Genomic DNA, 65,247 nt, shown 5'->3' with positions numbered 1-65,247 from the left:
GATTATTGATCTATTTTTCTCTCTCCTATTGATTCTATTTCTTCAAGGACTCAAACCCAGCTGGGTGGTGGGAATTGGTGAGACCACATGTCACAGCGTCTGCTGGCTCTAGTGAATATTATTTTTTGAGGGGAGGTGTGGCCACACCCGGCAGAGCTTAGGCTTACCCTTGGCTCTGCACTCAGGGATCACTTGTGGCAAGTCTGGGCCCACCTGGGGTGCTGGGGATCAAGCCGTATGCGAGGCAAGTGCCCCCCTTGCTGCCCTCCACTCAGACCCCCTTATAAGCATATAATACGAGGCCTACGTCATCCCTCGCCTCTGACGTGTGTGCCGGCCTGGGTCCATTGCCGCATGGGTCTCTGAGGCGGCCCCGCCCTGCCTGCTCGTCCCTGGCCCTGTGAGGCCTTGTGCCTGGCTGAGCCCAGATCTCCCTCCTCTCTCGCCTTGGCTGGTTCCGAGGAGGTAGTTGGGGGGGTTGTGGGCATCACTTTGCCCTGGTCACCTGCTCTTTGGGGCTCAGAGTCTGCACACCTCATCTGTGTGCCGATTCCATGTCCCCTCTGCACCCCATCTCTGTGCCCCATTTCTGCGCTTCGTCTCTGTACCCGTCTCTGGCCCTGTCTCTGTGCCCCGTCTCTGTGCCCGTCTCTGTGCCCATCTCTGCGCCCTATCTCTGTGCCCGTCTCTGTGCCCGTCTCTGTGCCCCATCTCTGTGCCCGTCTCTGCGCCCCGTCTCTGTGCCCGTCTCTGTGCCCGTCTCTGTGCCCAACTCTGCGCCCCATCTCTGTGCCCATCTCTGTGCCCCTTCTCTGTGCCCGTCTCTGTGCCCGTCTCTGTGCCCAACTCTGCGCCCCATCTCTGTGCCCATCTCTGCGCCCCGTCTCTGTGCCCGTCTCTGTGCCCGTCTCTGTGCCCAACTCTGCGCCCCATCTCTGTGCCCGTCTCTGCGCCCCGTCTCTGTGCCCCGTCTCTGAGCCCCATCTCTGCACCCCATCTCTGTGCCCCATCTCTGCGCCTCGTCTCTGAGGCTCGCCTCTGGGCCCGCCTGAGTGCTTCAGCAAGCTGAGAGCAGGGATCTTCTGCTCCATCTTCAAGCCCAGGTTAGCCCTGACTTGTCTCTTATCTCTCCCGCTTATCTCTTTTTTGCTCTCTGAGGCTCATGCCCTCCCTTGAACACTAATTCTTGTCCTCCCCACTCCCATCTTTCTAAGTAAGTTTTGTTCAATTAAAGTCATTTTGCTTTTTTTTAAAAAAAAGGCAGGACTTTTCATGAATCACTTTCGATCCTCTAGGACCCTCCTGTGGGCCAGAAGCAGCGCAGCAGGTGTGGGTGTCCCCGTGGCTCAGCGCCCAGCTCGGGTGGACTGTGGAGCGGAGTCAACCACGGGGAGGGCAGGAGACAAGGAGACAAGGCGTCCTCACTCTGACAGTGGTCCACCAAGTCACATGCCTCTGGAAAGCAGCTCGTATCCAGCGACGCAGACGCAATGGAAGCTCCCAGCATCAATCCCGCATCCGCTTCTGCCTGCCACGCAGCTCCTGGCAACTCACACTCACTGACACCTGCCGCCCGCAGGAGAAACTGGCCAGTCCCTGGACAGAGCCACCAGCGACGGTGTCCCCGCGGGCCGTCCCTTCCCAGCAGCGCCCAGCAGGGCTATCAGAACAGTCCAGTCGTTGTTGACAGTTATCCATGTCACGCTATCTCTGCGGGAAACAGAGCTTAAGGGAAGGGCTTTCGAGTGAGTCTCTGGTTTGGGAGACAGTGAAATGGGCCGAGACGGGAAGCTGACAGGGAGGCAGATGCCATCCCGCGTCCTGGGGAGCACCGTCGGGGTTGGCCTCAGCTGGAGCAGTGATTCGAGGTGACATGCTGGGGTGACAGCTCTGTTCCCCTCAACCCCCGCACCCAGTTTGCCATTGATGATGTGGGGCAGGAGCGGTAGGGCATTTGCCTTGCACGCGGCCGACATGGCCGATCGGAGTTCGATTCCTCCGCCCCTCGCCCCTCTCGGAGAGCCTGGCAAGCTCCCGAGAGTATCTCGCCCACACGGCAAAGCCTGGCAAACTACCTGTGACTATTTGATATGCCAAACACAGTAACAACAAGTCTCATCATGGAGACGTTACTGGGCCCACTCGAGCAAATCGATGAACAATGGGAGGACAGTGCTACAGTGCTACAGATGTGGAGCCGGAGATGCTCCAAGCTAGCACGAAGGAAGAAACTTCCAGGCACTACACTTACCCCGGCAGAGGGAGTTGGGCCGAGCAATGAATGAACCTGGACGAATGCCTCTGGAGGTAGCCGCACCCCTCATGTGGCAGAGGGGTATTGGGGAGCAGCAAGAATCCAGGAGAGCCGTCCCCCTCCCTCCAGGCCCCTGGACCTGTCCTTCCTCGGGGACAGTGTGTCATCCCCTTCTCAGCTTTGCACTTCCCCTCCCTCTCCACCCCCCTCCCTGCCCCTCGCACTGGTGGTGGGCGCGTTGGGGTGTTGTGAAGAACCCCTTGTCTTTGCAGGTCTCATGAGGGAAGGTGAAGACCTGTAGCCCAGATTCGGCCTTGAACCCAGATTTGCAGGAGTCGTGGGTGCGTGACAGCTAGTGTGTTCAGTAGACAGTGGCAGCTTGGGACACAGCTGGATGTGGGATAGGGTACGAGCCCCAGGGTGGACCTCTGAATCCCCGGGGGGGTCCCTTTCACTTTCCTGCCACCGGAAAATCATCAGAGGGGCCCAGAGTGATACACCAGGGGGAGGGCACTGGCCTTGCATGCGGCCGAGCCAGGTCCCTGAGCCCTGCCGGAAGTGATCCCTCTCGGAAGTGATCCCTGAGTGCAGGGCGAGGAGTAACCCATGAGCATCACCGGCGTGATTGTGTGATCGACAACACAAAGAATTCATCAGCGCCTGCAGCTCACCTTCCAGACAAAAGGGAGATTCCTGAGCATGATACAGAGGGGCGGGGGAGGGAGGGCGAGGTTCCACAAAATCTTATTTTTTTTTTTTTTTGGTGGGGAGGGTGTTTGGACTCAGGACAGTGCTCAGGGATAGCTCCTGACCCTGGTGTCGGAGCTCGGGTCAGCCACAGCAAGGCCGGTGCCTTTACCTTACCCACTTGACCATTTCTCTGGCCCTTGCTCAAAGGCCATAACTAACTCCTGCATCATCTGTCTCTGCCCACTACAGTGTTTGCTTCATGGAACTTTCTGGGTTTCATTTGCCATTTTCACTGCCCGAACGTACACTGTGGTCACTTCATAAAAAGGCAACAAACAGAAAAGTCAGGATAATAGAGATTCCAGTCAGAGAGACACTGGCCAGGAGGCTGCCTGCCGAGTTCTGCCCAAACATCCCTCTCCTTCCCCCCTGGAGGATAGGGACGCCCTTGGCCCCACCCTCGCTGCCCCTGGGCCACCTCAGTCCCATCCAGGACATGGCCTGGCCGACATTCAGAGCTGCTCTCGACTGACTCAGCAGAACGCACAGGGGGTGGGGGTGGGGGAAAGAGAGACAGAGACAGAGACAGAAAGAGACAGAGAGACAAAGAGAGAGACAGAGACAGAGAGAGACAGAGACAGAGACAGAGAGACAGACAGAGACAAAGACAGAGACAGAGAGACAGAGACAGAGACAAAGAGACAGACAGAGAGACAGAAAGAGACTGAGAGACCGAGAGAGAGAGGGACACACAGAGACAGAGATGAAAGACTAAGGAAAAGTCCCAGGAACTTTCCAGGGAAATGTCACAGAACGCAGTGGAGAGAATCAAAGCCACCATTGACGGGATTATCTCTCCGGTTAGTGCGACCTGTGACTTTTTTTTTCTTTAATTTTTAAAAATTTTTATTAGTGAAACACCATGAGGTACAGTTGTAAGCTTACAAAATTTTTTTAGTATTTTTTAAAATTTTTATTAGTGAAACACCATGAGGTACAGTTACAGATTTACATTTTTTTTTGTGCGTGGGTTTCGATTATACAATGATCAAATACCCATCCCTCCACCAGTGCCCATTTTCCACCACCATGGATAATATCCCTCCCACTCCCATCCCTCCCATCCCCTCCTGCCTTTGTGGCAGGGCATTCCCTTTTGTTCTCTCTCTCCTTAAGCTTACAAATTTTTGTGCTTGGGTTTCAGTTATACAATGATCAAGTACCCATCCCTCCACCAGTGCCCATTTCTCACCACCACGGGTCCCAGTATCCCTCCCACCCCCCATTCCCCCCAGCCCACCCTGCCTCTGTGGCAGGGCATTCCCTTTTGTTCTCTCTCTCCTTTTGGGTGCTGTGGCTTGCAAAAGAGGCATTGAGTGGCAATCATGTTTGGCGACCTGTGACATTTTTTACAGGAGGTTACACCTGGAGATGCTCAGGGCTGACACCTGGCTCTGCACTCAAGGGTCACTCATGGCAGTGCTCAGAGGACTCTGGGGTGCCGGGGATCAAGCCCAGATCAGCCATGTGCAGGGCCAATGCCCTCCCCACAGTCCTGTCCCTGCCCATCTCATCCTCCACCTCCACGTCAGGCGGTCTCAGCGTCCCGTGACTCCTCCAGCCTTCCTGCTCCTGTGAATGCTCCCAGCACATGCTAAGATCTTACTCAATTTGGAGCATTCCACTGTGACTCTGAGGTCACAGAGAATTCATTGCAGCAAGGCTAGTCCCAGGTTCAAGCCCCAGCATCCCAGATGGACGCCCCCAAGCATCGCCAGGAATAATTCCTGAGCATGGCTGGGTGTGGCCCAAGATACAAAACAAAGGGAGTTATGAAAGCAGAGAGGAAATCATGGAAGAAGAGGCAGAGGCGTTTCTCTCTCTAGGCTGGTCCCCAGGGAAAACCTTGATGAGAATCTGAGAGTGTAGTTTGATGGTGAATTAGGGACCCTTGGTACACAGGGGAGAGTGTTCAGAGGACAGTGAACCGAAGGAGACCGGAAAGAGCGTTGGAACAGATGAGATGGGGCTGGGGCAACAGCTGCCAACGAGAGGCTGGAGCACTACTAGACTGGGAGGGCATTTACCTTGCAAATGTCCGACCTAGGTTTGATCCCTGGCACCCCTGGGGTCCATAACCCTGTTAGGAGCGATCCCTGAGTGCTGAGCCAGGAGTAATTCCTGAGCACTGCTGGGTTTGCCCCCCTCCCCCCCCAAAAAAAATGCACAAAAACAAAACCCAGAAGGCAGAGGCCAGAGGGAGTGGGTGAGCAGCCCTGGAAGGTACCACGGGCATGTGTGTGACGCTCCAGGCCCTGCTCGCGCCCTCAGTGTCTAAGGGACTGAGTTTCCCGTCTCAGCAGCACCCTGAGAACTGACCTCTGCCTCAGATCAGGTGACACGGTTCCCAGCAAGTGAGCTTTCCTGCCTCTCAGCATCCCTACCCCTGCTTCTGCTTCTCATTCCTTCCTGGGCACTGGTCTGCACTGGGCCCCTGTCTCAGGCCAGAGGCTCCCTGGGCAGAGCTGCTGGCCTGGGAGGGCAGACTGCAGGGGCTCCCTAGTGGCATGACACTGTCTCCGTAGTGGGGATGGACTTGGGCTCAAAGTGAAATATTGGGGCTGGAGCGATAGCACATTGGGTAGGGCGTTTCCCTTGTACACGCCGACCTGGGTTCGATTCCCAGCATCCCTTATGGTTCCCTGAGCACTGCCAGGAGTGATTCCTGAATGCAGAGCCAGGAGTAACCCCTGTGCATTGCTGGATTTGGCCCAAAAAGAAAAAAAATAACTGACCCAGTGGAGCTTGTGAAACCCCTAGGTTCTGAGCAGGTCAGAATTCAGGGTACCAGGGCCAGAGCAATTGGGTAGGGCATTTATGCTGCATACCATGCAATTCCTCAAGTACCACTAGGAACAACCTCTGAGCATCTCTGGGTGTGACCCCAAAAGCCAAGAAAGTGAGGAACCACTCCAAGACCGATGAGCCCCTTCAGAGAAGGAAGCTTCAAGAGAAACTAAAGGTCAAGAGAAGAATGTGTAAAGCCTGCCAAGGTCCCTGGACTGTGGCCCGCAGCAGCCCCTCACCCTGCTCCTCCTCTGGCCCACCAGGCTTGTCACCCCCTGAGTTAAGAAGCTATAAAAGGAGGGGCCCTGGGGCTGGAGAGATAGCACAGTGGGCAGGACGTTTGCCTTGCACGCGGCGGACCCGGGTTCGATTCCCAGCATCCCATATGGTCCCCTGAGCACCGCCAGGAGTAACTCCTGAGTGCAGAGCCAGGAGTAACCCCTGTGCATCACCGGGTGTGACCCAAAAAGAAAAAAAAAAAGAGGGGCCAGAGCGATGGGACAGCAGAGAGGGCTTCTGCCTTGACGTAGCCAACCTGGCATCTGTACCGGACACCCCATAGGGTTCCCTGAGCACCACCAAAAGTGATCCCTGAGTTAGTCCTGAGCTGGGTGTGGACTAGATAAACAAGAAGATACAAAAATAGAAGTTTCTGCCTTTCTTGAGATTCCTGCAGATGAAAATATGTGAAGGAAGTTTCCTAATTCTCCTTTCTATGTACTCAGCCACTCTCATGATCAAATTTAGCCGATTAATTTATACATTTTATTATTATTATCATTACATTTGGGGTTTTGGCCACACCCTGCAATGATAAGGGGTTACACTTGTCTCTGCACTCAGGAATCACTACTAGTGATGGTCAGGGGCCATATGGGATACTGGGGAATGACCCAGATTGGCTGTGTACTAGGCAAACGTCCTCCCTGCTCCAGCCTTAACTTAAACTCTTTAGAAATGTTATACTTGGATTATGACAAGACACAAATCAGATCCCTTATTTTCAATATTTTATCGATGCTGGTAGTGTTAAAGCCTCTTGCTTGGACCCACACATAGAGTACTCTGTCCTTAGGTTACACTGCCCCCTTCTGAGAAAAGTGAGGATTAGAGACCGAGTAGCTTTAAAATTTGGGTATCAGGGCAGGAGCGATAGCACAGCGGTAGGGCATTCACCTTACAAGCGGCCAACATGGCCAACCTGAGTTCGATTCCTCTGCCCCTCTCAGAGAGCCTGGCAAGCTACTGAGAGTATTCGATATGCCAAACACAGTAACAACAAAGTCTGCAATGGAGATGTTACTGGGCCCGCTCGAGCAAATCGACGATCAACGGGAGGGCCTTTACCTTTACCTTTTACCAGGAAGCAGATATAAGTATAAATCAAGGTCTTAATTTTTAGTGTATGAGAAGCCAACACAAATTCCCTGAGATATTCTTATTTTACAAATATCATCTTAATTTTCTTGTTTTTTTTTTTCTTTTTGGGTGACACCTGGTAATGCACAGGGGTTACTCCTGGCTCATGCACTCAGGAATTACTCCTGGCGGTGCTTGGGGGACCCATATGGGATGCTGGGAATCGAACCCGGGTTGGCCACTGGAAGGGCATTGGCCTTGCACTCTGGGATCACTCTTGGTCTTTCCAGCCCCAATTTTCTTGTTATATTCTTATTGTACCTGAAAATTCAGATCCAAAGATACCTGTTAAGTTAAAAAAAAAAAACTAAATCTGGGGGCTGGAGTGATAGCACAGCGGGGAGGGCATTTGCTTTGCACACAGCAGATCCAGGTTCGATTCCCAGCATCCCATATGGTGCAGAACCAGGAGTAACCCCTGTGCATTGCCGGGTGTGACCCAAAAAGAAAAAAAGAAAAAAAAAGGCTAAATATGATCATGGAAGTGGACAAGAATATAGAAATGGAGTTAGGGAACTTTTTCTTCTTTTTATTTACCACCCATCCATCCTGAACAATGCTACAGAAAGTAGGGCCGGGAGGTGCCAGAGACAGCAGGGAGGGCACTTTCCTGGCATGCAGCCCACTCAGCTCTCTGTTCCTGACTCTGCACAGGGTTCCCTGAGCACTGCCAGGACGATCCCTGAGTACAAAGCCAGGAGGAAATCCTGAGCATAGCTAGGTATGTCCCCAAAATAACAAAAAAGAACATTGTTGTTATAAATAATATCAAAATCAATAATATCAATAATATATATATATATTTGCAGTAATTATCACCAATTTGTTGTTGCATGAAGTTATTTGGAATTAGGGTTTTAAATAAACAATACATGAGTTTTGTTAGGATGTATTTATATTTAACAAAATCCATACATTTAAACATCCAGTCCGGGGGCTGGAGCAATAGCACAGCGGGTAGGGCGTTTGCCTTGCACGCGGCCGACCCGGGTTCGATTCCCAGCATCCCATATGGTTCCTCAAGCACCGCCAGGAGTGATTCCTGGGTGCAGAGCCAGGAGTAATCCCTGAGCATTGGCTGGGTGTGACCCAAAAAGCAAAATAATAATAATAATAATAATTAAAAATAAAAATAAATAAAATAAACATCGAGTTGGGTTTGATAGGTTTATTGGTATATGAAATCAACACTATCTTCAAGACACAGGAAGTCTGTGCCTGGGATGACACTACAGCAGGGCCGGCGCTTACCTCTGACGTGGCTGGCCCGGGTTCTATCCCTGGCAGCCCGGAGGGTCCCCCAAGAGTGATCCCAGAGCGCAGAGCCAGGTGTGGGCCCTGAACACAGCCAGGTGTACCCCAAAATCTTAAAAAAGAAAAAAGTCTACATTTCCGGAGAGTTCCTGCCTGATTTTAGTTGTTTTTCTGTTGCACTCCGGCAGACTCTGCTCCGTGTTATCTGTTGAGATTTGCTGTCAGTTATATTGCAACATCAAGAACCAGGGTTTGAAATTCAGGTTAGGAAGATATAGGAAATGGAGGGCAAGACAGGAGAAGGGGCTCTAAGAGGTGGACCCACTTGCCCTCTGGCTACCTTCCTCCCTGCTCAGACCATTCATTTAAAGGAGCTATTCCTCTCTCAGGTAGGGGCTCCCAGAGGCCGGGTGGGGGGTCCCCACAGACAGCCCTTCGCACGCAGCCTGTACTCAAGGAGGCCGAGCCCACGTGCACCACCAGTGTGCAGATTTATCCGTCTGAACGGCCGCGTCAGTCCCAGGTCACCAGTATTCCCTTCTCCAATCCCACATACCCCAACCTTCCCCAGGCCCCGCCCCTGGCGCCCCAATCTCCGGCTGGCTCCGCCGAGCTATAGGCCCCGCCCACAGCGCCTGAGCCACGCCCATCACACGACAGGCCCGGACCTGGGGGCTGCCGCCACAGAGGCTGGCTCCGCCCATCGCGGTCCTGCAGGGGCGGGACTCTTCTCCCCCGTTGTCCTGGTAACAGCCCGCCCGCCCTTCGTGTTTTCCGGTCTCGGTGCAGCGTGGCAGGGCGGGGGCGCCCCGAATATCACGGACCCGCTCCTTCCGGCCACGGTCTGTCCCCGAGGAACCCGGAGCAGCCACTTCCGCTCTGGCCCTCGACGTGTGCCCTGCCATGCTCAGCCCAGTCCGCCATGGAGGCGTCCCGGGCCTGACGGAAGTGAGGGGCCGGAAGTGAGGCGTTCCTGTGCCCGGAAGCGAGTGCGGCGGTGGGAAAGATGGCGGCGGCGGGCAGCGCGGAGCCGTGCGGCGCTCGGCCTTGCGCGGCCGGGTCCGACGGGCAGCCCCGGCCCCGGCCGCAGCCGCGCGCGCCCCTGGCCGCCGGGCCGGCGCTCATCGCGCGCGGCGATGAGCTGGTGGCCGCCGTGTGGCCTTACCGGCGGCTGGCGCTGCTGCGGCGCCTCACTGTGCTGCCGTTCGCGGGGCTGCTGTACCCGGCCTGGCTGGGCGCCGCGGCCGCCGGCTGCTGGGGCTGGGGCAGCAGCTGGGCACAGGTGCCCGAGGCCGCGCTGCTTGCGCTCGCCGCCATCTGCCTGGCGCACGCGCTCACAGTGCTCTCGGGGCACTGGTCCGTGCACGCGCACTGCGCGCTCACCTGCACCCCGGTAAGTGCGCGCGCACAGCTCGGGGGCCCTCCCGGCCGACCTGACCCCCCGCTGCCGGGGCCTTCCGGGCCGGAACCCCTCGCCCGCGGCCCGTGTGGTTCCGGGCCGCCCTTGCAGCCCCGGCCGCGCCGCCCTCGAACCCGGGCGGCCTCTTCTCCGCGCCGGGGTCCCGCCCGCCCACCCTGCGCCCCTGGGTTCCCCCGTGCCCCGTCGGTTCTGCGAGGGCTGGGGACATCTGTGTGCCCTCCAGTCACCGCCTCCCCTCTGCAGCGTGAGGGCTGTGGCGGAGACAGGGGATTCCCCCAGGAAGCAGCAGTGAGGCGCCAGGAGTGACCCTTAGCCCCGAGATTGGGGGAGGGCGAGTGTCCCCGGCTGTTCCTCTGCTCCCGAGGGCGGGGGGTGTTGCAAGAAGGAAAGACTCGCCAAAGAGAGTCTGGAGGAGGTAGAGCAGGGAAGGTGCTTGCCTTGTAAGTGGCTAACTTGGATGTGATCCCCGGCCCCACATATGGTCGCCTGGAACGCCAGGTGTGAACCTGAACACAGAGCCAGGAGTAAATCAGTCCTGAGCGCCCCCCAAAGGTGAGCCCCCCCACATCTCTGCCAGGAGCTGAACTGGAGGGGCTCACGCAGCTTTGCCTCTGATGGGGGACAGCCCCCCAAGAGAGAAATGGAGAGGACTTGTAGGGAGTGCGTCCCCAGTTCCCAGACTTGTTGCCTCCTCTGGGTCTGCAGTGGCCCTGGCAGCCGCTTCTGTATCCCCCGGGCCAGACAGGCAGTGGGGACCAGGTTGGCAGCTGAGGTCTCGGTTGCGCTTGGACAGGGTGTAAGGTGAGAAGAGCCAGTGGCGCCTCCTCAGAGGCCCAAGGAGAAGGTGCCAGCCGTGCCCAGGCTGGCCAGCAGAGTCGCTGGCATGCTCCTTGCCACTCTGGCCCCGGGAGGTTGGTGGGTCTGGCTTTCGCCCTCATTTGCTGCTGGCTCAGGCAGCTGTGCCCTCCACAAGCATGGTGCCTCACTTACAGTGTCACCCAGTATCTGGGTGGGGGGTGGGTCTGGCCCAGTGATCCCTGGGAAGCCGGAGGGCAGAGGAACAGGTGGAGGGGACTTGCTTCTATTTGGCCTTGATTTGGGGGCCATGTCTGGCCGTCCCCAGGCCTTCCACTTGCCAAGCCTGCGCCCCAGCTTTTTGCCTGAACGCTATCATCAGTCCTGGGAGAACCTTGTATCGGAGGCTGTGCCTGCTCCCCGAGCCCCTTGGCCCCACTGCGCATGCCTGTGTGGTGATTGGTCCCGGGCCTCTTTTAGCAGTGCAGGGGTGCGGCGGGCAGGCCTACTACAGGCCAGGGGTGCTCCAGCCTTTTGACTCCCCAGGCCTGGGAGCAGCTTCAGATGGGTTTTCCCGGGAGCTGGCGCAGAGGCCAGCAGCCAGCAGTGTGGCCAAGTGCGCTGGCCCCCAGGCCTTGGGGGCTATGGGCTGGAATCCCGGGTCCCCGGAATAGTGACACTGTTCCCTGCCTTTGCAGGAATATGACCCCAACAAGGTGACCATGGTGAAGGTGGTGCCCACCCCCAATAACGGCGCCACAGAGCTAGTGTGCCTGCGGCGGGATGAGGTAAGCCTGGCGGGCGTGGAGAGGCCCCGGGCGGTGCCCCCGGTCCCCGGCCTCTGTTCAGACCCCCGTCGCCCGCAGGGAGAAGATGGGCAGGAAGTGCTGTCGTTCGAGTTCCAAAAGATCAAGTACTCCTACGATGGGCTGGAGAAGAAGCGCTTTCTGCCGGCCGCCTTCCCCGTGGCCAACCCCTTCTCCTTCTACCAGACCTGCCGGGGCCTGCAGGACACCGCTGAGATCCGCGCCGCTGAGAAGAAGTTCGGCAGCAACAAGTGAGTGGGGAGCCGAGGGGGCACCTCCATCTGCTGCCGATTTGCCCCTCACCCTCCTTCTAGGGGAGGCCCCCACCCACAGCAGGCACAGCCTGAGCTCAGCCCTTCTAGCTTCGCTCTGGGCCTCTCTCGCCCCATTTTCCCTCAAATCCTTGCTCTGGTTGGTCCCGGATGTGCTAGTGCTGGGGGGTCCCCTGCTCAGCCCCCTGCTGGTTCCCCAAACCAGCTCCAACTGTTGCTGTGATGCCACTTCCCCTGGCCTCAGTGGCTTTGGGGCGGGGCCAGTCTGCAGTTCCCCCTCACCCTGCGGGAGGGCCCCTGGCCAGTGACAGTGAGCTGGGGTGGGGGTGGGGAGCACTCAGCTGTCCCAGCTGCTCAGGGCCCTCCCTCCTGGCATGTCACTGCGGTGCACGCGTCCCCCTCTGCAGGGCAGCTGCCTGCAGCCCATGTGCGCGTGCGTGTGCGTGTGTATGCATATGTATGTGCATGTGCATGTGTTCCCAGGCTGCAAGACGGGTGGGCGCCTGCCCAGTGCTTCTGACCCTACTGTCCCCTCTGCAGGGCCGAGATGGTAGTGCCTGACTTCTGGGAGCTGTTCAAGGAGAGAGCCACGGCTCCCTTCTTTGTCTTCCAGGTGGGCTGGGTGCTGGGGGGCAAGCATGGGGGGGGGATTCTGGTGCCTGGGAGGGTGTGTGCCGGGGGGGGGGGGGCGGAGGGGGCTCTGGTGCCCAGGAGGGTGAGGGCGGGGGCTCTGGTGCCTGCGGGCCCTGGCATTCGTGTCGCACAGGTGTTCTGCGTGGGGCTCTGGTGTCTGGACGAGTACTGGTACTACAGCGTCTTCACGCTGTCCATGCTGGTGGCCTTCGAGGCTTCCCTGGTGCAGCAGCAGATGCGGAACATGTCGGAGATCCGCAAGATGGGGAATAAGCCACACATGATCCAGGTGGGGCCCCAGGGGCATGGGGTAGTGAGGGGGTCCCGTGTCCGTCCCGTCCCCCCCACCCCCCCGCCTGAGCCCCGCAGTGACGGTTGCCCCTGCGCAGGTCTACCGCAGCCGCAAGTGGAGGCCAGTGGCCAGCGATGAGATTGTGCCCGGGGACATTGTCTCCATTGGTGAGCCCCAGCCTGGACGTCCCCCCTCTGCCCAGAACCCCCCCCCACCCGCCCGGCTTGCCCGAGCCCGGCCTCACCCCTGCCCGCCCACAGGCCGCTCCCCGCAGGAGAACCTGGTGCCCTGTGACGTGCTGCTGCTGCGGGGCCGCTGCATCGTGGATGAGGCCATGCTGACCGGGGAGTCGGTGCCCCAGATGAAGGTGCGCCCTCTCGCAGGGGAAGGGGGGGGGGAGGTGCTTCCACCCCCCTCGGATGCCGCAGCCCCGTCTACCCCCAGGAACCCATTGAGGACCTCAGCCCCGAGCGCCTGCTGGACCTCCAGGCCGACTCCCGGCTTCACATCATCTTTGGGGGCACCAAGGTGGTACAGCACATCGCCCCCCAGAAGGCCACCACAGGCCTGAAGCGTAGGTGCTCGGGGGTGGCCGGGTCTGCCTGTGCCAGCTGGGTGGGGAGCGGGTGAGCGCAGGTGACATGCTTTCCCCCTCCACAGCGGTGGACAATGGCTGTGTGGCCTTCGTGCTGCGGACCGGCTTCAACACGTCACAGGTGTGGCAGCACGGTGCCTGGTGCCGTGGCCCTGGTGGTCCTGGTAGGACTGGGGGCAGGGCCTGGCCTCTCCCAGGCCCCCTTCGATAAGTGGGTGTCTCCTCAGGGCAAACTGCTGAGAACCATCCTTTTCGGGGTGAAGCGGGTGACGGCCAACAACCTGGAGACTTTCATCTTCATCCTCTTCCTCCTGGTCTTTGCTGTGGCTGCAGCCGCCTACGTGTGGATTGAGGGTAACTGACCGCCCAGCCTGCCCACCCCGCCGCTGGGCCAGTGGGAAGCAACCTGGTAGCCCCCGTGTGTGTCCGCAGGCACGAAGGACCCCAGCCGCAGCCGCTACAAGCTCTTCCTGGAGTGCACACTCATCCTCACCTCCGTCGTGCCCCCCGAGCTGCCCATCGAGCTCTCCCTGGCGGTCAACACGTCCCTCATCGCCCTGGCCAAGCTGTGTGAGCTGCCTTGTGGGCGTGCACGGGGTGGGGCTTACGATTGGTGCAGAGGGGCTGGTGAGCGGGTACGGGGTGGGGCTTGTGGTGGGCGGGGCCACGGGCCTGGTGGAGTGCATGGTGGGTGGGGCGCTGCTGTGGGCGGGGCCAGCCCAGCCTGGGCTCCTTCAGCCGAGCTTATCTGCTCACTCCCGCAGACATATACTGCACTGAGCCCTTCCGGATCCCCTTCGCGGGCAAGGTGGAGGTGTGCTGCTTCGACAAGACTGGAACCCTCACCAGCGACAGCCTGGTGGTGCGCGGTGTGGCAGGCCTGCGGTAAGCGTCTTCTGCAGGTGCCCTGGGCATTGTGAGAAGGGGACATAGCCGTCCCTCTGCCCACTGACCTGTCCTGGGCTCCCTCTCCCCAGCTGACCTGTCCCCACTAAGTCCCTGACCCCACCTGTACAGGGACGGGAAGGAGGTGACGCCCGTGAGCGGGCTCCCCGTGGAAACGCACCGGGCGCTGGCCTCCTGCCACTCACTCATGCAGCTGGACGATGGCACACTGGTGGGTGACCCCCTGGAGAAGGCCGTGCTCATGGCTGTGGACTGGACGCTGACCAAAGGTGAGGGCCACAGCCAGGCAGGCGGTGGGGTCGAGGGGCACGGCTGCCTGCTGGAGCGAAGGCCCTCAGGACTCCTGCTTATTTGTTTCCAGATGAGAAAGTATTCCCCCGAAGTATAAAAACTCAGGGGCTGAAAATTCACCAGCGCTTTCATTTTGCCAGTGCCCTAAAGCGAATGTCCGTGCTCGCCTCCTACGAGAAGCCGGGCTCCACTGACCTCTGCTACATCGCAGCCGTGAAGGGGGCCCCCGAAACCTTGCACTCCATGGTGAGCTGCCCCCGGGGGGTGAGGGGTAGGGATGGTCTGGGGTGCTGGGCGCTCAGTAACATCTCCACATCCCACAGTTTGCCCAGTGCCCGCCCGATTACCATCACATCCACACGGAGATTTCCCGGGAAGGGGCCCGCGTCCTGGCGCTGGGGTACAAGGAGCTCGGGCACCTCACCCACCAGCAGGTAAGGTCACCTCCCTGTGCCTGTGCCCTGGGAGACATCGGAGGTGGGGACTGCCACCTGTGCTGTTCCCTCTGATCCCCGTGTGTCCCCAGGCCCGGGAGGTCAAGCGAGATGCCCTGGAGAGTGGCCTCAAGTTTGTCGGCTTCGTCGTGGTCTCCTGCCCGCTCAAGGCCGACTCCAAGGCCGTTATCCGGGAGATCCAGAACGCCTCCCACCGGGTACAGCAGCTCGAGGGGCGATGCAGGGGCGGGGGCGGCTAGGGCCCCAGGACCTCTGGCCCTTCTGATCCGGCTCTCACAGGTGGTCATGATCACCGGAGACAACCCGCTCACGGCCTGCCACGTAGCACAGGAGCTGCACTTCATCGACACGGAGCACACCCTGATCCTGCAGCCGCCTCCCGAGAAGGGTCAGTGGGCTGGTGGGGGAGCACTGACCCCGGGGCAGGAACCTGCATCTGGGTGCTGAGCGGGTGCTGAGCGGGTGCTGAGCGGGTGCTGAGCGGTGGGAGGCGCCCTCCTCCTGCGCCAACCTGTCGTTCCCTCTGCGGCCTGCAGGTGGCGCCTGTGAGTGGCGCTCCATTGATGGCAGCATCGTCCTGCCCCTGGCTCCTGGCTCGCCCCGTGCCCTGGCGCAGAAGTATGCGCTGTGCCTCACAGGCGACGGCCTGGCCCACCTGCAAGGCCAGGACCCCCAGCAATTGCTGCGCCTCATCCCTCACGTGCAGGTGTTTGCACGCGTGGCCCCCAAGCAGAAGGTGGGTGCCAGTGGTCCCCGGGTGGGGCGGGGCCCAGAGCGCAGCATCTCTTTAGCCTGACTGTCTGGCTCTCTCCACACAGGAGTTCGTCATCACCAGCCTCAAGGAGCTGGGCTATATCACCCTCATGTGCGGGGATGGCACCAACGACGTGGGTGCCCTGAAGCACGCCGACGTAGGTGAGCGCTGGCGTCCGTTTGCCGGGGGAGTGTGTGGCCCCAGGCAGGCTTCCCTGCTCCTGACCCCCGCGTCCCTGCAGGCGTGGCGCTCCTGGCCAACGCCCCCGAGAGGGTGGTGGAGCGGCGACGGCGGCCCCCCCGGGACAGCCCCGTCCTCAGCGGCGGCGGCAGGAACACCTCCAGGGCCACCAGACAGAAGTCGGGGCTCCCACCCACCGAAGAGCAGTCAGCCTCCCAGCGGGTGAGTCTCGGAGTGGCCCCCAGGACTCCCAGCCCCCTGCTGGACTCACCCTGCCCCCTGCCCCCTGCCACCCGCAGGACCGCCTGAGCCAGGTGCTGCGGGACCTCGAGGACGAGAGCACCCCCATTGTGAAGCTGGGGGACGCCAGCATAGCCGCCCCCTTTACCTCCAAGCTCTCGTCCATCCAATGCAGTGAGTACCCCCGACCGGCTCCCCGTGCCCCTGGGCGCCCAACCTGGGCCTCACCCCCATTCCCCTGCCTCCCCCACAGTCTGCCACGTGATCAAGCAGGGCCGCTGCACGCTGGTGACGACACTGCAGATGTTCAAGATCCTGGCGCTGAATGCGCTCATCCTGGCCTACAGCCAGAGCGTCCTCTACCTGGAGGGCGTCAAGTTCAGTGACTTCCAGGCCACACTGCAGGGCCTGCTGCTGGCCGGCTGCTTCCTCTTCATCTCCCGCTCCAAGGTGGGTGCTGCAGCCACCCAGACCCCATCATCAGGGATGCCCTGGGGGCGGGGGCCAGGACGGCTGCTGACCCTGTGCCCCTCTCCCCCCCTCTGCCCCACAGCCCCTCAAGACTCTGTCCCGAGAGCGACCCCTCCCCAGTATCTTCAACCTGTACACAGCACTGACCGTGGCACTGCAGTTCTGTGTGCACTTCTTCAGCCTCGTCTACCTGTACCGTGAGGCCCAGGCCCGCAGCCCCGAGAAGTGAGTGCAGGCTGGGGGCAGGAGCTGGGGCAGGGGTGGATGGGACGACTCAGCTCTGAGCCGCCACCCCGGTGAACGTCCCGTCCTACAGGCAGGAGCAGTTTGTGGACCTGTACAAGGAGTTTGAGCCCAGCCTGGTCAACAGCACTGTGTACATCATGGCCATGGCCATGCAGATGGCCACCTTCGCCATCAACTACAAGGTCTGCCCGACCCCATCGACACCCCTGGCCCTCTCCAGCCCTCTGACCTCTGACCCCGTCCAGCCCCTCCAACCCCACGTCTCCCCTGCCCGCAGGGCCCACCCTTCATGGAGAGTCTCCCCGAGAACCGGCCACTGGTGTGGAGCCTGGCCTTGTCCCTGCTGGCCGTCGTCGGCCTGCTCCTGGGCTCCTCACCTGACCTCAACAGCCAGTTTGGCCTGGTGGACATCCCAGTGGAGGTGAGTGATCTCAGGGTATGGCCTTGGGGAGCCCCCAGGACCCCCCAGGAGCTCACAGCTCTTCGTATCCACCCCAGTTCAAGGTGGTCATCGGCCACGTGCTCGTGCTGGACTTCTGCCTGGCGTTCCTGGCTGACCGCATCCTCCAGTTCTTCCTGGGAACCCCAAAGCTGAAAGTGCCTTCCTGAGAGGGCAGTGGCAGCACCCGCTGTGCCCCTGGCCCCCTGGCAGGCAGAGCCACTTGGGGTTTGGACTGAGGGGGACCCCGGGGCCTGCGGGGGGCAGAATCCACCCAGGAAGCACCTCTGGTGAATAAAGTAGTATCCACGGTTTTAAGAAGCCTGTGTGTGCCTCTGTGTGTGGGTGGAGGATGCATTCATCTGCCATTGTCCTGCCAAAGGCCCCATGGGGTTCTGGAGTACCTGGTCGCAAGCCAAATGGACAGCTGAGAAGCTGTCCTGTGCCCTGCACTTGGAGCGTGCCCCACAGGGCTGTGGGTCCCTAGGAAAGCAAGATGCCCGGCACAAGGGGAGCCCTCCAGGGGTTTGTGGGCTTGAGTCTGGGTGCCCTCCAGCGTCCTCAGCACAAGGTCAGCTGCAGGAGCCCGCCCGGTGACAAGGCCATTCAGCTCCAGCCAGAATGGGACAGGGCATCAGGCCTCCACCAGGGGGCGCCGCGGCGCCACTAGGCAGGAGCGGATTTCAGGGGTGCAGGTTGGCACCATCCAGGTCTTGAGTGTGAAAGACTGGTGGGGGAGGGAAATGTGCTGGGGCTTTGGGCTGGGAGCCCTGATACAGGATGAAGCTCTCTGGACTTCCAGTGGTCCTTCCAGCCTGGGCTAGAGAAGTGGCCGCGCAGCTGGGCGGGGCTCGAACTGGTCTTTGGGGCGGAGCCTGGCGCTGGCTGGGGGCGGGGTCTCAGCGGAAGCGCCGCGGGGGCGGGGCCTCGGTGGGCGGGGCTGCCGGGCGTGGTGCGGAACTGGGCCAGCCGTGGCCGCCGCAGGAAACCGGGGCTGCGCCCCGCCGGCGCGCGATCCCGCCCGTCCCTGTCCCTGTCCCTGCCGAACGACCCTCGGACCCGGGCCATGGACGCAGCCGAGCCGGGTAGGCGGTGGGGAAACGGAACTAGAGAGGGGAGTCCCCCACTTCCTAAACTGCGGGCGCCGCCTGTCCCTCCGTGCCCAGAGAGCGGGGCCGAGAGTTCCCGAATGGGGAGCAGGCGGGGAGCCCCCACGGCGGGCCCTCCCCAGGCTAGAGGCACCGAACACCCGCCCTGTGCCCCGCCGCCCCCTTTGGAGCCCGCACCCCGGATGCTGGGGGAAGGGGCCAGGAAAGGGAAGTAGCCGCTTCTGCTTGTGAAATTTGCGGTGGGGGCGGGGAGTCCCGGTGGGGCGCTGGCAGGGTCCCCTCACTCGCGGCGGCGACCAGGCCGTCCTCTGTCCCGGTCTTTGTGCGGCTCCCGGCGAGTCGCGTCCCTGGTGATTCCCGCCGTCGCCGTGCCTGCCTGGCCCACGTGCGTGTCCATCTGTCAGGCCCCGAGGTGCAAGCGGCTCCATTGTCAAGTGCGCTCTCTCTCGGGGCGGGGGAGGGGGCAGGGGGGTGCCGGGAGAAGTGGCTGCATCTGGGGCTTGTGTGTTGTTTGGCCGCCCCCACCCCCGCGTTTGTGTGGGTGTTGCGGCTCCTCGGAGCAGCTGTCTGCCTGTGCGAGTCCATCTGTCCCCCACTGCCCCCCATCCCTCTAGCTCCAGGGCCAGCCAACCCCTGCCTCTCCAGGCCCCACGCTTTGTCGTTCTGCCTCCTTCCCTCCCTGTCCCGTCTCTCTCCTCTTCCTCCCTGCCTCCAAATAAGTGTGTATGTGAGCCTCCCCAGCCCACCCTGGGTCGAGGGAGGTCCTCATTGGCCCTGGGTGACACAGCACACACCTCCAGGGTCACCACCCGTCCCCGAGGGTAGGAAGAGGTACAGCGACATATTCCACAGCCTGGACAACCTTGAGATCTCACTGGGGAACGTGTGAGTCTATGCCTGGGTCACCCCAAATCCAGCCAGGACCACCCCCTACATCCCTAACTTTTTCCGGGGCTCCAGCCTGAGGTGCCAATCAGATCCACCCTGGAATTCAATCCACTGGCAATCCCCAGTGTGGACCCAGGTGACCCCAACTCATTCTTCTAGAACCCCCTTAAAATCTGAGGTCCCGTCCTAAGATCAGTCTGAGCCCCAGAGTCCCCTGGGGTGTTAAGTGCTCACCTGCCCCCCACGCCGACCTCCCAGGTCCAGGGGATGTCTTGGAAGTGATATCCAGGAACCCCCCTGCCCTGGAGCCCTCCTCCCCCCCAGTAGACTGACAGCTTTAGTTCCCAGGACCCTGGAGATGTTGGCTGGAGACCCGGTGCTTTCTGGAGACCCTGACTCAGACAAGACCCTCACAGGCACTGTGGTGAGTCTGGGGGCGGGAAGTGGGGGTTGGGACAGGAAGAGGGGCTCTAATGGGTGGGCCCGCTGCCCCTCTTGCCCCTCAGCGCTGTGCCCCTCTCCTGTCAGACCAATGAACCGATACAGTGGAGTGGGCCCTCCCTGGAGGCTCCTGTGCCCCTGTCAGGTAGGGGGGCTTCCCTAGGATGACCCCACACTCTATCACTGCACACAGCCTGCCCCAGCCGGTAGAGGGACACGACCAGAAATGGCAGTGGGGGGCGGACGGCAGAGAAGAAGCCCCTGTGTGTCTGGGGTGGGGGGTCGGGGGAAGGGGAAGGGAAGGCGGGGGTCCTAGGCACGCCCCCATCTGCCCCAGAGGAGGAGCTGGACCTGAGGCTGGTCCGGACGAAGGGGGGCGTGGATGCTGCCCTGGACTACGCCAAGACCTGGGGCCGCTACGCCAAGGAGCTGCTGGCCTGGACAGAGAAGAGAGCCAGCCTCGGTGAGCCCCTCAGCGCACCCACAGGACCCCTAAACTCCCCTCTCCCCGCACGCTCTCACACCCGTATCTCCTGCAGAGCTGGAGTTCGTCAAAGGCATCATGAAACTCGCGGAGGCCGGCAAAGTGTCCATCCACCAGCAGGTAGCAGCGCTAGCCCCTGCCCAGACCCCACAGTCCCCAGCCTGTTCTCGACCCTCCTCACGGCCCCCTCCCGCCGCCCCCCAGAGCCACATGCCCCTGCAGTACATCTATACACTCTTCCTGGAGCACGACCTCAGCCTGGGGACCTTGGCCTTGGAGACAGCTGCACAGCAGAAGAGAGATTACAGCCAGGTGAGGGCCTGCTATATGCACCCCCCCTACACCCCCCAGCCCCTCCCCACCCCTACCATCTGCTGAGGAGGAAGCTGAGGCCCAGGGGTGCTGAGGAACTGGCCCCAGGAAACCCAGCCGGGATTCAAAACAGCCATTGCTAAACTGTTTGTGTGCTGGGGCGTCCGGGAGACAGGGTGTGTGTGTGGGGGGGGGGGGGCATGGGGAACCCCGCGAGGGCAGTAAGGGAGCAGAGGGCCGGGTGAGAAGAATCCGACTGGAAATGGGGTCCGAGGCTGAAAGGCGTCCCCCGCCCCCCACCCCAGCCCCTGGCGGCCAAGCGGTTGGAGATCGAAAAGTGGCGGAAGGAGTTCAAGGAGCAGTGGACGAAGGAGCAGAAGCGCATGGTGAGCCGAGGGGTGGGAGGCTGCGGGGCCGTGCGGGCGCCGCCCCTCGCGCTCCCGCCCCGGTGACCCGAGACCCCCCGCAGAACGAGGCCGTGCAGGCGCTGCGGCGCGCGCAGCTGCAGTACGTGCAGCGCTGCGAGGAACTGCGCGCGCGCTCACAGGCCTCCCCCGAGGACCCGGCGCCCCAGGCGTCCCCGGGGCCCAGCAAGCAGCAGGAGAGGAGGCGGCGCTCCCGGGAGGAGGCCCAGGCCAAGGTGGGTATCGAACGCGACAGCCCTCGCTCCAGTACACACCCCCGGGCTTGCGGCACGCCTCCACATGCGCCCCCCGCGCCCCTCTTCCCGCAGGCGCTGGAAGCCGAGACGCTGTACCAGGCCTGCGTGCGAGAGGCCAACGCGCGGCAGCAGGACCTGGAGGCCACCAAGCAGCGGATCGTGTCGCACGTGCGCAAGCTGGTGCTGCAGGGCGACGAAGTGCTGAGGCGGGTGAGCAGCAACCTGCCGCAGCCACCCCGGCTTCCCGCCCGGTCTGGGCCCAGGAACCAACCTCGTGGGAGCCAGGCCCCGCCCTCCCCTGAGACCCCGCCCACCTCCCCGCCCCTGCCGTGACCACGCCCACGTGCACCGCCCTCCCCCACAGGTGACCCTGGGACTGTTCGAGCTGCGGGGTGCGCAGGCCGAGCGGGGTCCCCGCGGCTTCTCGGCCCTGGCCGAGTGCTGCGCGCCCTTCGAACCGGGCCAGCGCTACCAGGAATTCGTGCGCGCGCTGCGGCCCGAGGCCCCGCCGGCCCCGCCGCCGGCCTTTACCTTCCAGGAGTTCGTGCCCAGCGCAAGCAGGTGCGCCCTTGCATCCGCCCCTCGGCGAGCACGCCCTGCTGGTCAAAAGGATGGGGAGGCAGATTGCTCACACACACACACACACACAAACACACACCTCTAGAAGAGGGGGTGCTAGTTTCGGGAGGGGCAGGATTTGGGGGTGATGACAAGGCTTGCATATTGCAATCCGGGGAGTTGGGTCCTGGACACGGGGAAGTGTATGTGGGGACCCCGCGGCAGTCTTTGTCCCGGTTGCCACACTTCAAACTGTCCCTCTCAGTTCCCCTCTGGACGGAAGGAAGCATTCTGGAGGTCCCCCACCTCGGCTGGAGGAGAGCCCCGCGGAGCAGGGATCCTGGCGGGACGCAGGTGCAGGCTGGCACGGTGAGTGCATCAGGAAGGGGCACAGGCAGCGGGGGTCCAGCCCAGCGGGGGCACACCGACCCACAAACCTTCTTCTCCTAGGCCCCACTCCGGCCAGCGACGGGGACAGTGAGTCCAGGTCCTTGGATTCTCCCACTTCCAGCCCAGGTGTGGCCAGGACCCAGCCCTGACCCTGTCCCCCGCTCCAACCTGCCCCATGCCTCTGAGCAGCTTCTTCGCACCCCCCTTCTGCGCGCTGGCGGCTGACCCTGTCCCCGATGGCATCTTGGGTGGTTGTGGAAGGTGTGACCCCCACTGGCCCCCACATCCACCCCATGCCTCCACCCATTAGGCGCGGGCGCCCGGCGGCTGGTGAAAGTCCCGTCCACGGGCACTGAGTCCTCCGACGACTTTGAGGAGCGAGAACCGGGTAAGACTGGAAGCACACAGCCCCTGTGGGGGTGGGGGGGCGTGGCGCCCGCACCCCTGACCACAGGCCCTGCGGCCCCAGCAGATCTGGGCGATGGGCTGGAGAACGGGCAGGGCAGCCCCTTCCGGAAGTGGACGTTGTCAGGCGCGGCGCAGACCCATCGGCTCCGGCGGCTGCGGGGCCCAGCCAAGTGCCGGGAGTGTGACGCCTTCATGGTCAGCGGGACGGAGTGTGAGGAGGTGCGCACCCCACGCAACCGCACCGCCTTCCTCCCCTGTACGTGATCCCGCAGGCCCCCTGTGACCCCTGCCCCTGCCCCCACCCCCAGTGCTTCCTGACCTGCCACAAGCGCTGCCTGGAGACGCTGCTGATCCTCTGCGGCCACCGTCGGCTGCCTGCCCGCTTGGCCCTCTTCGGGGTCGACTTCCTGCAGCTCCCCAGGGACTCCCCGGAGGAGGTGCCCTTCCTGGTCACCCGGTGCACGGCGGAGATGGAGCAGCGCGGCCTGAATGTGCAGGTGCCTCCCTCCTTCCCCCTTTGACCCTGTCCCCCAGCTCAGGGGTCTCGAGGCCGCATGTCTCGCATGTCCGCCCCCCACCCCTGCAGGGCATCTACCGGGTGAGCGGGTCGCGGGTGCGCATGGAGCGGCTGTGCCAGGCCTTCGAGAACGGCCGCGCACTGGTGGACCTGTCTGGGCACTCCCCACATGACATCGCGGGTGTCCTGAAACGCTTCCTCCAGGAGGTAGGTGCCCACAGGCGGGGAGGGGGGGCGGGGGCAGGGTGCCGCCCACCCACCCCTGCCTCCCGCCTTTCTCCCCAGCTCCCGGAGCCCGTGGTCCCCTTTCACCTCTATGATGCCTTCATGTCTCTCGCCAAAACGCTGCGCCCTGACCCGGGGCGGGTCCCCAGCAACCCCGTTCCCAGCCCTGACACCATCCGCGCGCTCAAGGGGCTCCTGCTGCAGCTGCCAGACTCCAACTACAGCACCCTGCGCCACCTCGCAGCCCACCTCGCCAGGTGACGACCCCCCCCTCCGCCCCCGCCCACCTCACCAGGTCACCGCCCCCCCCACCTTGCCAAGTGCCCCCTCCCCGCCCACCTCGCCAGCTGACCCCCCACCTCACCAGGTGTCCCCCTCACCAGCTGCCCCACAAGCCAGGTGCCCCCTCCCCACGCACCTCACCAGGTGCCCCCCAACTCCCTACCTGCCCCCCTACTCCCACCTCTGAGCTCCTGGTTTTCTTTTGGGGGCCGCACCTGGCGATGCTGGGAGGTTACTCCTGGCTCTGTGGAGGAATCAATCCCCAGGGGCTCGGGAAACCTCCTGGGGTACTGGGGATCGCCCCGCCTCTCCGGCCGGTGACCACCATGTTTTCTGAAGCCTGGGCCCTCCCTGTCCCCAGGGTGGCCGCGCAGTTCGCGGAGAACAAGATGTCGGCCAACAACCTGGGCATCGTGTTCGGGCCCACGCTGCTGCGCGCCCCCGCTGGCCCCGGGCCTGCCGCAGTGGCCTGTCTGCTGGACTCGGGCCACCAGGCCCAGCTGGTCGAGTTCCTCATTCTGCACTACGAGCACATCTTTGGCCTGGAAGAGCTGCCCCCCGACCCCGGGCTCCTCACACACAGTCCTGAGGCTCCACGCCTTAGCCTGGACTCCCTGACCTCAGAGCCCAGTTCCGACACCAATGCCGACCCCCACAGTGCTCTGGAGATGTGCTCTGAGCCCACAGACCCCGAGGTAGGAAGCCGGGGCTCTGGGCATGGGAGGGTCTCTCTGGGGTCGGCCTCCCTCCCTCCCTCCCTCCTTCCTCCCTCCTTTTCTCCCTTCTTCCCTCCCTCCCTCCTCCCTCTTTCCTTCTTCCATCCCTCCTTCCTTCCTCCCTCCTTCCTTCCTTTTTTCTTCCCTCCTTCCTTCCCTCCCTCCATCCCTCCCTCCTTCCTTCCTTCCCTCCCTCCATCCCTCCTTCCTCCATCCCTCCTTCCTCTCTCCATCCCTTCCCTACCGTCCTTACTCCTTCCTATTCTCCTTCCTCTCTCCATTCCTTCCCTGCCTGCATTCCTCCCTCCGTCCTTTCCTCCCTTCTTTTCCTTTCTTCACTTTCCTTTCTTTCTCTCCCTCTCCCCTCACTCCTTCCTTCCTTTTCCTTAAGAATTTTTAGGGGTGCTTAAGGCATTTGCCTTACACTGAGCCAGTCTTGGCTCAGTCCCCAGCGTGAATGTGGTCCCACCACTACTAGGGAGTCACTCCTGAGCCCAGCCAGCCAAAGCTGCTGAGCATTGCAGCGTGTGGCCCCAAAATCCACAAAAACAGGCAGAACCGATAACTACGGGGAGGTCCCCGGACCAAAAAAGATCCGCAAAGAAAGACCTTCCCAGGCTCCGGCATCAACAGTCTCTGCCTGAGCCAGCCCTGGGTTCGATCCCGCCTGCTGTGAGCGCCCCCGCCCCCCGACCCCGGCTGCCACAGTCCAGCCAAGGCCCAGGAGTGAAGGGGGTGCAGGGTCGTTGGGCCTAGTGGCCGGAATGTCAATGCTGGGGAGTCAGAGGACGGGGACAGCTGACCTGGGCTCCTGCCCTATCACCTTCGGTTCCCCCAAGCCCCACCAGGAGTGATCCCTGAGCACGGGATCACAAAAGGCGTTTATTTGCCCATGAAACTCCTAGAGGCGGCGCCCCACCCCACGGGAGAGCTGGAGTAGGGGTCTGACCAGGACTCAGGGTAGCCAGCACCAGGCGGGGACAGCAAGGTTTCAGTGTGGGGCTGAGTGGCTGGCCGTCCATGCTCCACGCCATTTGTTATGTCGGGCACAAACCCGGGGCTCCCCAGCAATGCCCACTAGCTTGGGTCTCCCTGCAGACTCCAGCCCCACAGTCCGTCCAGACGGAAGCGCTGGAAGATGCCAGTGACCCAGGAGAAGCCGGTGAGTGCACTGGAGAGGCCAGGAGTGGGAGGTGGGGGTGGGGGAGCTCAGCACTGACCACCCCTTCCTCACAGCTTCTGACCAGGGCTCTGAGGACTCGCTACTGGGGACACAGTCTCGGGGCCATTTCAGCCGCCAGCCTGTGAAGTATCCTCGAGGCGGCCCGCCAAGGCCGGTCCCCCACCAGCTGTCCTCTTCCAAACTGTGTGAAGAGGAGCCCCTGAGGGCCGCCCCCTGCACGGGGAGTCTGCGGGGGCGGGGTGCCACAATGTCCTCTCCCGACAGCAGCCCCCTACGCCGTGCCCCTCTGCCCAAGCACTTCGAGATCACCCAGGAGACTGCCAGGCTCCTGGCCAAGCTGCCCGAGGAAGCCGTGTGCGAGGCCTCCTGCCGCCCTGACACCCAGGTGGTGGACGGAGTGGATGACCGCCTCTGACCATTGTCACCCAGGGACCCAGGATGTCCCCCAGGAATTCACTGTGTGGGGGGTGCCTGGAGATACCGGTGAGGAAAGATCCCCCCAGCTCGCAGAGGGGCTCCCCTCTAGACCCCGGTCATCATCAGAATTCGGGGCTGCTCAGGGTCAACACTCAGGGTCAATACAGGTCGTGGGGTTCTTGGGTTGCCCCTAGTCTCTAACCCTTGGACAGAGAAGAGGAGGAACCCCAAAAAGCCTCTGCCACTTTTGCTGACCAGACTGGGTGCCAGGCTGGGTGGGCATGGACTGGACCCCCATCCCCGCCACGCCCCGTGAATCTCAATAAACCCTGTCTGCACCTGGAGGCCGCGTCTCTGCAGAGGGGTGGTGTCTGGGAGGTGGTAAGTGAGCCCCGACGTTCCTGTACCTACAGGTACCGGGCAGGGCCTGGGCACGAGGCTGAGTCACCCGGCCCAGCCCAGCAGATGGTCCGCCGCCCGATCCAGGGCTGCGTAATGCTGCAAACAGCACGGGGCAAGATAACCCGGACAATAGGGCCGTGGGCGCGGCGCCGCAGGCCTGGGCCGGGCGGGGGGCGCGCTGCTTGCTGAGGCGACGGGCGGGGGTCCCGGCAGCCGGAGGTGGGATCAGGGCGGGACCTGCAGCGCGGCAGCCGATTGGCCGCGAGAGCGGGCGAGGTGGGGCCGGCCTGCCTCGCCCCGAGACCACCCGGAGCTGCGCCCGGGCGCAAGGTCGCACGGCAGGAGTTCGCGACCGCGGATGATTCACCCCGAAACCCGAAGCCGCGGGAACGCGAGGTGTGCGGTGGGGAGGGGGTGGTCCTGACCGGAAGTGGAGGGGCGATCGGGGGTGCCGCGAGGCAAGAGGAAATGGGGGGGCTGCGGTTCCGGGCGACCATGGACTGGCCCCAGGCGCCGATGGGCCCCCACGCCGGAACGGAGGGGCGTGGCTCCAGGTGAGGGCGTAGCTGGGGCGTGTCGGGGCGGGGCCGGACTCAGGCTGGGCGCGCGGGCGGGGGTGGGACTCGGGGCGCGAGCGGGGCGGAGGCGGGACCCTCCTCCCGCGTTCTAACGCCGCCGAGCCGGGCGCACCCGGCTGCTCCTGCGCCCCTGTCGCCGGGCTGGCTCATGGGTGCCGGACGCGCCCGCACCAAGCCGCCCCGCGTGCGCCGTGACGCGCGGCCCAGGTGAGGCTGGCACGGACGGCGCGCGGGGCCCGGGGTGGGCGTGGAACTTGCCCGCGGGCCCGGGCGCCGCCCCTGCTCCCCGCCCTCTCCCCCAGCCAGCCCCGGAGCACCGGGGGCAACCACCCCGCCTCCTTAACCGACTTCTCCCCTCTTTGTCCCGGAGGCCTCCGGGACTCTAGGCGCCCCCCCCCACCCACCGGGAACGTTGGCGCCCACTGCTGGGCGCGGTGCGTGAGGAATCTCGGTGCGCACTGGGATCGCCCCATCTCCTCCCCTCTCCCTCGACCCCTTACTTACCCCGGCCCCTTCTCTCGCCGCTCACCCTCTTTGTCCTTCACAGATTCCCCCCACCCCTACCCCACCACTGGCAGCACGTGGGCATGGGGGGGTTAGCTTTTCATCCAGCTGTTAAAAAGCCCAACCTGACGGCAGTTGGACCTGGCGGCGCGTCGGAACCACCAGCCAAGTTTGTTTCCCCTCCCCCTCCCCTGCTAGGTGCTGCTCCAGCGCTTAGAGCGCTTAAACCGGCGGGTCCTTCCTGTCCCCGCAGCCTCTCCCCAAAGCCACCTGCGCTCCGCGGGGGCGCACCCACCGTCGCCATGGGCCAGTGCTACCACAATGAGTCGGTGAGCTTCTTCTACAACAACAGCGGGAAAGAACTCAGCAAGCACTGGAGGCCCAAGGACATGTTGGTAGTGACCCTGGGGCTAACAGTCAGCCTGCTGGTGCTGTTCACCAACCTGCTGGTCATCACGGCCATCGTCTCCAACCGCCGTTTCCACCAGCCCATCTACTACTTGCTGGCTAACCTCGCAGCCGCTGACCTGTTCGCCGGCCTGGCCTACTTCTTCCTCATGTGCAACACAGGCCCCAACACCGCCGGCCTGTCCTTGAACGTCTGGTTCCTGCGCCAGGGCCTGCTGGACGCCAGCCTCACGGCCTCGGTGGCCACGCTGCTGGCCATCGCCGTGGAGCGTCACCGCAGCGTGATGTCCGTGCAACTACACAGCCGCCTGTCCCACGGCCGCGTGGTGCTGCTCATCGCCGCGGTGTGGGTGGTCGCGCTGGGCCTGGGACTGCTGCCCGCCCGCTTCTGGCACTGCCTGTGCGCGCTGGACCGCTGCTCCCGCATGGCACCGCTGCTCAGCCGCTCCTACCTGGCCGTCTGGGCCCTGTCCAACCTGCTGGTCTTCCTGCTCATGGTGGTCGTCTACATCCGCATCTTCTTCTACGTGCGCCGCCGGGTCCAGCGCATGGCAGAGCACGTCAGCTGCCATCCCCGCTACCACGAGACCACAGTCAGCCTGGTGAAGACCGTCGCCATCATTCTGGGTGAGTGGAGGCTCTCACCACCCCCGGGCAGGGCCGCGGGGCTGGGACCCCCACTCGCAGACCAGACTGATTTGAGTCAGATTCCCCCGCTCTCATGTACAGGTGTGGACCTGGTGGTCTCAGCATCACGTGGGGCTGAGGGTTGGATGAGAGCCCCCTGCACTCCCGGTGGGGGTTGCAAAAAGAAAGACTGGGAGTACATAGTGGGAGATGCTGGTTCTACAGGGGCATGACCCACCTCTCCCTGGGGAGAGGGGTGATGAATTTCCTTCTGTGGAATCTCAAATGGGGGCAATGGAGAAGCCAAACTTCCCTAGCCAATTCACAAGGAGTTGCCACCCAGGGGCTGGAGCAGCAGCACAGCGGGGAGGGCACTTACTTTGATGACCAGGTTTGATTCCTGGCACCCCACAGAGATTCACAGCGAGGAGTGATTCCTGAGTGCAGAACCAGGCATAAGCCCTGAGCATCACTGGGTTTCATCCACCCACCCCCCCAAACTAATCCCCAGGACTCTGCTGCTACCGTGGGTCAGGGGCCGCGTCCCCCATGTCAGGCTGGGACTGAGCTGGGGATGCTGCAGTGGGAGCACCCAGTCCCTGCCCCCCCCCCAGTGTACTCAGCACCCTCCCACCGCTGCAGGCGCCTTTGTGGTGTGCTGGACGCCGGGCCAGGTGGTGTTGCTACTAGACGGCCTGGGCTGCCGCTCCTGCAACGTGCTGGCCGTGGAGAAGTACTTCCTGCTGCTGGCCGAGGCCAACTCTCTTTTCAACGTTGTGGTCTACTCATTCCGCGACGCCGAGATGCGCCAAACCTTCCGCCGCCTGCTCTGCTATACCTGCCGCCGCCGCGAGGGGCGCGCGTCCCCCGGCTACACGGCCTCCCGCATCAGCACCCGCATCATGCTGCCCGACAGCGGGGGCAGTAGCCCACCCACCGACTCCACCCTCTAGCCCCGGGCCCCTGGACTGCGCGCCCCAAAGTTAGCCGGCGTCTGGGGCCAGGGAAAAGGACAAACACTGCACATCTCAGCGTAGATGTCATGGCTGGGACACCCTGGGACCTCTCGGACTGCACCGCCCTACCCCACTGGCCGCGGATGGATCTTCCAGGCTGTAGACTAAGGAGTCTGAGTGTGGGCGTGAGAGCTGTGGAGCCCCCCGCACAATTCAGGGGTCCCTCTGGAGCCGCGTGTGAGAAGAGTAAAAGCCTTTTTTTTTTATTCCGTGTTGCTCCGCAGCATCTGTCCTCACCCACCCCCTGCCAGCCCTTTCCTCTGAGTTTGGGGGGCTAACAAGCATGCCCTTCCTGTTTCCCACCCAGTCACCCCACACAGTGGGGTCCCCGGAGCAGGACACAGAATCTGACCGTTTCTCCTGCTTCTCCGTGCACCCTAAACAGCCTGAGCTACAACTTTGAACTGTCTCCACCCCTGTGGGCAGGCATTATTTTTTTCGTTTGTTTATTTAAGTTTTTGTTTGTTGTTTGGCTACACCCAGCAATGCTCAGGGGTTGCATCTGGCTCTGCATTCAGGAATTACTCCTGTGGGAATTATATGGACTGCAGGGTGATAGCTGGTCATCTGCAAGGCTGGCCCCTCGGATCTGCCTGCCCCAGGGATTGTTCTGCAGTGCTGGGAGGGTGCACTGCAGCCTCTTATGCAGAAGCACTCCACCAGAAGCCACTTTGCAGCCCTGTTGCCTTTCTCTTTCACTTTTAGTTTAGATTTTCGGGTTACACCTCAGCTCATGTGGTTCACTCCCTGCTATACCCCACGGCCTGTAATTAGACTTAGCCTCCCACAAAGCCTTGCCCCTTCAGGCTGAGGTTTGGCCTGTACCCATCTCTAAGCATCTGTAAGAGATGCTTGAAGGGATGCGAAAGATAAGCTCTGGGATTCCCCCTGGAAGCTGGACAAGCTTATCTGGTCTTCACCCCCAACCCCCAGCCTCAAACATTCCAGACCCTTAATGAGCCCTCCCACGTATGCACATTGACACCTGAGCACCCGCTGCTCTTTTTTTGGGAGGGAACTCTAAAGCAGTTTGAGGGGAACACCAAGGGTATGTCCCCAGGTACTCAGAGTCCCATGTGGTTTCAAGGGTTGAACTTGGGGTTTCATGCGTCCAATCTACCAGCCCTGTGAGGAGCCAGAGATGAAAGATGAACTGGGGTTTGGGTACTTCAGGGTTAGAGGGACACATCCCCCCCACCTCAGGTCAAACACCTGTATATGCAGGTCATGGGTAGAACTACAATGCCGAGGAGCCCAGGCCACGAAGAATGCTGTCTTTGCCCCCGTGCAACCGGAGCCTCTTGAACTGTGCTGTTATTAAGAGTGGGGACTAAGGGCTGGAGCAATAGCACAGCGGGTAGGGCCTTTGCCTTGCACGCGGCCAACCCGGGTTCAATTCCCAGCATCCCATATGGTCCCCTGAGCACCGCCAGGGGTGATTCCTGAGTGCAGAGCCAGGAGTAACCCCTGTGCATCGCCAGGTGTGACCCAAAAAGCAAAAAAAAAGTGGGGACCCCGGATAGGGGCTTTACCCTAGAGGAAGGATGGGTGCCTGGGTATTCCACCAGCCAGCCTGAGCTGCGCCAGCCTGAGCTGCAAGAATTGGATAGCAGTGGGGAGGGCGGGGCTCAGGGGGCTGGGACTCATCGGTCTGGATGGTAAGGGTTGACTGGCATCGTGGGAGGGCGGGGCTCAGCGTTCTGGGGAGTGCCGGTTGGTTGGTTACACAGAGGGCATGTCTGTGGGCGGGGCTCAGCTGTTTGGGCGTTGTCGGTTGGCTGGCTGTGTCTGTGGGCGGGGCTCACCGCTCCGATCTAGACTTTGGCTGCCGCCGCCGCGCCCAGGTCCCCTTTAGCAGCCACTGTGACTCCACCCTTCTCCCCACACCCCAAAGCCGGCCCCTGGCGCCAACACGGGCGACGTGCGACAGCAGAGCACAGTCGTCCCCGAAGCAGGTGATGAGCGGGATGTCGGTGGGACATCGAATGTCGGTGGGAGGATGGGATGCGGCGGGGAGGGGCGTGCTGGAGCGGCAGATGAGAAGGGGGAGCGACCAAGGGGCAATTAGAGAGTGTCCGAGACGCCGGTGTTGGGGCTTAGGGGAGGAGTGAAGGCGGGGCTCGGAGGCCAGAGGGATTTGCAGGCTCCGGTCCACAGATTAGAGGGGCTGAGGGGTGGATGGGTGCTTGGAGCTCGCCTGGACCAGAGGGGGTGGATCAGCGGGGACATGGGTGCCGTGACCCGGGAAGGGGGAGCTGGTGAGGTAGAGCTAGATAGGGAATCGACCCTATTTGCAGAGTGATCTGGGCCGCTGCGGGAAGCAAACATCTGTAGGGCGTTGGGACCATCTAAGCCCCCACCCCACACACGCACACACATACATACATCCCCCTTCCTTCCCTCCCTACCTCCCTCCTTTCTTCCTTCTTTCCCTCCTTCCTTTCCCCCATTCCTCCTTTTTTCTCTCTTTTTCTTCTTTTTCTTTTTTTCCTTTTGTTTTTCTTTCGGGGCCACACAGCAGTGCTTGCGGGCTACTCCCCGCGCTGCATCGGGGCCTCAGGGAACAGCACCAGGTGTCCTGTGCTCAGACCCCTGTGCTCGTGGCCTCTGGGAGGTTGAAAGGCCTTTCAGGGTGGGGACCGGAAGCTTTGAATCTTTCGTGCTTCCTTTTTGTCGGGGTACAAGGCGCGACCAGCAGTGCTCAGCGGAGCCTGTGGGGTTCCAGGCATGAGGCTGGGTCTCCCGTGCAGATCCCACACTCTGGCTCCGCCCACATCCACGCCTCACTGTAGCTAGGTGACAGACAAGTAGATCATGGCCCCTGTGGAGACAGGCGGAACTCAACCTTTGGTTCTTTACCCCCTGGGCTGGGCGTCAAGTGGCTGCCTTCCCCACCCTCAACTACAGGGAATGGTACTGAGGCCTCAAAAGCTAGTGCTTTTGGCTCCTTGGTTTGGCTTTTGGACTACATCCAGGGATCCTCCTGGCTCTGCACTCAGGGATCACTCCTGGAGGTACACAGTGCTTAGGGGATGCTGGGATCCACCTGGGATTTCCTGTGGAGACTAAAGACAAGTGCCCCCCCCCATCTTCCCAGCCCCAAGGCTGGCGTTTTTATTGTGATGGTTTTGGAGCCATTCCCTGCGGTGCTGAGGGCATGGGAGAACTGGGCAGTGCCAGGGTTGGAGCCCGGGTCTCTCAGTGCAAAGGCTATGCTCGAACCCGCTCTGAGCTCTGGATCGTTATGTCCGTGACATCGGTCTTGTTGGACGGGAAGAACTTCCCACGTTCCTACTGTGCTCAGGAGTGTGCCTGGCCGTGCATTGATTCCAATCACTGAGGAGGAGGCTCAGGACCAGCAAAGAACAAAGGGAGCCGATTTGGCCTTCGGTGGTGCTTGTAACCCTCCCCCCCCAACCCTGCCCCCCCCCCCCCCTGCAGTGGCCCAGCCCGCCCCCCAGAGCACTTGTGGGAACCGCCTGGTGGGACCTGACCTCTGAAGAATCCAGGCCTGGCGGCAGGATGGAATCTCCTCCTCAGGCCTGGGAAATGGTACTGCAGACTAGAAATTCTGTTTGTTTGTTGGTTTGTTTGTTTGAGGGCCACACCCCGCAGTGCTCAAGGCTTACTCTTTGGTCCTGCGAGTGTCCTGGCTGGGCTCTGGAAATGGTGGGATGCCGGTGGCAGATCCGGTCAGCTGTCTGCAGACAAGGGCCCCTGGAGAGCCCCGTGGACTGGGCACCTCTTGATCCCCACCTTCCTTCTGAGCACTGAGATGGGAGCAGTCAGTCCCTCAGCTCCACCGGGTGTGATCCAAATCGCAAAAAGAAATCCTCTCTCTCTTTTCTTTTTTTCTTTTTGGGTCACACCCAAATGCTCAGAGGTTACTTACTCCTGGCTCTGCACTCAAGAATTACTCCTGGTGATGCTCGGGAGGACCATATGGGATGTTGGGAATCGAACCTGGGTCAGCCGCATGCAAGGCAAATGCCCTACCTGCTGTACTATCGCTCCAGCCCCAAGAAATTCTTTCCATCCCATTAGGACCCTCATTGGAGGGCTCTCCTTGGGAGACAGACCCAGAGCCAGCCAGGAGTGCCTGAGGGTCACTGGCCAGCCACTCTGGCTCTGAGCGGCAGCCTGTGCGGGCTTTCCCTCTGCACAGGCCTGCCTGGTACCCATCATGGGTTCACAGGAACAGTTGCAGAGAAAGAGGCTCCCTGCAGCCCCCTGAAGGCCCCCTCCACTGTATCAGCCATCTAGAATGGCATGTGGTGACAGGGCAGAGGACCTGGGGGGAACCGGGATGCCCCCAACCTTCCCTGGTCACCCAGTCACTCAAAAGAGGGGAGGAAAGAAAATGACAGTAAGGGGCTGAGCAGAGCACAGTGGGGAGGGCACTGGCCTGGCCTGCTGGGGTTCCATTCCCGTACCCCATCATAGCACCGCGCCAGGAATAACCCCTGAGCAAGCTGAGTGTCCTCCCCCAAAGTAAACACAATTAAGATAAGAACTACAGTTAAATGAGAGACTAAATTGATTTTTCATTTGTTTGGGGGCCACACCTGTAGGCTCAGGAGTGCTTCCGGCTCCGGTGCAGCCACATACGGAAGAGCCCTGTGGGCATGCGGTCTCTCCCACCCAATAAAATGTTCTCATTTGTTGCGGGTAGCACATCATGCAGTGCTCAGGGCTTAGTCCTTGTGCTGTGCTCAGAGGCCACTCCTGGAGGGAGTGCGATGTGAGAGGCGAGTTCCTTATCTGCGTTCCTGTCAGCTCCTACCCAGCATGTCACGTCACTGCTTCCCACTCTGCTCCCGACTTCCCTCCCCCAAACCTCTCACCCCTTAAACTTCTTTTCTCCCTTACAAATTTCAGAGCCTGGGGCCAGAGCAATAGCCCACAGGCTGAGCACTGGCCTTGCACATGGCTGACCTAGCTTTGATCCCGTATGGTCCCCCAAACACTGCCAGAAGTGATTCCGGAGCACCGAGCTGGAAATAAAACCTGGACACCGCCAGGTGTGACCCCAGGCCCCCCCAAGATTATTTTTTTTAAAGAATCTCAGAATCTTCTCAGACACCCAAACTAGGGACCTGGGTCTGCATCTGACCTCCCTGAGCACTGCCAGGTTGGACCCCGGGATAGAGCCAGGAGTGGCCCCTAAACACAACCAGCTGTGACTCCCCCCAAGAAATAACAAAAAAGTAAATGAAACATAGAAAAATACGAGAGAAGGGACAGGTGAGAGGCAGCAGTCCAGCTCATGGGGTTAAAGTACAGAGGTGGCATTAGGGATGATGAGTCAAATGTCCAGACTCAGCATCAGCGACCTGAAGTCAAAAAACACGGATGGGGGCTGGAGCAATAGCACAGCGGGTAGGGCGTTTGCCTTGCATGCGGTTGACCCAGGTTCGATTCCCAGCATCCCATATGGTCCCCCAAGCACTGCCAGGAGTGATTCCTGAGTACAGAGCCAGGAGTGACCCCTGAGCATCGCCGGGTGTGACCCAAAAAGCAAAAAAAACACAGACGGTGGCAGCTGGACTCAGAAGGGGCCTGTCAGGAGGGCGGGGAGTGGGGGAGGGAACCAGAGGACACGGGTGGAGGGGGGTTTGCACAGGGGAGGGGTCGGTGTGCAATACTGTATGTCTGAAACTCAACCATGAACGACTTGGTAAATAACGATGCTTTAATTAAAAAAATTAAATGTGTAAATAAATAAACATTATATATCTTTATTTCAGTGTTCTTGACTCGTTGGTTTGGATATTTGGCTCTCACGCTCTAACACCACCTTTGCTCTTGAATTCCCTGACCTGGCTCATACATATATGATAAATACACACTCTCTCTGCGGGGGCCTGTGCCATCTCACAATCTCACAGATTTCCTGGCAGGAACCTTTTCCCAGGGGCCTGGTTAGAGCGAGTGTAGTGGGCCCAGCTTACCTTGCCCAGAGAGAAGTGTGGGGGGGGGGGGGGTGCAGAAAAGTAGCAACAAGAACATTTAATTTTTTTTTTTTTTTTTTTTTTGCTTTTTGGGTCACACCCAGCGATGCACAGGGGTTACGCCTGGCTTTGCACTCAGGAATTACTCCTGGCGGTGCTCGGGGGTCCATATGGGATGCTGGCAATCGAACCCGGGTCGGCCGCGTGCAAGGCAAACGCCCTACTCGCTCTGCTATCGCTCCAGCCCCGCAATGAGAACATTTAAAGAAAGAAACTAGCCTTGCTGGTGGCAGACCCGGGCCAGCACCCCAGATCTCGCAGGGGTGACCAATCCAAATGCCGGATGAAAGAATCCTGGTGGATTGCAGTGACAGGCATCTAGAAGGGGACTCCCGACCCCCCCGTGTTTGTTCCCTTTGCTCCCACAGCACCCCAGGGCCCCGAAGTTCAGGAGGTGCCGGAATTGAATCTTGCCTCTGCCGTCCTTCCCCAGAGGACTCTGGGCTTCTCGTAAGAAGGGGACCCCCTCATGTCTGCAGGAGGGAGAAAGGGGAACCCTCAGAAATGTGGGGTGATGGGGGTGGGGATGCCGAGGACAGGGAAGTTTTAAGAGTAGGGACAAAGGGGCGTACTTCGGGGAGGGCAGCCTCTAGCTGACTGTAAATCCCCCTCCCCTGAGACCCACCAGCCCCCGCTGCTCCCACCTACGCCCCAAAATACAGAAGCCAGAGCCACTTGCTGGGCCGGTCAGTGTGGTGGGCGGCGGCGGGCTCCCTTCTGCAGAAGTTCTGAGGGTCCGGGGGAGCCGCAGCAGGTTCTGAGGACGGTGAGCGCCAGGCTTGGTTTCTTGGAGAAACGACCCGGGGAGGGACGGAGACGTCCACAGCGCCATCTGGTGGCGCGTCCAACATTTGCAGGGAAGGCGATTTCCAGGCCCTTGGGTTTGCTTCAATGGCTAATGAAGGATCGTTCAAGAAGCCTCAACTGATAGAGCCGTAGCATAGCACAGAGGTTACTTGCCGTGCACCCGGGCCACCCCGGTTCAATCCCTGGCATCCCAGGTGATCCCCTGAGCATTGCAGCCTCAGTTCCTTTGCAGGCAGATTGCTTTAGTCCAAACTTCAGGGTACTGAGCTGAATCTGCTTCCACCCCCCTTGTCCACATAGAACATGAAGGTGGCACCCTCAGAAATGTGGGGTGACGGGTTAGGAACTTGTGTTGCTGAGCTCTAGCCAGGAGGCCCCCCCGCCCCAATAATGCGTGCCCAGCAAGTGGCTCTGACTTTCATTTAATTTTGGGGGTGGGGTTGTGCCACCCACCAGATTGACTCCACTCACTCAGGATCACCCCTGGTGGGGCTCGGGGACCATTTTTTTTTCCTTTTTTGGGTCACAACCGGTGATGCACCGGGGTTACTCCAGACTCATGCAGCCTGGAATTACGCCTGGAGGTGCTTGGGGAACCATATGGGATGCTGGGGATCAAACCCGGGTTGGCCGTGTGCAGGGCAAACGCTCTAACCACTGTGCTATCACTCCAGCCCCTGGGGGGAGCTTCTGAGTGCCAGGACTGAGCCCAGTTCAGCTGTGTGCAAGATAGCCCCTCCACCCGTTCTAGCACTGCAGCCTCTCTGGTCTTTTATTTTTTCTAAGGGGGCCATTGGTTGTTCACACACAGCAGTGCTCAAGAGTGATTCCTGACACACTGATGCTCAGTACTCTGGGGTCACTCCTGGCAGTTTTTGGGGGATACTGGGTGTGGGGTGAAACTGGGGTGCATGAATACCAGCACTTCAGACTTTTGAGGCATCTCTGTGACACTTTCTCTTTTTGGGGGGAGTTGGACCACATCTGGCGATGCTCAGGGGTTACTCCTAGCTTTGTGCTCAGGGATCACGGATGACAGTGTTCAGGGGGTCCTCTGTGGGGCCGGGGACTGAACCTATGTTGGTTGCAAACCAAGTGCCCTCCCCGCTGTCCTCTTGTTCAGCTCCAATATGTATTTTTCTAATTAAGCCCCAGTGATTCACAAAGTTGTTCTTGATAGTCTCAGGCACACAGTACTCCGATACCACCTGCCATCAGGGTCAGTGTCTCCCCACAATGTCCTGGGATTCCCTCCCCCACAGCCTGTCCTTGACTGGCATTTTTCAGTGCGACTTCTGGAACGCACCCAGTGGTGCGCAGGGCACACTCCTGGCCCTGTGCTCCGGGGTCACTCCATGTGGGACTGCGGCGACCCTGTGTGGTGTCCTCACTGTGCTATCACTCTGGCCCCCTTCCCGGCATCTCAAGCCCTTTGGGATTTGGGGGCATCCTGCCCCTCTAATGGCCCATCTCGACCTAGATCCAGCTCTCTTTCTTTATTCTTTCTTTAAATTTTTACTTGGGACTTTCTTTAAATTTATTTTCACAATGGGTAGGGTGTTTGCCTTGCACACGGCCGACCCGCGTTCGATTCCCAGCATCCCATATGGTCCCCCAAGCACGTCCAGGAGTAATTCCTAAGTGCAGAGCCAGGAGTAACCTCTGGTCGCCAGATGTGACTCCAAAATTAAAAAAGAGCTAAAAATAAATAAATAAAAATTTTACTCGAGTGGAGCCAGAGTGGTAGAGGAGGGGGCGTTGGCCTTCCGTGCGACTGGCCCAGGTTCTGCTCCTGGCACCCCATCGGGTCTCCCGAGCAGCGCCAGGAGTGATCTCTGAGTGCAGAACCAGGTGTGGCCCAAAAACTAAAACAAAAAACCAGATAAACCAGAAAGTTCTCCAGGACCTTGTGAAGCCATCACGCCCCTTCTCTATGGGAGCAGATGTGGCACAAACACGCGCGTGTGTGCGTGCGTGCGTGCGTGTGTGTGACTGGGGTCGGAGTGCCGCCTCGGATCTGCTTGGTCAACCAGCCCCAGCTTCCTGCCTTTCTCCACCGACCCACCAGGGGGCGCGCTCGCCCAACAAGTGCTGGGCACCTGCCCCCTTCTCCCAGAACCCACCTTCCACAGCCTCCACCTGGCGCCACTGCGTTCAATTCTCCTCGCCCCTTCCCCCGCGGGATCCACCCCAGGTCCTTGGTACATGCTCTGTCTGGCTCTGCTTGTTGTTACCACTCCCTGACCCACCCACAGTTGCTCCGCAGCCCCCACCTCCACTTCCTCTGCCCGCTTTTTTTTTTTTTTGCTTTTTTGGGTCACACAGGGGTTACTCCAGCGATGCACAGGGGTTACTGACTCTGCACTCAGGAGTTACTCCTGGCGGTGCTCAGGGGACCATATGGAATGCTGGGAATTGAACCCAGGTCGGCCGCGTGCAAGGCAAATGCCCTACGCCCTACCCGCTGTGCTATCTCTGCAGCCCCTCCTCTGCCCGCTTTTATCCCCCCAGGTCCCTCTTAAGCCAGTTCCTGCCCTGGGTCAGAGACAGGGCTGATGAGGTTGTGTGTCCTCAGGACCTCATGGGCCTTCCCTGGGTCTCTGCCCTCTGCAGGCTAATGGGAACTGGAGAGGTGAGGGAGGGTTGGGAGTGAGGAGCACTGTTGTCATCACAGCAGGGGGTGGGGGGGGATCCTGGCCTCAGTTGCTCAGTCATGCCAATTTGGCAGGTCATCCAAATCTGCGAGTTTTTTTTTGTTTTGTTTTTGCTTTTTATTATTATTATTATTATTATTTTTTTTTGCTTTTTTGGGTCACGCTCGGGCATTGCACAGGTTGCTCCTGGATCTGCACTCAGGAATCACTCCTGGCGGTGCTAGGGGGACCATATGGGATGCTGGGAATCGAACCCAGGTCGGCCGCGTGCAAGGCAAATGCCCTACCCGCTGTGCTATCACTCCAGCCCCCTGTTTTTGCTTTTTGAGTTACACCCGGCGATGCTCAGGCGTTACTCCTGGCTCTAGGCTCAGGAATTACTCCTGGCAGTGCTTGGGGGACCCTATGGGATGCTGGGGATCAAATCCAGGTCAGCCGTGTGCAAGGCAAACGCCCTACGCCTACCCGCTGTGCTATGGCTCCACCCCCCCCCCAAACTGCTTTTATTTCCCGAGCTCTGGTAGAGGGTAGGGGCAGAGTTAGGGGCCCCTGCAGTAGGGGCTGGTGGCTCAGGGTAGTGACAAGTACAAAGGGTGAGGGTCATCTCCTAATGAGACACTGAGGTCCACTAGGGGACATGGACACAGGGACATCCCGAGGCCCCGGGGAGCTGCGTTCACTGAGGCATATGTGTGTATGTGGGGGGTCAGATTACCCTGACCTTCTCCCCAACACCATCTGATCAGAGGAGAATGTTTCCTGCAGGAAATCTGACTGCTGGGCAAAGAGTGAGCTCCCCGTCACCAGGGGCATGCAAGCGCCCGGGGTCAGCAGGGGGCAGGGGCAGCTGCAGTCTGGTGCTGGTCGGACACAGGCCCCAGACAGCCCCAGAACAGACATTCCTCTGCTGGGCGCCGACCGCTCCTTCCCTGGGAAATGCGAGCTGGCTGGCCCGGTGGACTGCATGTTTTTCCAGTGGCTTCTTCGTCCACGGCCTGACCACAACACACATTCCACCGGGCTGGTCATTTCCACTGTTTGTGTCGGTCGGGGCCAGCAGGCGGGCGTGGAGCAGCCTGGAGGGAGCCCAGGGACCTCGCAGCAGGTTGGGGGAGTGACCCCCACTCCCCCCACACCAGGAGCCCCGTGCAAGGCTCTCGGCTCTCACGTGCAGACACTGGGGTGCGACTAGGCCTGGTACACAGACCCGGCCGTGGCCAGGCTGGCTTAGGGCAGTAGCACCCCCAGGTGTCCTCAGTCCTGGCCCAGCTGGGGAGAGGCAAGGATGCTGCTGGACGGGGCAGCACTGGGCCTTCCCTCCCCTGTGCCTGCTTGCTGACTGGGACAGTGAAGGGGGAACAAGCACAGAGTCTGCCTGATGTGTTGGTGTGATCCAGCCCAGGCAGAGCAAGTATCCAAAGCCCTGACATCTCCTTCCATCCCTCCTGAATACACAGGACTCTATGTTAGTGATAAAAGCTCCCTAGGGGTTTCTTCTTGAGGGACACCACCCCCCGTCCCCAAAAAACAGAGCTCAGTGTTAGCAGTCCAAACCATTGGACCTGAGGCTTCCAAGCTCCTATTCATCCGGCAAAGCCCCCTCTAGAATGCCCCTTTCTCTCAACAGTTATCTCTAGACACTCTTCTGGAATTTCCTATTTTCCCCAGCCCCTTGGGGCTCCATATTCACCCCACTGTTTGAGGGGGTGGGTATGCCTGGTCCTGTCTTATTTTTAGGATGGGGCCCTTGAGAACTAGTCTAGAGTTGGGTGTGGAAAAGCACATCTGTATTCACAGGTCTGCACATGGGTGTGTGTGTGGGTGGGTGGAGTGAACAGCCAGGCAATATTGGGCCCCCAGGGGCTGACAATCTTTAGGAAAGCAAAGTGGGATGTGACCCCTGAGCTCTGTCTCATGCTTAAAGCCTCTGCTCCCCTAGGGCTGCAGGCTGAGCCCTGAGTCGGTGCACGCCCCCCATAACCCCCCCCCCCCCGTCCTGGGGGCCCTTGCCAGGCCGCCGTGTCTCCGTCCTGGAGGACATACCTGAGGTTTGGCAGCGTCAGGCCTGGCTGGGCCCCGAGGCCAAGTCAGCAGAAAGGGGGCTGGGGTTTCCCAGGAGAGGCATCAAGCCCCCTGCACCCCCGCGGCCTCCCACCTCTCCCTGCAGCCCCCTCCCCTGTGCAGGGCCGGAGGATGCGCTCTCTGTTTCCAGGGTCTGCGGAGGGGCTCAAAGGTGGGGCTGAACTGACCGGCGCGGGTGACCCCCAGGGAAGCTGCGGAGTTCAGGGGGGCCGTGGTCCCTTGTGTCCATGTCGCTATGCGATGCCGCATGTGTCCAGCCTGTAATGGGCTGGGATGGGGGATGGGGCCAGCCACACAGGTGACCAGCAAAGTAGCGTGTGGCCAGTGTAACAGGGACAGTCTGAGCTGCGAAGGGTCTGGACTCCGGCTCCCAGCGGCCCAGGTTCCCCAGCTTCCCGCCACCGACCCCCGTGGGCCCCGGCCCTGCGCCTGCCCTGCCAGCTTCGTCTCCGCCTCCTGCTGTTTCCACAAGCCGAGCCCAAGCACCCGCCCCTCCGCCCGACCGAGCCAGGCTCCACGCCAGCGTGGGGGTCTGAATCTGGGTCATGCCCAGCTCCGGGCTGATGAGAGAGACAGACAGAGCCGGGGAAGTGGTGGGCGGTCACGCCAGGTCCGAGAGGTCACCCGGAGCCAGCGCTGCTTGGCCAGGCCAGGAGGCCGGGGAGGGGACAGGGCCCTGGGTCGTGGCCATGTGGGAGGGGACAGCCCCCCCCCATTATGTAACCAACTCCTATTCCAGCTTCTGATCACCCTTTGTGGGTCCCAGTGCCTGCGGGGGTCCATGGACCCCTCTGGTCAGCCCGGGCGCCATGTACACCTCACCTCCACGCCCCCTCCTGCTCTCTCCTGGAATGTCCTTCTGGCTTCACCGACCTGCAAAACTCCTACACATCCTCCGAAGCCTGCCCACACTGTCCCTGTGTGCTGCGGGGATCCCCTGAGCTCCTGCTTTGAGCCCCCATGATTAAGCTGGCGTGCAGGGAGCTGAGGGGGCCAGCGGGCTTGCACCCAGTGAGCAGTGCTGAGCACCCTCCCACTGGATTCCGTTTTGAAGATGCGGCTCTGACCGACTCCCCCCCCCCCCCCCCACGGCTCCGCTCGCACCCAGCACTAGGGGTTTCGAGAACCTCTGCTCCTAAAATCATAGAAATCTGCAAGGCATTGGCCAGGCTGGCCCTTCCCTGTGACCTGAGCTGACCCCAGATCTATCAGCGGGGGGGCTCCCACCCCCCTTTCCCTCCCTGAAGCTCGGGTGTGGAGTGCTGAAGTGAGCAGAACGAGGCCCACGGCGGCCTGGAAGCCTTTTGGCTCAATGGCTAAAACCGGGTGGGGGGCCTTGGAGCCCCGTGTTCCTCCTCTGGCAGTGGGTGGGGTCCGTGGAGTGTCAGCAGAGATGGGGGCCGTGTCCAGACCTCTAGCAAGGTGGGGAACAGGCGTTGGGCTAATGGTCACCCAACCCTACCCCGGAACGAGGGGTCAGTCCTGCCCTGAGCCCACAGCCTGGGCCTGGCAGCTGCCGGTGCCAACACTTTCTCCACGAAAAGTATTTGGCCCAGGGGCCTGACACCTCATCAGCTGCTAGAAGCCAGCCCCTATGCCGCGGGGGGAGCCCCCTGCCCTGAGGCTGCAGGGTTCCTGCCACACTCCATCTGATCTCTGCTTACTCGGGTACCCAGAACCCGGCATCCATGGAGTACCCCAGTCTGTCCCACAGCGCCTCCCACCCAGACAGAGGACAGCGACGCTGGGAAATGAAGCATCTTTAATGAACTCCCTATCCCGGCCTTCCCGAGGGGGGTCTGAGCACCACATGTGAGAATGACCAAGCCACAAGCACCAGTCCAGAAGCCCCTGCCAAGCCCCTCCAGGGCCCACTCCCCTTTCCCCAGTCTCCAGGCTTCCCACAATAAATAACCCCAAGGAAGAGTCGTGTGCCAAGGGCCGCAGCACTCATGGCCCCAGGACCATCAGGCTGAAGGTCAGGTCAGGGGTGCCCTAGGCCGGAAGCAGCCCCAGTGGGGCACCTGCCGGGACGGGGGTTTATCGGGGTCCCTAGCCCTTGATCAGCCACGTATTGTCATACGGGTGCCGACTCTGTCCATCAGGCGCCTCAGATCTAGCCTTGATCAATAGGGTGAGGGTGCCAGTGGGGGTGGGGGTGAGCCCGAGGATTGGAGTGCAGCCCCTCCCTCACGGCCGGGCCCTGCCCTGGCGCGTGCGTGGGGACCCCGCATCTCGGGTCTGCGTGCGGCCCATCTCCCTGCGGATGTCCCCGAGCGCAGAGGCAGGGGATTCCAGGAGCCTCTGGAAGAGGCTGGGTCTGCCCGCAGGGGGCTCTTTGCACTGGAAGGTGACGGCGGTGCCCGCGTCCGCTTTCATTTCCCGGGAGAAGCCGTCGGAGGAGCCATCGAAGCAGCGGCCGATGGCGATCTCCTTGGCCAGCCGGGGGCTCTGGTCAGTGACCGTGTACACCCCATAGTTGTGACCCAGTGGGTCCAGGGGGGCCAGCATGGCGAAGGAGGTGAGGTCATCAGTCGGTGCGGTGGGTGGGTGCCGGGCTAAGTAGTCCTGGAGGAGCGAGTTGACGGCCACGCGGCGGCAGCTCCCCTGGGGCGTCACGGTGACCAGCGTCCTGTCCACCTGGCGCTGGTCGAACAGCATCCCGCCGCACTTGAACTCCACGCAGGCGGCCGAGGTGCCGGAGCGCTGGGGGTCGCGCACGCTCCGGCTGTCCCGCAGGCCGTAGAGCTGCCCGCGGGTGCGGGGGTGGCTGCCCCCCGCGTTGTGGGAACGCACCATGTACTCCTGGGGGCCCCGCAGGCGCACCTTGAGGAAGCAGGCGCGGAACTCCTGCGGGTTGGGCCACCAGGCCAGCAGGTCCCCCGCCCAGGAGGCGGGCGCGCCCTCGCGGAACGGGACCACGTTGTACTCGTAGCGGTCGGCCTCGACTCGCGCGAAGCGGAAGTGGCCGTCGGTGACCGGCGCGTCCTGGCAGTCGCGCAGCCGGCGCCAGGGGTACACGGGCCCGTGCGACTCGGAGGGCTGGCCGGGCCGGGGCTTGGCGAGGTTGATGCGAATCCCGTTGCGCTTGTAGGCGGGGTCGTCGTGGTCGGTGCGCTGGTAGCCCAGACGGTCCAGATAGGGCTGCGCCACTCCGACGGCGCGCGCCGGGCGCGCGGGGGGCGGCTCCAGCTCCTCGCCCCCCAGCGCGGCCGTGATCAGCGCCGTGTAGGCGTCGGGCCGCTCGGCGTCGCAGAAGGCCGGCAGGCAGGCGCCGTTGGGGCCCGTGATGGCGCTGTCGAAGCGGCCCCAGGCGCGGGGGTTGGCCTCGAAGCCCGGCGCGGGCTCCAGGTTGACCAGCGTCACCACCACGCCCTCCACCTGCTCGTTGGCGTTGAACTTGTCGTTGCCGTAGGCGCGCACCTTGACGAAGCAGCGCCGGCGCTCGGGCACGTCCAGGTTGAAGAGGCGGCGCTCGCGCACCTCCACGCTGCCCACCAGGAACACTCGCTCCTCGCGCCGCGCGCGCGCTCCCCCCACCGCCCCCACGCCCTGCCGCTGGAAGCCGCCCTCCTCCTCCCACAGCCCCGTGTCGGGGTTCAGCGACCACAGCTGCAGCGCCTCGGCGTGGCCCGCCATGTGGATGTGCTCGGCGTCCACGCGCACCCCCACCGGGCCAGCCTGTAGCTGCTCGGCGGCGCCTGGCGCGCGGAGGTCCACGGAGAACATGCCGTAGGTGCGCAGCGGCGCCAGCTCCCCGTCCCGGTCCATGAAGCGCAGGTCGCTGGGCGCCGCGGCGGCCGACGCCAGGTCCCGGGGGTCCACGAACGTCACACGGGCCTCGACGGTGCCCTCGTAGGCGCGGCCCTCGGCGGTGCGGAAGGCCCCGGGCGGGAAGATGAGCTCGCCCAGCGGGGCCTGGTCCGCCAGCTCCCCCAGCGCGATGGTGTTGCTCTGGACTGGGTCCAGAAGCACCGGGGTGTGCTTCCGCATGGCCTGCACCACGTGGTACACTCCGGCCCCCCGAGGGTCGAAAGGCAGGACCCGGACCGTGTCCACGAACTCGCCACTGGGGTCCACGAACGTCACCACCAGCCGCTGCGTGGAGGGTACCACCTCGATGGTGAAGTCGCCTTGGTAGGAGGCAAAACCCAGGGGTTCCCGGCCCAGTAGGATCCGGGCAAAGCGCAGGGGCTCCCCGGAGTCGGCGGCCACCACGCGGCCGCGCACCAGCCCCCGCGGGGGCAGGCACTTCTGGCAGCCGCACTCGGCCACCACCTTCACCGGCAGGACTGCGCCGGCGCAGGTGACGTTCCGGCTCTCCAGGCGCCGCACGGAACAGCAGCGCGAGCCCGGGTCCCCGCACCGCTGGCCAGAGCCCGATGGGTCGGGACAGAGGGTGTCGGGGCAGAAGCCCACGTCCACGTAGGCGGGGCCGCCGTTGGGCTGGCCACAGTCGTCAGGGAGCTGGACCAGGTGCTCCCGGGGCCGCGGGTCGCAGGCTGGTTCTCCCGGCGCTGGGGAGTTGGGGAGGGCAGGGCATCAGCGGGGCCGCAGGGCGCAGGGCTCTAGCCCACACTAGGACTGGGGTCTCCCTGGGGGTCTGCTTTGGGGTGCTCACCCAGCACGGAGAGCCGGGCGGTGGCCGAGCGCACGGCGCCCGCGTCGTTCCAGGCTTTGCAATGGTAGGTGCCGGCCTGCTCAGCGCTCAGCCCCCGGAGCTCCAGGTGCGCCCCGGACCGGTGCTCCCGCCGGTCCAGCAGGGTCCCGTTGTGGAACCTGGGCGGTGGGGGCGACACCGTGGGGCCCCGGGGCTCCAGAGGGGCGGCATGCAGCACCCCCTCCCCAGACCCCCCATCACCCCTCAGAGCTGGGGCCCAGCCCCCACTCACCAGGCGTATTTCTTGGGTGTGGGGGTACCCGCGGCTTTGCAGCAGAAAGTCACGTTCTGGCCGGCCTCCCGCACCCGCGACTGGGGGTGCTTCACCAGGTAGGGCCTCTCTGGGGCCACAGGGCAAACATCAGCCCTTCTTCCCATCTCCCCCTCCCTCCCATGCCTTTCCCAGGACTCTACCCTCCGCACCTCACTTCTGCTAGGACAAACCCCACTTTTTTATTTTTTTTATTGTGGGATTAGGGGTACACCTGGAGTACTCAGGGACTACTCCATGCGCTGTGCTTGGGGCTCACTCCGGGTGGTGCAGGGACCATATGGTGCCAGAGATAATGACATGTAAGACACACGCCTTCACGCTCAGGTTTCCTGGCAGTGCTCAGGACACTCAGCAGTGCTCAGGGCACTCAGCAGTGCTCAGGGCTCCCAGCAGTGCTCAGGGCTCCCAGTAATGTGAAGCAGTGCAGAGCCTGGCTCAGGACTTGGGGCAGTGCCCTGCGGACTCATGCTCCCGTGCTCACTGCCCTTTGGTGTTTCTGTCAGTGCTTATGTCTACTCCTGGCTGAGCTTGGGGACACTTTTGAGCAGTACTGGGGCACATGCAGGGCTATGTCCCACCCGTGCTTGGCGCACTGGGCTAGGTCCCCAGCAGGGAAGTGTGTCTCAGGACCCTCGGGTTCCCTGTCACCTATCACTGCATCATCTATTTCTTTGTCAGCCCGGCTTGTGTCCCCGGGCACCCCCTGCCACGAGGGCCTTACCCAGCCGCTCCAGAACCAGAGTCACCACTGTGGACGTGGAGCCGTTGGCCTGGGCCTGGGCCACGCCTGCAGAGAAGCCGTCCATGCGGGCACTGACATTGGCCCGACTGCTGGAGCACACCCCAGGCATCTGGAAGGTCCCGTGGGCATCGCTGGTGGCCACGGTGCCAGGCCAGTCTTGTAGAGACACGCGGGCTCCCGGCAACGGTCGCCCCAATGAGGTGACCACCTGGCCCAGGAGGACGTGGTCGGGGCACACGCAGGTGTCAAGGTTGCACTCTGGGGGGACAGAGGAAGTGTGGCTATCCTTGGTTCCCCTGGGGGAAGCTTTTACTTTGGCGGGGGGTTTGTTCATACTCAGCAGTGCTCAGGAATCACTCTTGACTCTGTGCTCAGGGGACCATATGAGGTGTCAAAATGGAACTGGGGTGAGTCGCATGCACGGCAAGCACATACCCTCACAGCATCTCTCCTGCCTGCTGGGCATAGCGCTTCTTTACTGCATGGCCCCTTGTGCCCCCCACGATCCCCAGAGGCTGTAGGATGGCTCCCCAGGGCTCTGGCTGCACCCCCTAGTGGGGGGAAGGGAGAGGACTGTGTGGTCAGGGTCAGCTGGCTCAGGCCTGGGGTCAGAGTGGCGGAGGTGTGCTGGAGTGGTGACAGGAATGGCGAATCCCGGAACAGGCTCCTTCCAGCACACAAGCAAGTGTCCCCGTAGGGACAGGGGCTTGGCGAGGGGCTGGGTCTTGGACTCATAACAGTAGCAAACCCGCAGTTTCTCCACAAAGTGGAAAATTCCACTGGAAACTTCAGGGCAGAGGCGCCGGGAGGACAGAGCCAGGCCGGGCAGGGTGGGGACCCCACCACCCCATTGGCCACTCTGCTCCCCCACCCCGCCATGGGCTCGGTCTCCAGACCGTGTTTGTGGAGCCCAGGCCGGACTGGAATTTCCAGTCGCCTCCTGGCTGGCCTAGTGTCTGGCCCTGGGCATCGTGTTTGCCAGGGTGTTAGCGCGTGTCCTCGTGGGCAGGGATGTGGGTGTGGACTGCCAGTGCCACGCGCCCCAGTTCGTAACCAGCTTGTGTCTGCACGCACGGGGTGTCTGTACACTGGTCAGGTCATGCACACAGGGGATGCAGCCCAGCATGAGGGAAATACTCATAAAGGTCAGGCCCCGCCCCATCCACAAGCCCCCCCCCGCCCCGCCCCTGGAAATACCCACCCAAAGCCCCACCCCTAGGGGCCCTACCCCTCCTACCTGGGCAGGCAGGTCGAACGCACTTTTGTGCCTCCAGGGGACGCCCGGGACACCCATCCCCGTCTGGGCTTGAGCAGATTCTGCGGCGCATTCGACGGCCTGGCCCGCAGCTCCCAGAACAGGGACCCCACGGACCCCACGCGCCCCAGGTGACCTCTGCAAGGGTGAAGGGAAGCGGGGGCGACTCCTCTGTGAGTCCGGGACTCACTGAGCTCCTCCTCAGGGGGTACCTCCCCGTCCCGACCTGAACTCCCTGAGGTGAGCCATTTGGGACTCAAAACTGTCCCTTAGAGCTATGACAGAGGCACGAAGGAAGGCAGCGACTGAAAGCTGTGCTCCCGCTATTCCCCGCCTCTGTCTTCTAAAGATGCCCCCCTCCCAGGCGCTGACTCCTTGGGGACCCTGCTTCTAGGAGACCCTACTCCTCAACCCCCTGCCAACAATGTCCCATTTACATCACCTTCCCGCGGCCCCAGCCCCGTCCCTTCCTGCATCTTATCTCCGCCCCTCCCACCCGCGGCACCAATCCAGAACCCTTGCCCTCGGGGCACCCGCTCCCCAGCATCACTTATCTCTGCCTGGTGTACAGCAGCTCCCTAACTTCGCCCATCCGCCCAGGCCCCGCCCCACCGAGGCCCCGCCCCGTCGAGGCCCCGCCCCCGCGAGAACCTGCCCACTGCTGGCCACAGCCCTCTCTTCTAATCCCGCCCACCCGGGAAGCCTCTAGCCCGGCCCCGACCCCCACGCGCCGAGACCCCGCCCCGGCCCCGCCCTTACCGAGGGGGCAGCGGAAGCGCACGTGGTAGTTGGAGCAGCGGCGGCCGCGCGGCTGCTCGCGGTTCAGGCACCAGAAGCCGCGCGCGGGATTGAGGTGCACGCGCTCGCCCACGGCGGACGGCAGGGCCCAGTCGGTGGTGCGCGCCTCCAGCGCCAGAGGCCGCGGGCACACTCGCGCCGGCCCGTAGTAGAAGCGGATTGCCGCCAGGCTCTCAAAGTCGCCATCGCCGCCCGGGTGGTCCACGTTGAACCAGGATGTCCACTCGCTAGCCTCTGCGAGCACCGCACGCGCTAGGACCCGTGTCGCTGCCCGCCGGTCCCCATTCGGGTGAGCAGGACCGGGCTGCTGCTTACCCTCCCATGGCGGCAGGCTCCCAATCCCCAGAGCCCAGGGCTCACCCAGATACCCCAAGGAGGTGTAAAGGGGACCTTACCCCCACTGCCCAATGCCTCACTGACCCTTAGGTGTGGGCTGGGTCCTTTCATCAACCCCCACCCCCAAGATTCAGAATCCCACGTGTGAGGAAGGAAGGCAGCAAGAGGGGCTTCCAGAACTGCAAACTGGATTTCTTCCTGCAGCTCTGCTGGGGCGTGACAGAGGATGGCCCAGGTGACAGGTGCAGAGGCTGAACCACCAGGCAGCTCCGGGAGTGCAAACCCCAGAGGCAGGGCCAGCATTCCTACCGCCCCATCCACCCCACACAGCCGGGACAGCACGCCTCTTTGACTCAGATCTTTTGGGGACCACTTACAACCCACCCCCAGCCAGGGCTCGCACAAGTCCAGATCCAGGCCAGGCCAGAGCAAGGCTGACTCACCTTCCCAATCCTCCAGGGAGGGCGAGGGCTGGCCTGGGCCCAGGGACGGACCTTCGAGGCCCCAAGTCGGGGCTGTGGGCTCCTCAGCAGAGGTGCTGCCTGCAGGCGGGGATATTGGGGGGACACCCCTAATGAGCTACAAGATTGTCACCTCATGTCTTTCAAGAGGAAACAGGCTCAGGAAAGCCTGAACCCAATTCTGGCTGACCCTCCAAGGACTAACCACTTAACTCCTCCAGCAAGAAGCGTACCCACCCCAGCCTCCCCTGACCCATTCCTTCTGCTGCCCAATCTCTGTGTCTCCTGCACCAGTTTTCCGTTCAGCAGTGGTACCTTGGCCCCTCCCCATCCATCCATGTAGGGGAAATGACTGTGCCTTCCTCAGTTTACCTTCTTTTTTTTTAATTGCACAGTATGTATATGGAGGTTTTGAAGGGAAGGAGGGAGAGAAAGTGGGAGAGAGTGGAGAGTAACATGCTCAAGAGAGAACGGGCTTCTCCTAGGGCGGAGAGAGCCCGTACCCACACCCCAGCATCAGCCATGAAAGCATGAAAGTACACATCTCAAGAGGGGAGATGCGGGTGACACATGTGCTGGGCACCGCATGTACTTGGCTACATGGGTGCAAGCAGCACATGGACTCAGGCAGCATATGCGCTCAGTTTACCTACACCTGTGCTCAGGACGTAGGATGTCAGAAAAGCCCCCAAGTCTCACCCTTTCACCCTCATCTCCCCAGAAAAATGGGCCAATTCCTCGACCCCCTCAGAGTGTTCCAGAGACAGGAATCCCCTTTCCGGAGTTAAGTATGGGGGCGGGGGCATCTGACCCCTTCATCAGGTGTCCTGACCCCCCGCGGGGAGCTCGACGTACTCAGGGTCCCAACTACGCTGCAGGCGTCCCGGGAAGGAAGACAGGAGACAGGTCCCCTCCCCACGCCCTCGGTCTCCCCCCTCCCACCTCCTCCGTCCTGCCTCCAGCCGGGCCCGGCCAAGGGGACCCGGGCCAGGAAGATGCCGCGAGTCCGGTCCAGGAGCGGCAGCCCCCCATTCGCGCGCCTCGGAGGCTGGGTTGGGAGTCTAGGGCGTCTCACCTCGAGCCCCCGCCGGGAGCACCACGGCGACACACAGGCAGAGCAGAGGCGGCAGGAACGCCATGGCCGGGTCCGAGCGCCGCTCGCAGCTCTGGGCTCGGCGGCGCGCTCGGAGCAGACTCCGGCGGGTCGCGCGGCCGCGGGGTCTGAGGGCGCGGGCGGGGCTGGAGCGCAGGCCACGCCCCCTGAGACCACGCCCATCGAAAGGCCACGCCCCCGACCCGAAGAGACCTTGGAGACCCCGGGCAGCCTCGGGATGCGTCGGGATGCACCTCAGCCCGCTCTCCCCGGGGCCGGCGCGGGAGGGGGCTGTGCCGTCCGCCCGCCCCCGCCCACCGTGCTTCTCCGGGTCAGGTGGAAAGTCCCTCGGCGCTGCCCACCCGTCCTGAGCCCTCTCCCCCAGCGCAGGTACCCCCGACCCCTCCCGACCGCGCCCCCGCTGGGGAATGTCCACCCCCCTCTTCCCCTCCCTGTTCCCCCGGACGGCCCCAGCGCGCGCGCACACACACACAAGCCGAGGCGGGACTTGGCGTTTATTGTCGCGGGCGGTCACAGCGCGGCCACGCAGTCGGTGCCCGAGTAGCCGGGCAGGCGCAGCGCGAACTTGCGGCGCACGTCGTCGGGCACGAAGCGGCCGGCCACGAAGTGGTGGCGCCCGGAGAAGCGGCCTGCGCAGCGCTTGGGCGCCGCCAGTGACACCAGCACGTCGGGCCGGAGCCCGTCCTCCGCGTCGCCGCCCGTCTCCGCGTCCCAGCCTGGGGGAGGAGCGGCGGGTCACCCTCGAACCAGCCCTGCCTCCCCCTCCGTGCTGCGGACCCCCTGCCCAGGCTCCAACCTGGCCCCGGCCTCTCACCTCTTCCCGCCCCACTTTCCCACCAGCCGCCCGGCTCTGGGCAGACCCCCATCAGACCTTATCTTTACCCTCAGCGGTCTGTTCCCCCCCCAACTCCCTGTCGCCTCCTCCCCTCTGACTGGACACTGACCTGACCTCTCCGCCCTCCCCCCATTAGACTAAGATCCGGTGAGGCAGGACCCCACCCCCTCATTAGGCAACTGCAGACTCACATGTGCCTCCCCCCTCAGACTAGACTGCCTGCCTCTTCCTCAGCGCCCCCAGCAGGGGACACCCTGCTGGGACGCCCCAAGGTGCTGGGAGCCCCCAGATGGCCCAGTCACTCCCCAGGCGCCCAGCTGCCCCGGGTCTGTTTGTTCCGTCTGCCCTAATGGCTCCAGCAGGCCCGGGGTGGCAGCCAGTTTGGGTGAGGCCTTGGCCGGGTGAGCTCACGTCTGCCGGGGGGCCGGGGTGGGTGGAGATGACCCAAACACCCCCGCTCAGGGCCGCCAGCCGTGGTCATCCATCTGCGAGGGAAGCCTCCCTCTCTTGGCTGGGGAAACTGAGGCACAGAGTGGCCAGGCTCAAGGAGGGGTCGCCGGAAGCTGGGGTCTCTGCCCCATCCCCCCACCTGCCTGAGGGGATGTCCAGGCTGACGAGGGGGATGGACAGGAGCTTGAGCGTGGCCAGTGCCCGCGTGCAGGGGCCCCCCACCTCACTGGGTTCCACGCCGGGGCCCAGCACAGCGTCCACGACTAGCCCGTAGGCGTTGTTGATGAGCTGGACCTAGGAGGGTGGGCAAGGTGAGGGGTGGGGGGTACCCAGCATCCCCCCCTCACCCCACCACCGGCTCAGACCTCGGTGGGCAGGTAGGACAGGAAGGGGATGTCCATCTTCTCGCACTGGGTGGTCAGGTCGCGGTGCAGTGGCTCCAGAGAACGCGTGGGGTAGAAGATGGTGGGTTCATACTCCTGGGGGTGGGAGGGACAGTGCTGGGGCCCTGGCCAGGGTCCCCCCTTCCCCCCGTGACACGGGCACATTTCTGCTGGCCAGGGCGGCCTCGGGAGGGGCAGGCTGCAGGGCCCGCTACTCACGAACATGCGCAGATGCCGGGCGCAGACCAGCCCCACCGCCCCGTTGTGCTCGGGGCCGCACACCACCAGCACCGTCCTCTGCTTCCGGGAAAGTGCGGGCAGGGGGAAGACCTGGGGGTGCAGACCGGGGCTCAGGGGGGCTCGGGGAGGGCTCCGCCTGATAGAGGGGGGCGGGTGGAGGCTGTGTTGAATTTTGTTTTGAGCTAGAGGGGGGCTGCGGCTGTGCTCTGCGCGTTGTGCTTTGGGGTGCAGTGCTCTTGCCTCAGGCTCCGCCAGGCCCAGAGGGAAACTCGCCTTCTGGCCTCGAGGCTCCGAGGTCTGTTTACCCTCCCAGCTGCAGACTCACTTCCACCGTTTAACATGCCTGGGGTTCCTGGCCCCGCCCCTGTCCAGCCTGAGGCCCCTCCCAGAGGCTCCATGGGTGGGGGCAGGGTACTTTTCCAGCCCCAGATGCTCCCTCTGCCCCTCTCTTCTGCCTCCTTTTCACCCTCCTGCACCCCTGTCTCCATCTCTGCAGCTCCACCTCTCAAGCTCACTCTGGTGCCCTGGCCATCACCCTATCTGGGGGTTTGTGGGGCCCACCAGGCAGTGCTCACTTGGCCTGGCAAGGGGCAGGGATCAAACCAGGGCTCCTGCATGCAAAGCAAGAACCAACACGGAGCCCCACCCTATGGCTCCGCATCACCCCCCCTCCTCATGGGGGCTCAGAGGGTGTGGCGCAGCTGTCCTGACTCAGAGCACCCCAGACTCTGGCCGAATCATCTCCTTCCACACAGCGACCACGCCCCTTGGGCTGTCTCCTCCCTGGGGGCCTGACCTGTGGCCCCATGGAGTTGGGTGACTAGATCTAGAGGGTGGGGCCTGAGGGCTTTGGGGGACACACGATGAAAGGGCTTTCAGGGTCAAAGTGGGCGGCGGGGCTTTGCTCCTGCAGCTCTCCCGGGGGTGCATCATTAAGAACGAGGGCACTGAGGGAGAAAACACGCGCGCCCGGAAAGTGTTTTTCAGCGGGGCGCTGGGGAGGGGAGACGGGGGCGGGCAGGCGGCTCCAGGGCGTTTCTGTTTATGAGCCCTGTGAACGGGGCTCTCGCCCTACCCGGGAACACGCTGACGTCGCCCGTCGGCTCTTGCGGGCACCCCGCAAGCTGGGGGTTCACCCCGGAGCGGAAAAGTTCCTCCTCCCACCCTGGACCCTGACGGCTGCCACGCTAGCCTCTGGACTCAGTTCTCCCGTCCTTGGGGCTGATTAGACAGGAGCCCACATCCCCCCACGCCCAAGATCCAGGGGGTGGCAGAGCCCTGTCTCTGCTCCCCAACACTCATCCCCGAGCCGCGTACCTTGGTCACTGCCACCGCACTGGCATGTCCACACAGCTCCGCCAACTGCTGCCGCCCGAAACGATAATCCTCCAGCAACTCCCGCTCCAAGGCGGCCGCCTCCGCTGTGCTGGGGGACGGGGGCGGGGTGTAGAGATGCTCAGAGACCGCAGCGATAACGGGGAGTCCTCAGTACCTGATGCGCAGCGCGGGATTGGAGGCGAAGCCCGGGGCGGGGGCGCCCCCTGGTGGCCAGAAGGCGCACGACGGCGCTGGGGTTCTCATGCCCCGAAGTGCTCGGTTGTGTAGACAGGTATGGGGGCGAACAAAGCGACAGCTCAGAACCTGAGCGCAGCAGCGTACTTTGACAGAGAGGGGCGGATGCGTAGGGTGGGAAAAGGGCCCTGAGCGAGCTCCAGGACGCTGGATGGAGCCAAGTTGCATGGAGGACTGATGAGGAAGGATGTTTTACTTTGGGGGCCACTCCTGGCAGTACTCAAGGATCACTCCTGGTGGGGCTTGGAGGATCAGATGGGGTTCTGGGGACTGAACCCAGGTAGGCTGTGTGCAAGGAACTTTCTGGTTTTTGGCAGTGCTCAGTGACCATATGGGGTGCTGAGGATTGAACCTGCATCGGCCATGTGCAAGGCAAGTGTCCTTCCTGCTGTACTAGGGCCACAGCTGGGGATGCTGGGCGGCCCGTGCAGTTTGAAGCTTGCCTCATGCTTATGGGCTGCAAAGGACTTTGGTTTGACCACTCTTTGGGTGCAGTGATAAAACTGCTGGGGCTAGAGAGAGAACATCGTGAGGGAGGTTGTTGTTCAACATGTGTGAAAACCCAAATGGCGCTGGGAGCCGTGTTCAGAAAACAGGAAGAATTTTAGGGTGGGGGCTAGAGCGGAGTGATAGTACAGCAGGTAAGGTTCTTGCCTTGCACGCAGCTGACCCAGGTTCGACCCCCAGCATCCCATATGGTTCCTTGAGTACTGCCAGGAGTATATTCCTGAGTGCAGAGCCAGGAGTACTCTTGAGCACCGCTGGGTGTGGTACCCCCCCTCCCAAATTTAGGATAGTGGGCAAGAGGAAAAAGGCAAGAGTCTGGGCAGGCGTGGGATCTGCATGCAGGAGGCCCAGGTTTGGCTCCAGCACTGCAGATGATCCCCCAAACTGCCTGGGAATCTGAGTACATAGCTAGGAGTGCACTATTCTAAAAGAGGGGACTGGAGCGATAGCACAGTGGGTAGGGCGTTTGCCTTGCACGTGGCCAACCTGGGTTCGATTCCCAGCATCCCATATGGTACCCCGAGCACCGCCAGGAGTTATTCCTGAGTGCAAAGCCAGGAGTAACCCCTGAGTACCGCCGGTGTGACCCAAAAAGCAAAAAAAAAAAAAAAAAAATCTAAAAGCTGGAGTGGTAACAGAGCGAGTAGGATGCTTACCCTGCACGCAGCTGATCTAGGTTTAATCCCCACCACCCCTGTGCACTGCCAGGAGTAATTCCCAAGTGCAGAACCAGAAGGAACTCCTGAGCACTGCCAGGTATTGGCTCCTCCCCTAACTTGGCCCCCAAATCTAAGGATCAGAGACAGTGGAGGAACTGGAGCAAATTGGCCTTCACCCGGCCTTTCCTAGTTCAGTCCCTGGAAACCAAGAGTTACCCAGCAGCACAGAACCAGGATCAAGCTTTGAGTTCTGCCAGGTGTGGCCCCCCAAACAACAACTAAGGATGGCGCCAACATGGAACATGAAACCGACCCAAATCGGGCAACCTGGGGCTGAGAGGGAGCCTCGTGAGGCGCTTGTCAGCCCAGACATCTTGGGTTGGGGTGCTGACACCCCCTTCCCACTGGGCATAAGCATGCTGAGAGCCAGGCCCACCGGAAGCCCATTTAGTACCTCCCTTGCTATCTCCGGAGCCGCAAATGCTGGGAAGCAGAAGCGAGGCTGCAGATGGCACGGGGTGTGTGTGTGTGTAAATTCTCCACGAGCAGACCACAGCATGGTCAGGGAGGGCTCCCTGGAGGAGTTGGCCTAGTGTGTAGCAAGCAGGAAAGTGCAGGTGGCAGGGTGCTGGGGTGGGGGCTAGCTCTGCATGTTCAAAGGAAGACCCTTCGGGCCCACAGGGACAGGGTGATGTGTCCAGAGGCTGGAAACTCAGTGCTGGGCGGCTGCAGCAGGCCTGAGTTCTCTGCAGCTGCAGGGGTGGAGTGTGAAGGGGCAACGCCCGCTTGTGTCCCGGGAAAGAGCATCAGAGGTGAATCTTGCTCCTCTCACTACTGACAGCCCTGGGTGCTGCCTCCACATGGAGTGGGGGCTGGGGATCACCCACTTCTCCTGGACTGACCAGGGGTACTGGGGCAGTGGGCGGCCCCCCAGGGGCCCGTGGTGTCCAGAGGGGGTGTCAGGGAGGCGGAGGTGTTCTGGCGTCCTGACACTGCTCCTGTCGCCCCTGCACCTCCACCCACACAGACCCGCAGTCCGGCTCCCCTGTGCCTGGACCCGACCACCCCTTGTCCCTGACGTCCCCTCAGCACAGGCTGTGGGGGGCTTTGAAGGCTGGAGATTCAGACTCCACCGCCATTCCCCAGCCTTCTGGGGTGCCGCAGGAACTCACAGGCGATTCCGGTCCCCGCCCACGCCCAGGTACCCCAGGAGCCTCCAGGTTCCGCCGCCTCCTGCACCTGCTCCAGCGGTGCCCCCGCACTCCGCATGGCAGGGGGCCCCTCTGGCCCCTTCCCTGGTGCTGCCCTCGCCCCACCCGCGTGGGCTCCACACTGAGCTGCTGGCGGGTCCCTGCCGAGAGGCGAGTCCGAGTCGGCCTGAGGTGGGGACCCCCGGGCTCCCAGGAGCACACCGGTGACTTCAACCCCCAAATCCATCAACTAACCGGCTGCAAAACGTGCTCAAAACCCGGGGTTCTGCTCAGGCTTGCTCCCTCCCTGCACCTGGTGCGTGCGGCTCCCCGCTCCTGGGGGCAGAGGGGTTCGCCCAGCATTGGGACACACACGGTGGGACCTAGGGTGACGATGAATAATTCGGAAGCCGTTTCCCCAGCAACGGAGCTTGGCGTTGGCGGCTGCACGCCCGGAGAGCGCCGGAGCGCCGGGTGCTCCCCGCCACCCCCTCACGGCCCCCGTAGCCCTGGGGCCCCAGCTGCCTCCAGGGCTGTACCCCCAGACCACCCCGCCCCTTCGCAGGGAACCCGGCGCCCGGCCGACCTGAGGAAGCGCTGCTCCTCGGGTGCCTCTGCTGAGTCGGCGCCGCTCATGGCAACTGCGAGCTCCGGGACTGCTACCGCGCGGACTCGGGCAGAGCTGCTACACCAGCGCCTTTTAAGTCAGACTCCCGCCGCCCACTCGGGAGCCCGCCAATCATCAGGCGCCGTGAGGGCGCTCTGCGCACCCATTGGCCATAAGCCTGAGCAGGCTTAGCCCTTCTGGGTTAACCCTTTGAGGTGTAGTTCAGGCCCGGGGCTTAGGCGCCCGTCTTAGAGCCCGGGTTCTGGGGTTCCTGGGCCTGCCTGCAGGGGCTCAGCCAAGTGTAAATAAGTGCAGGGGAGTTTGGGGTCCCTCGCACAGTAGCTACATGTCACATAACACACACACGCAAACACGCAAACACAGAAACCACCCTGGGCACGCAACTGGGGATGTCCAGAGCCTTTATTGTCTTGGGGGGGGGGGGGGCCGGGGGTGGCCGCACCCCTACGAGTACCAGATGAAGCCATAGGTGGAGTTGACGATCTCATCGGTGGGCCGCATGGCATACAGCTCACCCATCAGGGGGTTCACCCAGCGCGTCGTGTGGAACACGGACTCACCGACCTGTAGGCAGAAGGGGTGCAGCCAGGTAGGACGTGGCTCCTGGACCCCTGCGCCCTACACCCCCCATCCCTGCCGGGACCCACCTTCCAGTCAGGCACGTCCTTCATGATGACGGCCTCCTCCTCCAGGTTCTCACGAAGCATCTGCAGCACCCTGCAGGGGAGCGGGGGCAGGAGGGCCGCTCAAACTGAGCCCGCTCCTCCAGGAAGCCTGCTCTGACAGATTCCCCGATTCCTGCTGGGGTGCAGGGGTGAAAGCAGCCCCCCCCACCCCCATGCATCATGATTGTCAGGGTCTTCCAGCACCCAGGTCGCACCTCCGATCCTTCTCAGCCTGAAGCAATGGCATTAGCGCGATGCGGGCCTCGAAGTCCTCAATCTGCAGGCGCCTGAAAGTCACACCACATGTGTGGGAGCAGCCGCCAGCAGGGGTGCTGAGGCAGCACAGGCGCTGGTCCCCAATACTGCTGGCCCTGAGGGCTTCGGTGTCATCCCAGGCAACAAACCTGTTTCTGGGCTCATCTGGGGGTGCCACCTCCCCACCCCACCCCACCCCCAATGCCTGAGCTCGGCCGCACTGTAGGACGGAGTTCATCTGGCAGTGAATCAGTGTGTCTCCACTTCCTCGGGGGTGCCTGGCCCCGGTGGGGGGTGTGGGGTGCGCAGCAGGCACCAGCGCTCTCGCGACCTCTCCTGAGCTCTGCTCCCAAGTGCTCAAGAACAGAGCACTCCCTGTCTGCACCCGAGGCGGGCGGACACTCGAACCTCTGGTAGCCAGCTCAAACTCAGGGGGAAGGGGCGGCTGGGGTCACACTTGGGGAGCTCAGGGTCACTCCTGATTGCTCCAGGGATCACAGAAGCCTGGCCAGTGGGGTGCAAGGCGACTGGCCGCCTCCCCCACTCCCAGGCTCTGACCCCCTCACCAGCTTTTTTCATTTTGTTTGGGGCCACGCCCTGCGGTGCTCAGGAGTTGGTCCTGCTCAGGTGGTGCCTGGAGTCGAATGCCCCCCCCCCCCCCAAGATGTGCTCTCTCAGGCTCCTCACTAGTTCTCCTGGAGGGGCAAGCCCAGCTCCCCCTGCTCCAGAGCCGGGGCCCCTCAAGCCCACCTGCGCTCGCGGTTCCACTTGATCATGGTCCAGTAGCCGAAGAGCAGGGTCCCGATGCCCACGGCGAACATGCTGTAGCCTGTGTGCGGAGAGGCAGCTCTGTGGCGGCTCAGGGGTCCCCCAGGCCCCCACTTCCCAGCCGGTTTCCCGGCCTGTCCAGCAGGCACTGCTGAGTGCACACCTGAGGCCTGGGGGGGGGGGGGGTCCAGCCCTCCACACCCCCCAGCTGCTGGAAGTTTCTTTCCCAGGCAGCAGGCTGGTGCTCACTGGGCGAGCAGTGGCTTGGGGGAGTCTCTGACCCACAGAGGCTCTGGATGCCAGGCCGGCTCCCAGGGCCTGGCCCCAGGGGGCTGCAGACACAGGCTGTGGCCTGCAGGGCCTGGCCCCGCGGGGAGGCGGACAGCCATGAATATTTACTGAGCAGAGGCTTCATAATCCTGACTGACACCGGGGCCTGCGGCAGGCCTGGGGACGGGGTACAAGGGGGGGCTCAACCCCTCCACCAGGCACAGGCCCCCGCCGAGAGACCTGAGTGCCACCCTCCAACCTCCCCGCAGAATCACCTCTGGCCCGGGTCTCAGTGCTCCCCATTGCCACCTGCTGCACGAGTACCCCTCACCCCCAGGACCACAACCTGCTTGCCCAGAGTCTCAACTGACCCCCTCCGCCCCAACCCCACAGCCACAGGGCCTGTGAAATTCACAGACGATGCAAAGGACCAGAATAGCCACAAACAATTCTGGAGGGAACAAAGTTGGGGGCCTGGCACTCGGCGCCCACAGCTGTGTGTATGTACAGGCAGCCGCGGGGGCACAAGGCGGGACGCTCGTGCCGCCCCAGCCGTGGGGCCAGAAATAAACTCCCATTTACGGGCGGTTGGTTCAGGACAATCCAGCGGGAGAACAGCCGGATCAGCACATCGGGCCGGGCGGGCGGTGCTCCTGCCACCCCACGCACGAGCCCAACTCAGGGACCCAGACCCCCCACTCTGCCGCCTTCCGGCTCTGACAGCAGAAGTGCAAGGGAAGGGCCGGTGCTGGGGCATTCCGCAAGCCAAACCTCAGGCCAGAGGAGCTAAGACCCCTCCAAACAGGAGAAAGAACTGGCAGAGCCTGAACAGGAGGGGGAACCCCAAGCAGTCACACGGGGTGCCCTGGGGACTCTCCCTACGGGCCCAGCCCGAGGCTGGCACTGAGCAAACAGACACACAGGCGACTGCAGAGTGAAGTGGAACCCTGCATCGCCGGGGAGGGGTGCAAGCTGGGGGCTCCCCTCTTCCTCCTCGGAACATTCCAGGTGCAGGCGCGGCAGTGCGCTGAAGTGAGGGTGCTGAGGAGAAAAGCAGCTCAGCCTGAACTCGCCAGGCCACACACCGGGAAGGCGTTGCCCACATGGTCAGCCATGCTCAGCACCACCAGGAGCCACCCCCGAGATCAGAAGACCCCTGCACACCACTGGGCGTGATCCCTGCGCACCGCTGGGCATGATCCCTGAGCAGCACTGGGAGCGATCCCTATGCACCGCTGGGAGCGATCCCTATATCCCTTTGGAGTGATCCCTGAGCACCTTTGGGAGTGATACTTGAGCACCACTGGGAGTGATCCCTGCACACCTTTGGAAGTGATCCCTGAGCATCACTGGGAGTGATCCCTGAACACCACTGGGAGTGATCCCTGCACACCTTTGGAAGTGATCTCTGCACACTGCTGGGAGTGATCCCTGTGCACCGCTGGGAGTGATCCCTGAGCACCTTTGGGAGTAATCCATGAGCACCACTGGGAGTGATCCCTGAACACCTTTGGGAGTGATCCCTGAGCACCACTGGGAGTGATCCCTGCACCCCTTTGGGAATGATCCCTGAACATCACTGGGAGTGATCCCTGCGCACTGCTGGGAGTGATCCCTGAACACTGCTGGAAGTGATCCCTTCATCCCTTTGAGAGTGATCCCTGAACACCACTGGGAGTGATCCCTGCACCCCTTTGGAAGCGATCACTGCACACCGCTGGGAGTGATCCCTGAGCACCAGCGGGTTACTGCTGAGCCTACCGCCCACTTGAGGAACCTCACCCCAGCATCCATCAATGGCAGATGGATACACAAGTCGTGCTCCTTACATGAGGATGTGAGTGGGCCCTGAGTTGGCCCCAAGACAAGCCCTTGAGTGTGGGTGCGTGGAGCAGAAGTGCCCATTGGACCCGGGCAGCCCCTGCTGCGGGCAACTGCACATGGGAACAGGGTTCGCTTCAGGGGGTGAAGGTTCTAAGCTCGGATCTCGGTGATGGTGGCAGGGTCTGGGACCCTTGGAACGGGGGAAGCACATGGAACGTGAGTTCCAATGGGGTGAGAGGAGGGGGCACTGTGTGTGTTGCAGACGACCATGGCTCACAGACATGAGGGGGGCCCCGGGAGGGACTGCACCTGCGGCTCCCTCTGCCCAACACTGGGGTGCATGTGAGGGTGCAGGCAGAGCGGAGGCAGTCACTCCACCGCCCCGAGACCAGCAGGCCAGAGCCCCGCACACTCATGGCACCCACGCACTGCTTGGCCTGGGCTCGGGACTTGGGGCACACGGGGGCCCTGTGTGAATGGACTGGGGAAACGGACTCTGGGTTTCTTATGTTCACTTGAGGGCTGCACCTGGCCACTCAGGGCTGATTCTCCTGGAGGCGGCTCAGGAAGGGGGGCTGCGGGGTGCCAGGAATGGAACCATAGTCAGCAGTGTTTGAGGCGAGCTCCTACCTGTGTGCTCTCTGGGGCCTAAGAAATACTAGAGTGTTCAGGGGGTGAGCAGGGAGGGGGGGGGCTAGGGATCACTCTGCAGCTTGACTGAGCACAGGACAGGGGAGTCCCCACAGCCGGTGGGAGGGCAGTCTGCTCGGTGGGCTTTCTTCCCTTGGATTCTGTCCACGACCACCCGAGATCAGGCACTAGGAAGTAAGTCTAAGCTCCAGGCATGTGGTCGACTTTTGCCTTCACTCCCTGGACAGTACAGGGCCCTACTGCAAACAGGCCAGATGCAAACAGGCCAAGTCCAGTGACGGAGAGAGGTCACTCAAAGCAGTGGCTGTCACTGCCAGTGCATAGCCCTGAGAACTCTGGAAATCATCAACTGAAAGTAAAGGAAGGGCGTGCACAGGCCAATATTTTTCATTTTCATTTTATTCTGACCACACCTGTGATGCTCAGGGCTCACTGCTGGCTCTGAGCTCAGAAATCACTCCTGGTGGTGCTGGGGTGGGGATAGGGGTACCCTATGGGATGCTGGGGATGAAACCTGGGTCAGCAGCATGCAAAGCAAGCACCTACCCACTGCATCATCATGAGACACGTGCCCAGAGACCTGGGCATCTCTCAGGGCCTTGGAACCAACCCACCACCCAGAATTCCGAGGGAGGACAGTTCTTGGGGGGGGGGGGGGGGGGGAAACGGGACTCTCTCTCCGATCCAGCGGTCAGATTTAGCCTACAATACATAAGGTACTTGAGGGGCGTCTGCCTTGCAAGTGGCAAGCAGGGTTTGATTCTCGATATCCCACTTGGTCCCCTGGGCACCGCCAGAGGTAATCCCAGAGTGCAGAGCCAGGAGTCTGCCCCGAGCACCGCGAGTTTCCACCGCTGGCTGACTTCACCGTTTCACCCACAACCTACTCCCCGACGCCCCTCTGAATTGTTTTTCCTTTACTGAGGCATCGTTTGGATGGGATGCAAATGCCAGGGATCTGAACGGTCAAGTTCGATTATTTTTAACAGTGCGTTCCCTCTGCACACAGGAGGCATTTCCCATTCCCGTCAGGCCGGAGCAGGGAGTCAGAACACCGGGTGCCGTCTGCCTCCTCTTCCCAGGTAGTTTGCAAAACTCCTACAGCAGCGGTTGCCGGTCACCGTGCGCGCGTCTGTCCGTGCGCTCCTGCGCTGGCCGGGACTCCCGCACCCGGAGGCTCCGAGACCTCCTCGGGCTCGCGAGGCCGCCGCCGCCTCCCCCGAGCCTGTCCCCGCGGCGTGACGGAAGCGTGGCCGACTGCTCGGCCTCAGTTTACCCGCGTGAACGGGAGCGAGAAAGAGACCGACCGCGCGGGGCCGCGGACCTCGCTGCGGCCGCTACAGACGACCCCGGCTGCGCCTCGCGTCCCACGGCGGGTACTCTTACGCCTGCCCGCAGCCCCACCCTGACTCCGCGGCGCAGGCGACACTGACCCGACAGTCCCCGCCGCGGAAGGTTCCGCTTGTAGTCGATGGGGCCGTAGCCCCCCGGAGGGGGCATGTCCTGCTTCACCTTCGACGCCGCCATCTTCGCAGCACTCGCGTTTCCGGCCGCGAGCGGAAGTGCGTCACGGAGGTAGCCGCCATGTTGAGCGTGGCGGAAGTTGTCGCGCGGGTTCGGGAAGGGTTCCGCGGATGTGACGCTAGAGCTCGTTGGGGGCGTTTTGGTCTTATCAGAAGCGTCAAGGGTCCGAGAGGACAGGTCATCCGGCGAAGGATTTTCCTGTTGTTCACCTGTCGGTGGGCTCTGCAAGCAGCCTGGGGTGCCACGTGGTCAAGGCTCGGGGTACGAATGTGGCGGGCGGGTCCGGACTCACAAGCCACCCTACTGCCAGGCACTAAATCCTTTATCAGCTGGTGGTCGGGACCTCTCTCTCTAGTGGCCTCTGGTCCGAAACTGGGCCACTCAGCGAGGATGAGTCACAAAGCCGGACTCTCTGGGGGGGCGGGTCGCGTGGGGCGGGGTCTCGTTGGGCCCCCTCCCAGAGGCGAGGTGACGCCCGCGGTCACTTCACAAGGAAGAAATTGTTACCAGGGCGATAAGGCCCAGTGGTTGCGGGGCCCGGGGAGTGGGCACATGGGGGTGCGGGGGTGCAGGTGCCAGGCGCCATGGGTTAGGCCCGAGATCGGAGTCCGGCCGCCCCCCGACAGCCGCCGCCTCCTGCTCCCCGTGCGCCCCAGGCGCCACCATGTCGGGCGACAAGCTCCTGAGCGAACTCGGCTATAAGCTGGGTCGCACAATCGGCGAGGGCAGCTACTCCAAGGTGAAGGTGGCCACGTCTAAGAAATACAAGGGCACGGTGGCCATCAAGGTGGTGGACCGGCGGCGCGCGCCGCCCGACTTCGTCAACAAATTTCTGCCGCGGGAGCTGTCCATCCTGCGGGGCGTGCGGCACCCGCACATCGTGCACGTCTTCGAGTTTATCGAGGTGTGCAATGGGAAGCTGTACATCGTGATGGAGGCGGCCGCCACCGACCTGCTGCAGGCCGTGCAGCGCTGCGGGCGCATCCCCGGCGGCCAGGCGCGCGAGCTATTTGCGCAGATCGCCGGGGCCGTGCGCTACCTACACGACCATCACCTGGTGCACCGCGACCTCAAGTGCGAGAACGTGCTGCTGAGCCCCGACGAGCGCCGTGTCAAACTCACCGACTTCGGCTTCGGCCGCCAGGCGCATGGCTACCCAGACCTAAGCACCACCTACTGCGGCTCGGCGGCCTATGCATCGCCGGAGGTGCTGCTGGGCATCCCCTACGACCCCAAGAAATACGACGTGTGGAGCCTGGGTGTTGTGCTCTATGTCATGGTCACCGGCTGCATGCCCTTCGACGACTCGGACATTGCGGGCCTGCCGCGACGTCAAAAGCGCGGCGTACTCTACCCCGACGGCCTCGAGCTGTCCGAACGCTGCAAAGCCCTCATCGCCGAGCTGCTGCAGTTCAGCCCGTCGGCCAGGCCCTCGGCCGGGCAGGTCGCGCGCAACGGCTGGCTGCGGGCAGGAGACTCGGGCTAGCCCCGCTGGGGCTCCCGCCGCCGCCCTTGCACTGTGCACGCGCGCGGGCTCCGGGGGCCTGCAGGGCCTCCGCGCGCCACAGCGCAAGCGCACTTTCCCTTTTACCCCATCCCATCCCCTCCTTGTCCCTCTGCGCCTGGGCCAGCGTCGCCCCCGCGCGGAACCCAGCTGCTCCTTCACGACGCCTAGAGCTGGGCCCCCCAGACGGCCTCCGCAGGGGCGGGGCGAGCGGAGACGTCGCACTGCGCATGCGTGGAACAAGCGGGGCCTCGCGGAGTCGGCGCCTGGAGGAGCCACCGAACCGTGTGCGCGCAGAGGGCGAATTGCACTCGGGTCGCTATCCCGCGGGGCCTTCAATAAACTCGCTCTTCCTCGCACCTGCTTCTGGTGACTTCCCCTCCTAGGGAGCAGCTTCGGAAGGGCGTGCTCCCTGTTTGTATTTTGGGCCACCCCTGGTGGCGCTCAGGGATCGCTCCTGGCGGGGCTCGGGAGACCCTATGTGATGCCGGGAATTGAACCCGGGTCTGCCAGGTGCAAGGCAAGCTCCCTGCCGGTGTCCTGTACTGTCGCTCCGCTCCCTCCCTGTTCAGCGCCAGGTCTTGTAGGAGCTGATGAGCTGATCTCTGCACTGAGGCTGCTGAATGGGCTACCCCCGCCCCTCCCCACACACACCCGGTGAGGAGGCGGCGGCGGGGTGCGTGAACCGTGCATTTGCAGGTGGGAGTGGAACACACAGGCACCCATGTCAGAGCACTGGGGCA

At 62.3% G+C, this 65,247-nt stretch overlaps 7 protein-coding genes across 7 annotated transcripts; 4 read left to right on the top strand and 3 right to left on the bottom strand.

Moving 5' to 3' along the window:
* Positions 1 to 9,455: 9,455 nt before the first annotated feature.
* Positions 9,456 to 17,548, top strand: ATP13A1 (ATPase 13A1). Its single transcript, XM_056119283.1, has 26 exons — positions 9,456 to 9,857; positions 11,378 to 11,467; positions 11,546 to 11,736; positions 12,298 to 12,370; positions 12,524 to 12,679; positions 12,780 to 12,849; positions 12,943 to 13,049; positions 13,127 to 13,256; positions 13,343 to 13,398; positions 13,505 to 13,631; positions 13,710 to 13,847; positions 14,042 to 14,162; positions 14,295 to 14,452; positions 14,545 to 14,720; positions 14,798 to 14,908; positions 15,001 to 15,126; positions 15,209 to 15,317; positions 15,466 to 15,665; positions 15,748 to 15,844; positions 15,925 to 16,085; positions 16,163 to 16,277; positions 16,357 to 16,553; positions 16,657 to 16,799; positions 16,891 to 17,002; positions 17,098 to 17,241; positions 17,319 to 17,548. The coding sequence occupies exons 1-26, from the start codon at positions 9,471 to 9,473 to the stop codon at positions 17,427 to 17,429; spliced, it is 3,606 nt and encodes a 1,201-aa protein (XP_055975258.1). The 5' UTR covers positions 9,456 to 9,470; the 3' UTR covers positions 17,430 to 17,548.
* Positions 17,549 to 18,201: 653 nt separating this feature from the next.
* GMIP (GEM interacting protein) lies at positions 18,202 to 25,895 on the top strand. The gene is made up of 21 exons (XM_056119474.1): positions 18,202 to 18,344; positions 19,169 to 19,253; positions 19,605 to 19,680; positions 19,785 to 19,842; positions 20,035 to 20,160; positions 20,237 to 20,301; positions 20,386 to 20,493; positions 20,799 to 20,879; positions 20,963 to 21,133; positions 21,227 to 21,364; positions 21,519 to 21,715; positions 21,978 to 22,081; positions 22,163 to 22,228; positions 22,413 to 22,490; positions 22,575 to 22,729; positions 22,819 to 23,007; positions 23,097 to 23,234; positions 23,313 to 23,509; positions 23,896 to 24,229; positions 25,349 to 25,412; positions 25,487 to 25,895. The coding sequence occupies exons 1-21, from the start codon at positions 18,326 to 18,328 to the stop codon at positions 25,846 to 25,848; spliced, it is 2,811 nt and encodes a 936-aa protein (XP_055975449.1). The 5' UTR covers positions 18,202 to 18,325; the 3' UTR covers positions 25,849 to 25,895.
* Positions 25,896 to 27,636: 1,741 nt separating this feature from the next.
* LPAR2 (lysophosphatidic acid receptor 2) lies at positions 27,637 to 29,322 on the top strand. Its single transcript, XM_056119551.1, has 2 exons — positions 27,637 to 28,369; positions 29,012 to 29,322. The coding sequence occupies exons 1-2, from the start codon at positions 27,637 to 27,639 to the stop codon at positions 29,320 to 29,322; spliced, it is 1,044 nt and encodes a 347-aa protein (XP_055975526.1).
* Positions 29,323 to 43,129: 13,807 nt separating this feature from the next.
* Positions 43,130 to 50,719, bottom strand: CILP2 (cartilage intermediate layer protein 2). Its single transcript, XM_056119683.1, has 8 exons — positions 50,541 to 50,719; positions 49,448 to 49,546; positions 48,630 to 48,902; positions 47,853 to 48,008; positions 46,595 to 46,873; positions 45,832 to 45,940; positions 45,561 to 45,718; positions 43,130 to 45,456 (listed from the first exon to the last, which is right to left on the bottom strand). The coding sequence occupies exons 1-8, from the start codon at positions 50,602 to 50,604 to the stop codon at positions 43,130 to 43,132; spliced, it is 3,465 nt and encodes a 1,154-aa protein (XP_055975658.1). The 5' UTR covers positions 50,605 to 50,719.
* A 335-nt stretch (positions 50,720 to 51,054) lies between these two features.
* Positions 51,055 to 57,051, bottom strand: YJEFN3 (YjeF N-terminal domain containing 3). The gene is made up of 6 exons (XM_056119487.1): positions 57,002 to 57,051; positions 53,805 to 53,913; positions 52,467 to 52,577; positions 52,230 to 52,343; positions 52,008 to 52,158; positions 51,055 to 51,295 (listed from the first exon to the last, which is right to left on the bottom strand). The coding sequence occupies exons 1-6, from the start codon at positions 57,049 to 57,051 to the stop codon at positions 51,090 to 51,092; spliced, it is 741 nt and encodes a 246-aa protein (XP_055975462.1). The 3' UTR covers positions 51,055 to 51,089.
* A 406-nt stretch (positions 57,052 to 57,457) lies between these two features.
* NDUFA13 (NADH:ubiquinone oxidoreductase subunit A13) lies at positions 57,458 to 63,064 on the bottom strand. Its single transcript, XM_056119315.1, has 5 exons — positions 62,910 to 63,064; positions 58,714 to 58,792; positions 57,924 to 57,995; positions 57,691 to 57,760; positions 57,458 to 57,607 (listed from the first exon to the last, which is right to left on the bottom strand). Exons 1-5 carry the CDS (start codon positions 63,001 to 63,003, stop codon positions 57,488 to 57,490), a joined length of 435 nt encoding a protein of 144 aa, XP_055975290.1. The 5' UTR covers positions 63,004 to 63,064; the 3' UTR covers positions 57,458 to 57,487.
* A 51-nt stretch (positions 63,065 to 63,115) lies between these two features.
* Positions 63,116 to 64,856, top strand: TSSK6 (testis specific serine kinase 6). Its single transcript, XM_056119314.1, has one exon. The coding sequence runs from the start codon at positions 63,665 to 63,667 to the stop codon at positions 64,484 to 64,486; it is 822 nt and encodes a 273-aa protein (XP_055975289.1). The 5' UTR covers positions 63,116 to 63,664; the 3' UTR covers positions 64,487 to 64,856.
* Positions 64,857 to 65,247: the final 391 nt, after the last annotated feature.

The sequence above is a fragment of the Sorex fumeus genome, unplaced genomic scaffold, assembly GCF_029834395.1.
Source record: "Sorex fumeus unplaced genomic scaffold, SorFum_2.1 ptg000041l, whole genome shotgun sequence".
In the NCBI taxonomy this organism is placed as follows: Eukaryota; Metazoa; Chordata; class Mammalia; order Eulipotyphla; family Soricidae; genus Sorex; species Sorex fumeus.
This window is presented reverse-complemented; position numbering and strand designations above follow the sequence as displayed.

What these genes read in the sequence shown, in the direction of transcription:
- CILP2 (XM_056119683.1), bottom strand. Translation starts at nt 50,604, where the DNA reads ATGGCGTTCCTGCCGCCTCTGCTCTGCCTGTGTGTCGCCGTGGTGCTC. An exon ending in GCTCCCGGCGGGGGCTCGAG is followed by an intron (nt 49,547 to 50,540) that starts GTGAGACGCCCT and finishes CCCCGCCTGCAG; the next exon opens with GCAGCACCTCTGCTGAGGAG. An exon ending in TCTGGTTCTGGAGCGGCTGG is followed by an intron (nt 45,941 to 46,594) that starts GTAAGGCCCTCG and finishes CTGTGGCCCCAG; the next exon opens with AGAGGCCCTACCTGGTGAAG.
- YJEFN3 (XM_056119487.1), bottom strand. Translation starts at nt 57,051, where the DNA reads ATGAGCGGCGCCGACTCAGCAGAGGCACCCGAGGAGCAGCGCTTCCTC. An exon ending in CCCGGCATCTGCGCATGTTC is followed by an intron (nt 52,344 to 52,466) that starts GTGAGTAGCGGG and finishes TCCCACCCCCAG; the next exon opens with GAGTATGAACCCACCATCTT. An exon ending in CAGCCTGGACATCCCCTCAG is followed by an intron (nt 51,296 to 52,007) that starts GCAGGTGGGGGG and finishes CTCCTCCCCCAG; the next exon opens with GCTGGGACGCGGAGACGGGC.
- ATP13A1 (XM_056119283.1), top strand. Translation starts at nt 9,471, where the DNA reads ATGGCGGCGGCGGGCAGCGCGGAGCCGTGCGGCGCTCGGCCTTGCGCG. An exon ending in CCGAAACCTTGCACTCCATG is followed by an intron (nt 14,721 to 14,797) that starts GTGAGCTGCCCC and finishes CACATCCCACAG; the next exon opens with TTTGCCCAGTGCCCGCCCGA. An exon ending in CCTGAAGCACGCCGACGTAG is followed by an intron (nt 15,845 to 15,924) that starts GTGAGCGCTGGC and finishes GCGTCCCTGCAG; the next exon opens with GCGTGGCGCTCCTGGCCAAC.
- TSSK6 (XM_056119314.1), top strand. Translation starts at nt 63,665, where the DNA reads ATGTCGGGCGACAAGCTCCTGAGCGAACTCGGCTATAAGCTGGGTCGC.
- NDUFA13 (XM_056119315.1), bottom strand. Translation starts at nt 63,003, where the DNA reads ATGGCGGCGTCGAAGGTGAAGCAGGACATGCCCCCTCCGGGGGGCTAC. An exon ending in TCCGCGGCGGGGACTGTCGG is followed by an intron (nt 58,793 to 62,909) that starts GTCAGTGTCGCC and finishes CTCCGCACACAG; the next exon opens with GCTACAGCATGTTCGCCGTG. An exon ending in AAGTGGAACCGCGAGCGCAG is followed by an intron (nt 57,996 to 58,713) that starts GTGGGCTTGAGG and finishes TGTGACTTTCAG; the next exon opens with GCGCCTGCAGATTGAGGACT.
- LPAR2 (XM_056119551.1), top strand. Translation starts at nt 27,637, where the DNA reads ATGGGCCAGTGCTACCACAATGAGTCGGTGAGCTTCTTCTACAACAAC. An exon ending in GACCGTCGCCATCATTCTGG is followed by an intron (nt 28,370 to 29,011) that starts GTGAGTGGAGGC and finishes CCACCGCTGCAG; the next exon opens with GCGCCTTTGTGGTGTGCTGG.
- GMIP (XM_056119474.1), top strand. An exon ending in AAGTGTCCATCCACCAGCAG is followed by an intron (nt 20,302 to 20,385) that starts GTAGCAGCGCTA and finishes GCCGCCCCCCAG; the next exon opens with AGCCACATGCCCCTGCAGTA. An exon ending in GCGACGAAGTGCTGAGGCGG is followed by an intron (nt 21,365 to 21,518) that starts GTGAGCAGCAAC and finishes CCTCCCCCACAG; the next exon opens with GTGACCCTGGGACTGTTCGA.